A 72,089-nucleotide genomic window follows, 5' to 3' on the forward strand; every position below is an offset into this window, starting at 1 on the left:
AGATATGGAAAATATCGATGTGTTAAACGGAATTTGACGCTTTTTCGACACAACATAAAATGACTGCTTTCACCAATTAAATAATGTCTTGAATATGTAAACAATTGCAATTAGCTAGTTTATCGTGTGTCTTAATTGGACAAGACACGCACCTGTTTGGCATCAGTTTACGTAATAAAATACCCAAAAGAATATTTCAAAACAACCAAATTATATTCAATTTTGGACAGATATTGTTATTATTTCTCTTCACCTCGTCTCAGAATTACACACTAAAAGATGCGAAGAAAGCTCTATTGGTATATAATTGTCAGGATAATCGTATACGGTTGAACCAACAGCTAGCTAGGGTACTTGGCATGGGTTTTATTTTTATACATTTTACAATTCCTGGAGAGATAAAGTGAACAGTTTAATATCTTGTGATCACAATATTAAAAAAAGAATGAACCCATTGATTATATAATGCAAAACAAGAGGAATAATGCGTAAATTGTTTGTGGCTAACACGCACCTGGCGAATCGTTAGATCACGGCTCTGTGTATCAAACGACAAAAAACAAAAACAGTTCCAAGACCAAGACAATTCTTTCAGAAGTGTGTGCATATCTTTTTACGAAAAATATTATCCATTTTTTTTAAGTAATAGAGACCTACTCAGTTTTAGTTATAAAATAAAATGAAACAGCTATTCAAAGACATTGTTATATATGGACTTATGATATTGACTTTTACACATCCCAAGAAATACGTACATGCTGCAGTTACCTTTACGCTTCATCACTTGTCCAAAGGAAAGAAATATCGTATTCGACACTAAAACCCTATCAAATGTAAACAATGTTCAAACAAACAGATTATCAAAGGTTCGTTCATACATGTTGTGGCTTATATCTGCGTATGATATCATTTTGAACATATCCAAATATCCAAAGGGAAATTAATTGTGTGAAAAAATGTATAAAACATATGCAAAATCTACATCATAACTGAAACTGTAAACAGCATGATACAATGATCGTGTGCACTCTCATTCAAGGACCTTCACCTCAAAGAAATTACCAAATATGTACGACAATGTTGACGTATGACATCACTACCTGTGACCGACTTTTACAAAATGGCGTGTTCACTGTCAACAGTACGCAGGATTTTACGAGGGGACTTTCGTTGATTCAGCGATCGCATATACATAAATGTGACATGTAAGTAATCAGAAACATTCTGACAATCTATGTACTGTTATTTGTTGTTATAATTTTCATTGAAAACAAACGGAAATAGTCAGAAATTCCGATAAATACCGTTGTCGTTGTGCGTGATTTTGCGTCAGTCATGGCGTCAACCAGAACGGTAACTTTGACAAATTCTGTTGAAAATATCAAATCATTGAAATGTATCTATTTGAAATTCCCTAATTCTTCCTACGATTCTCTTCCCATGCTTATTCTGAAAATGTTGAGACAATATCTTGAACGATTAGACGAATGGATAGCTCAAAATAGGAGAATATGCTACACTGTGTAAAATCTGAATTTTGCTTTGTTTACACTTCAACCATGTGCAGTTTTTCGAGCACAGCGTTCGTTTTCACACCTAAATTATTTTGCTTAATTTCATCTAGCCACTTTGTATTGGTGACAAAGACCACTGGTCATTTGATTCTAAAATGTATGAGGAATTCAAGGATGTAGGTATCGCAGATAAGTTTGAAATATACTTGATGTTACAGGCGTCTCATAACCAGCGTACCTGAAACGTGATTTTGTAAACACTCTCTTATATATATGGCGGAAAGTTCACTTCGGCGTTCGTGTTTTCGTTTTTTCCAAAACATTCTTAACGAATCTAGGGTTATCGGAGACGTTTTGGAATGATCATTGGTGATTTCATAAAAGACAGATACCCGTGATCACTAATATGCTATTTTTGAAATTCATTTCCCTGAGTAAATATGCGAAATTTAGATTTCAAAACATGCTGTAAATAACGCCGTGAATGGTGATTTAGTAATGTGTAAAAAATGGCGACATTTACGATGTACCTAATTTTCAGAGGTCACGTTCAGTACATTTGCTTGGCCTAAAATGCCAGTGGATGATATCACAGAACAGGGAATTTCCCACCTTGTACAAAACTGTGAAGTGTATTTGTGTGGGTGATGTATTTTGAATTTTATTCGACTTCTAAGTGAGGGTTGTAGAGGAAGGACATATACGTCCCTCTGGCATCCAGGGGGTTAAAATATCAAAACATAGAAATGTATCTATTTTAAATTCCCAAAATTCCTCCTATGATTCTCTCCCAACGCATATTCTGAACGAATAGACGAATGGATAGCTCAAAATAGGGGAAAATGCTACACTGTAAAGTCTGTATTTTGTAACACTGTAACAAGTGCAGTTTTTCGAGCACAGCACCTATCTTATTTTGCTTGATTTTATCTCCGCACTTTGTATAGGTGACAGAGACCATGTGTCATTTGATTCTAAAATGTATGAGGAATTCAAGGATGTATGTATCACAGCTGAGTTTGAAATACACGTAATTTTACAGGCGTCTAATTATCGGTACACTTGAAACGTGAATTTGTAAACACTCTCTTATATGGCGGAAAGTTCACTTCGGCGTTCGTGTTTGCGTATTTTCCAAAACATTCTAAACGATTCTAGGGTTATGGGCGACGTTTTGGATTGATCTTTGGTGGTTTGACGAAAGACAGATACCTGTGATCACTAAGATGCCAGTGGATGATATCTCAGAACAGGGAATTTCTAAAAGTATACAAAACTTTGAAGTGTATCTGCGTGTCTGATGTATTTTGAATTTTATTCGACTTCCAAGTGAGGTTTGAAGAGGAGAGACATATATGTCCCTCTGGCATCATGCCCCTGGTTAAAAAACCCAACAACAAATAACCAAGAGCCTATCTATAGCTCTGAATTCATCTGGGGAATCTGGACAGTCGTAAGACGAGAGTGTAAAGAAGGTGTCACAGCTGAGAAGTAGCTTGATTGAAATGGTGTAATGGGAGAGAGAAAATAAATATCTCGCCAATCAGAAATATTTCTTTTTAAATTTTAGCAGCAATAATATGCAACACATCTCCAGAGAAACAGATGTATATTTTTCCTTTGTTAAACTATATCGCCCACATGAGGCCTGTGCTGTACTTGCATATGTCGTGAAGCCAGCATTGTGCTGCCCTGTGAATTACCGATATCGTATTTAGCAGAGAAAACTGCCGGCAGCTTTAGTGTTAAGACCTTAGCCGGAATGCCGTGACGTCACAATACAGTGTGACGTCACTGTCATTGTACATTTGGCGCCACGTCAGCTGGGCGAATCTCGCCTCGGTCAGAGGTCACCGAGTGCAGCGAGATGTAAACAAACAGGTTTTTGTGCTTTTCACGATTAATTACAAACTTATGGCGTAAAATTAACACAGAAATATATAACGACATGCATGAACATATCACGAGGTGCGGTGCTTACATACCAATCACACATCATCTCTATTTACACTCAGTTAACAATTTTCTTTCCTGATCATGCGAAGTTCCCAACACAACAAATGACAAAATGTCTGAAAAAGTTTTTACAAGTTTTATTCATCTCCAAACAAAAACTGTTTCACGTAAATAAAGACATATATACACACGACGACGTGAGCGGCACACGACGTCAATGTCGGGTCTCCTCCACCGTCTACAAAAACACGACACTGACGTCACTGAGCGGCGCGAGACATGTGAAGATTCACCAGTCGCGGATGTCCCTCTGATCTCGCCACGTCGGCCGCCGTCTCCCCGTCGTTGTTCCTGGCGTCGATGTCCACCACGTTCAGAGACAGCACGAACTTCACCGTCTCGAAGTCTCCTCCCCTACAGGCGAGGTGAAGGGTGTTGTAACCGTACTTGTCCACCAGTGACACATCGGCCCCTTTACTCACCAGGAGCTCCACCACATCTCTGTGTCCCTGCTCTGCTGCCTCCATCACCGGTGTCCAGCTCCCCATCCTACAATTGACGTCCACGCCCCGAGACAGGAGCCGCTTCACCTTCTTCAGGTCCCCGGCCCAGCTGGCGACATAGAGGTGGTTGCAGTCTGCTGGTAATGGAGTCGCTGTAACACAAAGTAAACTCTGTACACTTCCAGACATCTTCGTCATACATCTACATTGTTCACACCTCAACGTGGTGACACGTGACACGGTACGTCATCAACCGCTTCCAACATGGCTGACAATACAAGGATCAAGGGGAAGGACGACAGCTGGTTCATGTAATCAAGGATTATGTAGTCAATGTTTAAAATCTTTCTGTCACATCCAGTTGTTGTAACATTATTCTGTTTATGGCTGGAGAGTGTTAACGTTTGATGAAATGAGCTTTATGTGATGATACTGTCAGTACAGTTGTTGTTTGAAAATATTAGATAGATCTTATAAGACATGACATTGGAGTATGTCAGTCTGTTTGTTGTTTTACGCCGCACTCAGCAGTAGTCCAGCAATAAGATGGCGGAGTCTAATAAAGACAGACAGTCCAGTGGTTGACAACATGAGCACCGATCGACATGACTGGGATACGATAACATGCTAGAAGCAAGTCAGAACCCCATGGGACTTTACCCCAGCTTGTTAATTGTTGGAGGGATTAAAGTATGGGCTTTCTACATGCTGGGTTCTCCCACCTACCCTGTGTAGCAGGCTTTTTTGTGGTCGTCACTGGTGTCGTCGTGGTCCGACTCTGGTCGCTCGAGGCTGAAACACAGAACATGCTGTTCAGAAAACAATACAGATCACATACGCATTATGCATACAAGATATTCGACAAAGTTTATGTATTTAAAATTTTGACTGATGAATACAATTTCAAAAGCATTAATCTTAGAAGAGGTATAGATATGAGGTAGTCTGGCGACTAACAAATCACTCAAACGACTATCATAAATATACAACACAAAAATTGAGATTGCTGTTCATCTGAGCCGCGCGTCTGTACAGGCTTGTTGGATTGAGCCTTATGGTGGTACTGGCAATACAATTGACTTGTTTCAAATTATTAGGATAATAAGAGACTACATTTATCAGCTTGTTATTGTAGAGACAGTTCATATGAAGGTTTGTGGAGTGAAATTTCAAGCTTATATTTGTTACATGTTGATGTGACCTCATCTCTTACAAAGTTGGACAGTGACAGTATCTACCACCTGCTGGGTTCTCCCACCTACCGCGGGTCGTCACTGTCGTCATCTGTGCAGCCCTTTCTCCGTGGCTCCGGTCCCGATTTGGGTCGCTCAAGGCTGAAACACAAAATGTGCTTTTCACTTGGGTTGGGTTTTACAGGTTCTTAGCAATATTCCAGCAATATCTGGGCGGGGAACACTAGACATGGGCTTCACACATTGTAGCCATGTGGGGGAATCAATCCCGTGAAGAGCGAATGCTTTATCCACTAGGCTATTTTAAGGGTTTTATATGTTACCATTATGAGGACTAAGGACTAAACATGTTAGTTTATTTTGCTGTACACACAAGAAAGACCAGATCTCAAATAAACTGAAACACAGAATGTGTGCATTTATTATATTGGAACATTACAACATGGTATTACATCAGCTACCTACCCTTAATTCCCAATTATGGAATGATTAGTATTTTGGTCTGACTTGGGTGGAATTGTTATGAAAATGAAATGGTCCCCGCAAGTTGGTACGTTCTTGCACAATATCAATAACAATAACAAGCTGTTGTTTGAGTATCAATACTGTGAATAGCAAATCTACATAGTACATACAGGTCAAATACTGAACGTTCTTTTCTAATTTCCATTGCCTGCTATGTTATTACTGTATATTTAAATTATACTCAGGTATTTGTTGCCAGTGAGAATCAATGCACATCAACGCCCACCAGTGTAATTCTGGAGGAAAATATATTGTTCGTGCATTTCAACGTCTGTGAATACATCGTCAAATCGACAACTGTCATGATGGTTTCTCTGTGTCCATATTGCTTTTTTGCCAATTGATGATAACAGGCTACTAAATGTAGAGTGCTGCGACCTATCGTAAATTATTTGTTGTTCCAAGTGACTTTGCTTGATGTTTTAGTTCCCACCCTCCCCAATACAAACACTCTCTTAACTAGACTCTGAAACTGGTGCGTTTTACGTCGTTTGGTGTCTCGGGCTACACAGTATTACAAACAACGATACACGAAATGCTACAGAATAATATTTCAGTGATAAACTTTTCATGATGATGCAATAAATGTAAAAGAGCAACAGGTCTACATGTCAAAGCGCGTGTGCAACACAGTGGTAATTCAGTGTCAGGAAAACTCTTTGCAACACTGTCATAATTCAGCATTCCGAGCGATGGTGGCAGTACACCCATCACGTCATCTGTCGGCGGCACTACAAGATGTTTGATGCGGTGTTTGGTTGTGTAAAGAAAGGAATAAACATGTGGCCCTATTAAGTCTTTAAGACTGAAATGCCGATTGCCAGTGTGACAAGCGCCCATTTGTTTTCGCATTTAACGTCCGTTCTAACTTAGACATAACATAATGAGAATCGTGCACATTTGCCCTTATATACTCTACATTTCCTTGCAATCCTTCAAAAACCAATGTTGGTGCCCTGCAAAAATACATTTTTTCCACATAAGATATTCCGGATTAGAACAAAGCTGAGTGTAAAAATAATGAGGCTGATTTATTTGGCCCTGTTCTGTAGTGGGGATGGATTTCAGTAGATTTCTGCCATTATATGACATAGAACAAAGTTTTAAAACATATGAGTGAAAAAACATTGCCGACACTATGACTGAACAGATTTAGAAAAAATCTCATATCATCTAGTCTTTAGTCTCAGTTGTTAATAGATTTAGTTGTTATTAGTTCAGAGGATGAAACTTACAAGCATATTTTTGCAATATACTGATTAAAATAGAACAAACAAGCTTTGCAGTTGAAACGAGGTATGAATGTTTACATCCAGACAATTGTTTATCCCCGGTGGCAGGCTAAACAAACGTCTTGGGTGTAAACATTGTGTGAAGCAAGCACTTGATTCCTTCAAAATGTATTCTGTTGTACATAAATCTTACTATATTTACAATGTCTGTTTCATTTAATATCCTAACAAAATTCTGAACTACGAACTGAAAACTTACCAACCGTTTACGTCCTAACCGATCGAGTGACACATCTCACTGCCAGTCAAGAAACGCCTGGACTGGCAAAGGGGCGAGGTATGACGTCAGTGTGACGTGTCTGGTTAGGATCATGGCATAGTTTGGCGCTCGACTGCTTGTGCCGATCACTTCAGGATAATACAGTGTGGAGTGATACTAGATCTACAAGTCTTACTACAGTCTTACCATGTTTCGTTTCAGATTGCATGTTGAGGTAAAAAATTAAGCCTACTTCATTGCTTAAATTAATCTACCTCATAATCGTGCGTAAAATATGTTTTTTTTTATTCTAATATGCTTCGATAAAAGATCAAAGGCACCGACTATACTTTATCCTGCGACAAAGCCTTGTGTCCGCGTGAAGATCCGGAGTAGAATAAGGTCTTGAGCAACCCTTGCTTGGCGTAAAAGGCGACTATGCTTCTCGTAAGAAGCGAGGTCAGGTGGTCAGGTTCGTTTACTTGGTTGATGCATGTCATCGATCCTAATTGCGTGGATCGATGTTCATGATATTAATCACTGGATTATCTGGTCCAGACTCGATTATTTACAGACTGCCGTCAGTTAGCTGGAATATTGCGGCGTTAAACAACAAACCAACCAAACCAACCATGCGACAACAGTCACAAAATTGTTCGATTATTCGGGCGTTGGGGCCCTACGAATTAAGTATGTCTTCAGCATGGATCGATGCTCATGACATCAATCACTGTAACGACTCGATCTCTTGACTGCAAGCCTGTTCTTCTCACTTTACCATGGGAACATATTTTTAAACTGGTCGAGCCCGACATGCCTGGCCCTTGCCCTGCATGAGACATCATTCTGGTTTGTTAAGAACCATCAGACCATGAACTCATGTTTGTGGTTTGATCGGGAAATTACCAGAACTACTGAGAAGTTCCTCAACCTTATCACAAGCAAACATAGCATCGAAGCTATCGCGACGGTAGCCACCATTTTGAATGTTGTATTTGTAAAACATGTCGGCCGCTGACATAGTGATGAAGTGTTGCCTTGTCGCTGTTACATTTCGTATTGCTTATTTTCAAAAAAAATTCTGAACATGAAATTTGATTGTAGATGAATTCGCCCAGGTATTTAACTCAGACACAGCAATAATACATGTGCATACTTAAGTCCGTTACGTTGGAACTAAATCTGTGGGTTAAAGAGTCGTTGGTTATCTGATATACTAGCAATTTATCGATAAAGGATCGTCAAAAAGGATATCCTGAATGACTATTATTTTGCGCCGCTTTTAACAGTATTTCGGTTATACCACGGTGTGTCAGCTTTATATAGGAGGAAAATACGAAATGTTGCATAGTGCTGTGATTCGATTATAGATTTCTTGCACGCCTAGGGGACACAACTCTGCACGGCGAATTGTGCCTCCTAAAACGACTAGGTCAACCCTGTCTGTCTGTCTGTCTGTCCCTTTGTATAAATAAGATAACTATATTTACGGGACTAAATGTTACTCAACTGGACTAAAAGTGTCTTATTCTTCTTTGTCTCTTCGTAGGTAAGCCAGCTATACAGGTGTTAATATGCGTGACGGAAGGGTCGCTATACCTGCTATAGACCAATTATCAGAATACTTATCTATATATACAGGGCGTTAGAAAACCTTTGATAATGCGGTTCTGACAATTCAATCAGGAAGACGAGTTATTTCAAAATGGAACTCGGAAAAGGTGACAATGTTTCATCATGTGTGGCTATTTCGGCGTCTGTCATATAACAGCTATAACTCCTGTATCCATGATCAGAATCTATATTTCTATAGGTTCGCCCTGATTATGTTTCTAGGTTTGTCAGCACCATACCCGTGCTCGTGGGTTTCACCGAAGTGGTAGACGTCTGAGACCTGCATCACTTCGGGCTTTCCTCCCACATTTAGCTGACGCACCGTGATATAACTGGAATAATGTTTAAAGCGGCGTTAAAACCAACTCACCCACCACATGTGCGGCGGAAGGATATTTGCTGATCAATTTCCGTCTATGACTTGTCACAGATTCTTGTTACTTCGCGTGCCTCGCCGTGATATTGCTGGAATAATGCTAAAAGCATACTCACTCACTAACTTCGTGTGTCATACAAAGATATCTTTCACAGATATGTCAGGCACCTTTATCACTCTAAGGTTGGATTAATAATCAATTGATAATATTTTCATTTATGCTTCAAAATATTTTTCTACTTTAATGTTTCGACAAGGCGGGTTCCACCGCCACTGTGTTGTCTGTGTAAGAAAATACTGATCTGCAGACAGCCTTCGGCTTCGACCATAATAAAGAACTGCGCATGCGTGGAACGTTTTTCATTCGACAACTTCCCTACACACATAAAAACGTTCGTTCCGGTTTGGGGACCCAATTACTGACATCTACGCCTACGTCTGTATTGCAGTGTTAAATTAATTATTCGTACTATTCGGGCACTTTTAAAGCTGAATGTATTTGGTGATCAATGTCACCGTTTAGCAAATTGTCTATATTAATGGCAAACCAAATCAACTCCAAATGAAAATGGCAGCCAACATTCCATGCAACTAGGCCTAGTGTATTTAACACGAAAACAAAATTTCTGTGTCTATATCCTAATTCTCCATTGGAGAAGTGCCATTTCAAGGAACAATCTGTCAATTTGTACTGTAGATCACGCTTTTACGATGTGTTTTTCGACATTTACACGAACGAACGATCAAGCTGATCGAGGTAAGGCCAAGTGATGAAACTAGACTCGTGACTGCAAATAGATAAATTGTCAATGCTAGAGAATAACCAATCTAGATTATCCGCCGAAACAGATTCCATTTTGTATAGAGGTAAAAATAGCGGTCAAAATTATGTGAATGACCACTGAAAATCAGTGATGACACCAGGTGTTCACGAACATGATAAGCATGTTCTGACCTACGGCTAGCGCCCGCACAATATGGTGGCATATGCTCTTATCGGGAAAAAAAATCTCCCTTGAACAGTTTTTTTTTCAACTGTATGTAATAGTTTTCTCAAAAATCTATGGGATGTGTTGGTAATGGAAATAATGCCTTATGGGCAATTGAGTAGAAAGTACATGCATTTTGATTTCTTTATACAATTGCCAATAACATGTCACATTTGGTCTGGTAGATTTTTGTAACCTGTTCAACCCTGAAATGCAAGACATTTGTAAGAAAGTTTACCGCAATAATGAGCGCGAGACAGTGAGATCATCGTCCTGTAGAAACATTTTGCCATGCAGGTATAAATTTTCCCTCGGAAATAGCTTGAGTCAATAATAACGGGGCATGCCTTAAAAGGACAGATTGTGAATGAATGAAAACAGAAACAAAACGATTCGGTTTGGTATGTCGTGTGCTAGTGTTACAGGCGGACATACAGTATATTTTATTAACGATATGTAAAGCACGTGCATGGCAGGTCAGTGATGCCTCAGATGTGGTAATAGTGAGTCACAGATTGAGAGAATTCAGTCTAAGGCCGCATATAAGCCAGGAGAGGAGTTTGTCAACCTCTGAGTGCCCCTAGCCTATACTGCCAGTGTTTCCGCCTCACATGCACGAAGTAAATCACATTCCTGTAAATTATTAGGTAACCCGCAATATTCTTTTTGCTCCATCACTGTGCGTTGAACATGTCATGACATGATGCGCACGCAACTCGAGTAGGCGAAGAGCGAGATACTCCAGATGATTGATATCAGATGTAGGTATAGTTGTCAGCGATTAGATTCAGTGAGGAGATTTGACTTATTTAAGTAACTTAACATCGCTTTTAGAACTAGACAAAAGATGGAGAGACGTATTTCATTTTGCAAATAATATATGCCTGTACATGTTCAATCTCTGATAATTCTCAGCGGGATACTTGTCGTGAAGCATATGACAAGGGACTGACAGAAAAGTTCTCTCGTTAAAAGTTATTCATACAGGTGTCAATGAAGCACAGGGCTGGTGTATCACGTCTACTGTACAGTGTTAGAAATGTTAATGAAGCTTCCTGACGCCATCAGAAACACAGGGCCGGTGTATCACGTCTACTGAACAGTGTTAGAAATGTTAATGACGCTTCCCGCCGCCATTAGAAACACAGGGCTGGTGTATCATGTCTACTGACCAGTGTTAAAAGTGTTAATGACTCTTCTCGCTGCTACTAATAACACAGGACTGGTGTATCATGTTTACTGAACAGTATTAGAAGTGTGTATGACGCTATCCGCGACATAAGAAACACAGGGCTGGTGTATCTTGTCTACTGTACAGTGTTAGAAGTGTTAATGACGCTAACCGCCGCCATTAGAAACACAGGGCTGATGTATCATGTCCACTGTAAAGTGTTAGAAGTTTTAATGACGCTTCTCGCTGCCTTTAGAAACACTGATACATCATGTCTATATTCCATCAGCTCCAGCCTTTGGTGTTTATATTTCACAACTTTTGAAGTGCAATCAAACACGCCCTTTCTGCCTAGATTTCAAAGACAGTAATCTGACTCTTGTTGTTGTTTGATTAGGGTTTCAACTTTCAAAAAGCTTAATGGTAAATATGTGGAGGATATTTCCAAATTTGACACGTCAGTGACAAAAATGATGTCCGACATAATTCCCTTATTTGACCCATTGGCAAACACCTGGTATCATCACATGCTCATGATAAAGACAGTTTACAATGTTGCCAACAGATTATAGAAATCCAACCTTTCTGTTTTTGTTCCGTCAAGTCTTGGATGTGTTTCTCACGCAGCGCATCACGTTTCTCAAGTTCCTGTATCTGTAATAATGAAAGCTCACTTTAGTCTGGTAGATCAATTTATCAAACACAAACACAAAGAAAATATTATGACAAAATCAGCAGAACTGGGAGTGAGTGAGTGAGGTTTAACGCTGATTTTAGCAATATTCCAGCAATATCACGGCTGGGGACACCCAAAATTGGCTTCACACATTGTACCAATGTCGTGATTCCCGACAATTTGACTATGTAGTGTTGTTATAAGGCGTTTTTTTGTCGCAAATATTTACACCAAGTACCACTTAACCTTTATGATAATGTACTGTGTTCTTACTGGTACAGATAAGATATCCGGAACCATGCTTTTAATTCAAATAGTAGTAAAATAGCCATTGTTAATGGTGATGATAGGTCTCTAATTGGTTGTGTTATATGGCAGTGTTGTTAATGGTGATGCAAGGTCTCTATTTGGTTGTGTTATAAGGCAATGTTGTTAATGGTGGTGCATGGTCTCTAGTTGTGTTATGTGGCAATGTTGTTAATGGTGATGCAAGGTATCTAATTGCTGTGTTATATGGCAATGTTGTTAATGGTGATGCAAGGTCTCTAGATGTGTTATATGGCAATGTTGTTAATGGTCATGCAAGGTCTGTAATTGGTTGTGTTATATGGCAATGCTATTAATGGTGATGCAAAGTCTGTAATTTGGTTGTGTTATATGGCAATGTTGTTTATGGTGATGCAAGGTCTCATTTTGGTTGTGTTATATGGCAATGTTGTTAATGGGTTACATTGTTTATGTAAGGATTCAGTAGAAATTCATAACATTGTGTTTTAATAATAATCTGTTGTCAGGAATGTATTACCAGATAATGTTAGCAGCGGTGTGGAAATTACTGTATATTGATGCTTTCTGATACAATCTGGAATCTTCTAGAACAGCTATAGACGAACACGAAATGGTTAGGAACTTTCAAGGAGGTATTTAGACGCTGTGTGTTGGAAACAACACGCCTCTCTCACCTCACATTACATCAAGTCCAGCGGTTGTGTGAAGACACTATTTTCAGCTTGGACCTATTTCGGAAGCTTGACCATTGTTGCAGTTTGGTGAATATCATTATCTCTGGCTTTATTGCTATTACCATTGCTATCAATTTGATATTTTTTACTGCCATTGTTGCAGCTTGGTGAATATTATTATCTCTGACTTTGTTGCCTATGTTGACATGCCCAGTAAACCCTATGTCTACATGCCCAGTAAATCTTATGTGGCCATGTCCAGTAAACCCTATCTCTACATGCCCAGTAAACCCTATGTCTACATGTCCAGTAAATCTTATGTGGACATGTCCAGTAAAGCCTATGTCTACATGCCCAGTAAACCCTATGTCTACATGCCCAGTAAAGCCTATGTCTACATGCCCAGTAAACCCTATGTTGACATGCCCAGTAAACCCCATGTCTACATGCCCAGTAAACCCTTTGTCTACATGCTCAGTAAACCCTATGTCTACATGTCCAGTAAACCCTATGTTGACATGCCCTGTAAATCCTATGTTGACATGCCCTGTAAACCCTATGTTGACATGCCCAGTAAACCCTATCTCTACATGCCTAGTAAACCCTATGTCTACATGTCCAGTAAATCTTATGTTGATATGCCCAGTAAAACCTATGTTGACATGCCCAGTAAACTCTTTGTTGACATGCCGAGTAAACCCTATGTTGACATACCCAGTAAACCTACGTTGACATGCCCAGTAAACCCTATGTTGACATGCCCAGTAAAACCTAAGTTGACATGCCCAGTAAACCCTATGTTGACATACCCAGTAAACCTACGTTGACATGCCCAGTAAACACTATGTTGACATACCCAGTAAACCCTATGTTGACATGCCCAGTAAACCCTATGTTGACATACCCAGTAAACCTAAGTTGACATGCCCAGTAAACCCTATGTTGACATACCCAGTAAACCTACGTTGACATGCCCAGTAAACCCTATGTTGACATGCCCAGGAAAACCTATGTTGACATACACAGTAAACACTACGTTGACATGCCCAGTAAACCCTATGTTGACATGCCCAGTAAAACCTATGTTGACATACCCAGTAAACCTACGTTGACATGCCCAGTAAACACTATGTTGACATGCCCAGTAAACCATATGTTGACATACCCAGTAAACCTATGTTGACATGCCCAGTAAACCCTATGTTGACATGCCCAGTAAAACCTTTGTTGACATACACAGTAAACACTATGTTGACATACCCAGTAAACCCTATGTTGACATGCCCATTAAACCTTATGTTGACATGCCCAGTAAACCCGATGTTGGTGACATGTCCAGTTAACGCTTTGTTGACATGGCAACTAAACCCTATGTTGACATACCCTGTAAACCCTATGTTGAAATGCCCAGTAAATCCTATGTTGACATACCCTGTAAACCCTATGTTGTAATGCCCAGTAAACCCTATGTTGACAGGGCGTCATGAATCCGAGTCTACAGACATCGTAAAGGGCACGCAATCTTAGCATATCGATTGACTCTGAAAACCACAAAAAGGTGAATGCTATGTTCTAGGGTACATTCCTTTACACCCCTCATCTTGGAGCAGAACTTTCCAATTGTTAACGTGCATCACGCTTTGTAATCCTTTTCCACTTCATGCATTTGAAAAATGGCCTGTTTAGGGTTAATGTTTCATCAGGTGGTGTGTTGATTTGCGCTGGAAACAATTATTTCATAGTTTCAATTTACATGAACTAAATTTAACTTTTATAGTTCACCTGAGCGTTTCTTTTTTGGGAGAGTATATTTACTGTGTTAATGCCGTATATACCTCTACCTCTTTTTTTCCATGGTTTCAAATGAAAAATAGAACGGCATGATCTTAAGGCATGTAATTGCTCGGCTAAATAGCCTGTTGAATGTCTGTTGAATAGCCTGTTGAGTAAATGGAATTAAGCCAGGCTAGCTGCTGCTTTTGAAACATGTTTTCCAAACAGTCGACAACTTCTTTGCTTCATTACATCAACACCATATGCATCGCTACTACAAGCATTCCTGTCAGTGTGAGTCATAGCTCCATCGTAATTCGCACTACAGTATATGGAATTCATTACCATCCGTTGTTCTCCATATAGCGACGTTTCGATGTATATTCTAACACAGTTATCAAGCTGAAGCGACAACAACCGAGTGATGAGATATATATATGCATGACATGGTGTGATAAGCAGCAGATTAACATTGACAACAACAGGTGATAGATAACAAATACACACAGGCTTATGAATATTAATAGAGCACCTTGTGATAGGCTCCTTGCTTATTAAATAGACTGGTTCTGATTAATAATACCAGGCTCTGATATAGGTGAAGGTGTAAAGTGTGTGAGTGCTTGTACTCACCCTTTGCTGCATTCCCTGAAAGTCTTTGGTCAGCTCGCCTCGTAATTTGCCAAGACTCTCTTTGTAAGAGTCTCTTTCCTGTGTTGCTTGTCTTAACTGGCGTTTAACTGATCGAAGTTGTGTCTTTGTATAATGAAAACTGGACTTAAGACTGTTAACTACATCAAGAACACGTCCGCGGACAATGTTCCCAATGTATTCTTCTTTCAGGATGCCAGTAATCGCCTGCTTCACTAGAGGCGTTATCAAGGCAGGGATGAATGTGTTAGTCAGTTCTTCTTTCAGTGATAATTCCAGTAAGTCAAAGTTGTTTCTCATTTCGTTCCCCAAATCAGCAACTGTGCCTTTCCACGCTTTGATCTCTCTGTCCGGCGTGTCTAGTTTTCTAGAGAAGGCTGGCAAATTAGTATCAGCATGTACATCTCTGACACCACACAACGACACAAGAAAGATGAATACAACGCTTGTTAGTTCCATCATGTAGGGATGTTGTACAGCTGTCCGCAGTTATGAGGAGACTGCGTTGGTGCTGGATATACATCGAGCCTAGCCTGACTCACGTGTTTGACAAAAAGCCAACTCTGGAATGCTCTGACAGAAAATTCCTGTGCGTCCATTTGGCACCACATCAGAGAATCGTGTTTCATACCGAATATGTTGCCACAATAGTCTCGTGTTGAGAGTATTATTATTATTGAAGTAACTTGAAAAAAGATTAGATTTCTTGTTTACTTTAATTAATCTCGATCTAACCCCTTAACATCAATAATATGCGTACATAACTTCTACTTGTCTCACGCAACGGAACTTACTTATTACCCATCCCCGACACCAAGGTCTATATGTCCAATATACAACATATACCTTTGATCCACCCGTAGCAGACAACCAGGTCTATATGTCCAATGCACAACATATACCTTTGATCCACCCGTAGCAGACAACCAGGTCTCTGTGCCACATGCAGTCTCAATATTGCCAGGGCAAAAATCAAGCTAATTCTGTCAAACGTTTTACCAGAAAGGATGATGAATCTACTACTGTTCAAACGAACACATATTTATTCACTTTTGCCCGTTGACCTGTTCCCAATTCAATTAAAGCTGGTTATGCCAACATCGGAGTTGAGGTGTATGTCCCCTATACACTCTGATGCTTTAAATGTCAAAAAAGTGGACATGGTTCGAAAACCTGCACACATCCCATGGTTTGTCATTGTTATGGTGACAACCATGAAAGTGCAGATTGTCCTCAAGATTTAAAATGTTCAAACAGGGATGGGCAACACATGGCCACTTCCAAGTTCTGCCCTGTTTATCAAACAGAAATAAAAATTCGTCAACAAAACAAGAACGAAACATCAGCTTTACCGTCGCCAGGCAGCTTACTTTTACTCTAAATTCTTTTTTCTGCTGAAGCCAAATCTGCTGAAAAACCTCTTAATCTCTTAAACATTTTCTCCCTTTCAGGCTGATACTAAGATAATTCATATCGAACCAGCAAATGCAGAACAAAAGTTATCAAGAAAAGAAAGAAAAAGGTGAAATATAAATATATTGTCCATCAAACACCCATTACCCTCTCATCCTCGGAGATTATGTCTCCACAACCGCTTTGGTGCTCATGTTCACATGAAAGATTACCAATTGAGCCACAAAAGGCTCAAGCATCAAATGTAATACAATGGAACTGTCTGAGATCTTAGGAATAACTATGATGACTTACAACTCTTAATTCCAGATTCAAACCAGGTGCAATATGTTTACAAGAAACATATTATTAAGACACTGTTATTATCAACTAATTACCAGCTCCTGAGGCATTTACCAGACCCATGTTTAGAATCCCTTTTCGTTATTTTTGATGACATAAGGACATCAGGTACGTTTCTTTGCTCATGACGTCAAAGCTATCAAAAAAAAGAGCAAGAAAACGGTCAAACAAAAATTAAACCTTTCTGCCACACATTAATTACTTTAAAAAATAAATGCCTGAAGTCACTTGTTCCATTGAAAGTCGTTTTCTATTCAAAGCGGGGAGGGGATCAGAAAAAAAACCTCTTCCAACTATAGAGCGCTCTAAACTGGATTACATCTCCATCGTATATGGTGGAGGTTGTAAACGTGAGTTAAAAAACTAGATTCTATTCATCATCAGAGACTGAGGCTTTGCCTTTGATCCTTTAGAGCTTCTCTGAGAAAAATCTGTATGTGGATGCTGGTTGCGTTTTTAATCCTCTATATAGAGAATGCTGTAATAAAAAGGTCACCTTTTACTCTACTCATCAATCCTCTGCTGCTGTCACATTTAGTCGTCCGATGTTGGAGGTATAGAGAATAAGAAACTATATCTGTGCTGTAAGGAGCATGGCATTATAGCGCCACACTAACACACCTGTTAGACGAGGCATACATGCATACTCGACGTCAGTACTCTGTATGTCAGCTTGACCCGTTTGAACTTTGGGACATTAAGATTTAGTTAATGCATATTAGTTATTTGTGGAAACATTAATGGGCATCAGATGTTTCAAGAAAGTATGGATTTCGGCCAGATGACTTCAAATTAAGTTTTGTTGATGTCAGAGTGACCTGTACGAAACTCGGTACAGGGTGTGGGCACTTTTCCTTTGACTTGCTCAACATTAAGATAAGTTTTACTGAAAATAATCCAGGACATCTGCTAATGAGCTACCCCTAACTACTGCAGTTCGAGACACATTTGACATCAACAACAATTTAAACTGACTTACTCCTGGCTAATCCCCAAACTACTGCATTTCGTGACACATTTGACATCAACAACAACACTCACTCACTTACTCCTGGCTAAACCCCTAACTTCTACAGTTCGAGACGCATTTGAGATCAACAACAACACTCACTCACTTACTCCTGGCTAAATCCCTAACAACTCTAGTATTAGACACATGTGACATCAAAAACAGCACTCACACATTCCTGATTTGACCTCCAACTTGGGGTAGCCTAGTGGTAGCCGAGTGCCTAAAGCGTTCGTTCGTCAGACCGGAGACCCGGATTCGATTCCCGAGTAGCTGTCGTCATATGCACAGAACAACTGCAAATCATTGTAGTAGCTGTCGTCATATATACAGAAAAATGGCAAATCATTGTAGTGCCTGTCGTCATTTACACAGAACAATGGCAAATCATTGCATTAGCTGTCGTCATTTACACAGAACAATGGCAAATCATTTGAGTAGCTGTCGTCATATACACAGAACAATGGCAAAACACTGGAGTAGCTGTCGTCGAATACACAGAACAATGGCAAAGCATTAGAGTTTATGTCGTCATAAACACAGAACAATGGCAAATCCTTGGAGTAGCTGTCGTCATATACACAGAACAATGGCAAATCATTGGAGTAGCTGTCGTCATATACACAGAACAATGGAAAATCAAAGGAGTAGCAGTCGTCATATACACAGAACAATGGAAAATCAAGGGAGTAGCTGTCGTCATATACACAGAACAATGGCAAAACAAAGGGTAACTGTCGTCATATACACAGAACAATGCCAAAACACTGGATACGCTGTCGTCATATGCACAGAACAATGGCAAAACACTGGAGTAGCTGTCGTCATGTACACATAACATTGGCAAATCACTGGAGTATCTGTCGTCATGTACACAGAAAAATGGCAAAACACTGGAGTTGTTGTCATATACACAGAACAATGGCAAATCACAGGAGTAGCTGTCGTCATATACACAGAACAATGGCAAAACACTGGAGCAGCTGTCGTCATATACACAGAACAATGGCAAATCATTGGAGATGCTGTCGTCATATACACAGAACAATGGCTAAATATTCGAGTAGCAAAACGTTTGTGGGCATACTATTGAATGTCAATTCTGATAAAGGTTTCCGTTTTCAAAATATTATCGTGGTTTAGATTAAGATGTTTGACATAAATTCATACACAACCTCTTGTTTCCTTAGTGATTTATTTGTTTCATGCTATGATGATGAGATCTTATGAAGTTTTGTGTTAACACTGGTAATGCCATCAATTGGAATCCGAAACCAGTGTTTCTATTTATAGCCCAGGCTGCCACGGTGCTGCACTGCTTGAACATGTTGCTTATCACCTCATAACAAAACAGGTTTTAAGCCATTCCATTTTGAAAGCACTTGAACATGAACCACGTATACCACTATAATTGTGTACACCTAATACCTCTTGTTCCTTGAAAACAATAACAAATGAGTCGGTTGTCATTGCTGTGAAAACATATTACTAGCTTTGATTCAATTCATGTTTGTTTTCTATTTTTCTATTACCCTAATATCTAAACTCATGTCGTGTTCTCCTATCCTGAATCTGAAGGTAGCACATGCAATTAGCATATAGTACAGGGTAGAACTTGCAAAGTTCAAACACATTAATAGTGTTCATTATGAACCGTACAAGATTGATACTAGGGAAACAAACGGCAGTGATGAAGCTATAGCAGGAAACGCAGACGATCAGACAGTATTGGAGGCGGTGCAGTTATACACACGATAATTAAAGATATATATTACAGGTAGGTTGCAGAACATTAGTGCAACATAATAAGAGGCAATGGCCACACCATGACAAGTGTGCATTAATGCAATATGTGATATTTACATTCAGTGTTTATATAGGCCTCTGTTTATATAGGTCATTATTGTTGGGAGTGTCTTTATATGTTTAAGAACGAAAAAAATAAAGAGACTTGATAGCAGAGTTTATTTGCCTTGAAACTGTGCAGTTTGATTAATTAGAATTATACTTAAAGTTACGACACTGGCAATAGAGGTTCATCTTCGAACACAAACCATAGGGTAGACTTTGTATAGATACAATTACATGACATTTGGGTCCAGCTAACACATCCGACAAAGTCTTGATTTTTTTCATGATATTAATCGTTGAAAAACTTTTCAAAACTAGTTGAATTCTCTCAAGAAGTGGGCCTCACACGGGGTGAGTTGCGTTATCTCCAACCACAGCCATGGAATCTGGTGATGGAGACAAGTCTATGTAACAAAAATCTCGCTATCATACTTGCTTCACGTTTACCGACACTTCACTGTGGCTCCCAGCATACATCACATGGCAGCCTTCACTTACTTATACATCGCTATGCAGGAAACGTGGACCCAGTTTCTCGTTGGAAGGAAAACAACTTTTTCGACAGCCTGATCAACTTACGTGTCAGACTACAGCAGTACACTGACAGTGCGTTAAACGTCAGGGAGATAACTCTGATAGAGAAGAATGATTCAAGGTTACATAAAACATGCACACTCACAAAAATACGCGCAGATATGTTGCAAACATTATCATGTGCCAAGAAAACATTTTTTATACCATTCCATTCTGAACACACTTTAAACATATATCATGTATACCACTATGATTATGTCAATCTAATACCTATTGTGTCCACTGAGGTGAAATTGGGTTCAACGTCGCGTCCAAGATTATTGCACTTATATAGCGACGTGTACGCACGTGGGTGTCTGTGTGGCTGCTTGTACTAGTCCGGAATGATGCCGATTTATAGTGCTAGCTCACTGAGATACCATGCCGCAATTTAACATGAATACCCCACTCAGACACAGTATACTGACTCCGAGCCGACCAGTCCTTGTTTAAGTCCCTTAATGCCGAACGCCAGACAGGGTAACAACAAGTACCGTCTTTTAACGTCTTTTGGTATGACGCGGTATCTACAAAATATCTTTGCTCCGTGTTGATCCTCTGGCTTAGAGTTATCTGGCATACATGTTGCGACTTTTGCGCGACTTTAGACATCGTCTTCGGGGAGCATTGTATACGATAAACAGTTATCAGGTGCTTAAAGGCCCCCAAACGTAATTTTGTATTTATGAATATCTTATCTTCATGTGATTTTGATAATCGACACCGGAATGTAAGAGAAACAAAAAACACAGTCGAACATAATTCTCTGATTTTCAACACGTGTCACTATTCTTCTTTTTTTTATATACTGATAAGATTCACGGCAAAGTTGTGTTGTGAATTTGCGTTTTCTTCTTGATGTTTTGGAAATCTGTCTTTTGGTGGTGTGTGTATTCCGTTGTGTCACGTGTTGTGTCATCGGCGTGTGTGTGTGTGACTACATGTACCTGGCGCAGACATCGAGGAGTTTGCCATCTGTGATGGGTGTTCTCTGTGCTGTGTGCTGTGTTTTGTGTTGTGTTATGTGCCGCCTGATGTGTTATGTGTTGTGTGCTGTGTTGTGTGCTGTGTGATGTGCTGTGTGATGTGATGTGTGATGTGATGTGTTGTGTTCTGTGCTGTGTGCTGTGTTCTTGGCTCTGAGATGTGTTCTGTGATGTGTTCCCTGCTGTGTTATGTGTGATGTGTTCTGCGTTCTGTGTTTTGTGATGTGTTGTGTGATGTGCTGTGTGATGTGCTGTGTGATGTGATGTGTTGTGTTCTGTGATGTGTGCTGTGTTCTTGGCTCTGAGATGTGTTCTGTGAAGTGTTCTGTGTTGTGTTATGTGTGATGTGTGCTGCGTTCTGTGTTCTGTGATGTGTGCTGTGTTCTGAGCTGTGTGCTGTTCTGTGTTCTGTGTCATTGTTCTGTGCTGTGTTCTCTGTTCTGTGCTGCGTTAAATGTTCTGTGCTGTGTTATGTGTTCTCTGCTGTGTTAAATGTTCTGTGCTGTGTTATGTGTTCTCTGCTGTGTTAAATGTTCTGTGCTGTGTTATGTGTTCTCTGCTGTGTTAAATGTTCTGTGCTGTGTTATGTGGGATGTGTGCTGTGTTCTGTGTTGTGTGCTGTATTCTGAGCTGTGTGCTGTATTCTGAGCTGTGTGCTGTGTTCTGAGCTGTGTGCTGTATTCTGAGCTGTGTGCTGTATTCTGAGCTGTGTGCTGTTCTGTGTTCAGTGTTCAGTGTGCTGTGTTAAGTGTTCTGTGTTGTGTTCTGTGTTCTGTGCTGTGTGCTGTGTTCCGTGCTGTGTGATTTGTTCTGTGTTGTTTTCTGTGTTCTGTGTGTTGTATCATGTGCTGTTGGCTGTGTAAAGTAATCTGCGTGCTGTGTTTTGTGTTCTGTCAAACTGTTTATTGATATCCAGCAAGAAGCCATACACGCCACGCGCATGCACCGTTCATGCATGTATATCATTTGACAAACAATTACAGTGTGTGTGTGTGTGGCGGGGCATACAAACAAAATTGGTTTAAGGCTATTACGATAGTTATCCCGATTATGTCTGCAGTAGACAATGCTTAGTATTTATTTGTTTTCTACATAAACAATGGTATGCTAAACAGCTACATACTTTTGATGAAAAAAACCCACGTGACACTGTAATTTTGTGATAGCGTCGAGCGCGCGAGGGTGCACGTGTCTTGTATAAGTCCTACAATGTAGCATGAAAAAAGACGCAAGTAGAAATCCACTGCCCTTGTGTTCAGTCTGTTTAATCTGTGCATCCATTTAACGTTCATGATGATTCCAGGCATTTAGGTCAACATTGGAGTTGAAGGTAGCATTGTGATCTGGAATCGGAAAAGGATTGGGTCAAATAGAGCGATTTCCTACATGGGAACAATGTGTGCAGCATTTTTCTCGAGTCTCCGATGTGATTTTACTGGAAACTCACTCACTAACTCACTCACTCACTCACTCAACTTTCCAAACGACAGTCGGGAAATCACCCAACGTCTATTAGGCTCCGTTCACACAGTGCCGATTATGGCTCCCGTGTGAGATCAGACAGCGCTACGACACGAAAAGTGAAAAAGTCGGATTACTAATCTCAGTGATCTGATATGTCATATGATTGTCTGAACGTTCGTAACAAAGTCATACGGATCGGGAAAGGTCCAGATAGGTCGGCCAAGAACTCCCGACAGTATGGTGCGTCCCGTAACATTCGGGAAACTCAACCCATTTTGTCTAGTCGGGTTGCGATCGTGACTATGTCGTGACAGATTTTGCTCTATCGGAACAAAATCGTAACAATCCTGTGTTGGCTGGACAGTGTCCTTTGGATCGGGACGCTGTCGTGATGAACAGGCATGATTTGGAAAATGATTTCATTGCCGTTTCTTGTCGATTGAGTCCTGATTGCGTCCAGATCTTGACGAAAGCGAACCGTCTTTGTCGGTTCACTGTCTGGTCGCTGTCTGGTCGCATTCGGGAGAATGGGGTCGCTGTCTGATGGCATTCGGGAGAATGGGGTCGCTGTCGGGTCAGATTCGGTCGTTTTTTACGAAGCGGAAGATACAAATCGGATCAGGTTCGGATTGACAACAGGAGAATCGGGACGAATTCGGCTGGAAACGGTTGAATCGGGACGCTTCCTGAACAATATATGTTTCTTGTCTTGATTAAATAAATGTAATTTACAAATTTGTGAACTTACTGCCACGAATCACAGGATCTTTATTAGGATTTTGACACATTTTAATCGGGAATAGTCCTATCAAGGACAGCCGTAACAATCCTGAATTTGTGACTAAGTCCTCAGCTTATACAAATAAAATTGCAGATTGCAACGCCATTGAAAAATAACAACAACAGCAACAACGTGATTACTCTTTTCTAGCACAGCAGCTACAGCATAAAAACATTAATGATGCGATAGAATGTCATACGGTAATCAAGAGTTCACTAAACATCAATCATTTGTGAATGTAATCTTCATTACATTTCATACGAAATGCACAAAGGTGGAAATACGAACCATATCGTGTTATGTTAACATATTCCATTTTCGGAGGATATTTTATATTACATTGTCTATACATTCATAAATAGTTATGAATAATTATCTTGCACAATCAAACATGTTACATGTACATTAGACAAACGATATTTACTATTTCAGCAAAGAAATAATAACGCCATTATCCCTGTTTCAAAGAAAAGCAAAGCAAATTGATCTTTACAATGCACTCAGTCTATCACTGGTTAACTCGTCAACTATAGTTCACATCAAGTTAAGTGGATGTTTTTGGTGGTTGTATTATTTCTCTACCGCGTTTCATTGACAGAAACTTGGGCCGAGTTACCACATGTGAAACCGACGTTGACACAATTTGTTTACATTATGGCGTCGACTCACATTTTGATGTTGTGGACACTTTTAAAATCTACTTTTGCGAAACTCATTTACATGGTCAGGAATTTGGATCATTCAAGTAATTTAACATGAAAAAACCAAAACAGCAACAGTTTTTTGTCAAAACGGGCGTGCATGTATACGACAATTGTCTGCACAATAACCTGCACAGAGTTTTTGATTCTAGCGCCGCCAAATCGCCAAGACAGACATTCGATAAACTATGCTATACTTGAAAACAACTTCTCTTGCGGAGTAAACGTAATAACTCTAGATCTAGCTTGACTAAAGATGTAATTTGGAGTATATTGCACATATATAAAACTGAATTTTTGAAAGACACATTTTGGCATTAATATACTGGCTTTGATTAAACATACCTGGTTGCAATATTCAACAGTCACACAATATATATCCTTGATTGAGTGCATATACATTGTAGATGTCATGGCTCCAAGCTTCACGTAACGGAGGGAAGTTGTCATGGTGACTGATTTACGACACCCATTGTCAAAGAACATTTAATTGCAAAGGCTCATTACCCTGGAGCCATGACATCTATATGCCTTGAAACATTTAATTGATGTTATTTATTAGATGCTAATCCTATTTCTTAATCCCCATTTTTGTGTACATCGACCGTCTGCCATCCTGAACAGGATGTGCAAGAATGTCACTTATGATTTACTGTTTACATTTATATTTATTACTCACTAGATGTCAGGTGACCTTGGCTATATAAGCCTTGGTCCAGAGAGATTGAGAGAAGAGAGACGGGGTTTGACTCTCTTACCATGCAGACCTCTCTCCCTCAGCCCAGAGTGTGTACCGACTCTCTGTGGCACCCTCAGTTATTTTCTAAGATATTGTAAATTGTTAATTGTTCTTGTAAATACAATTGTGATTAGTCTCCTGTGACTCTGGCTCTTTGCTGACTAATTCCCCAAGAAAACCAGCACGTCATTTGGAAGGTATTGTTCACCCAGAACAGTTCCATGATATATACAACAATTGTCTGCACAATAATCTGCACAGAGTTTTTGATTCAAGCGCCCGCCAAATCGCAAAGACACACATTCGATGAAATATGCTATACTTGAAAATAACTTCTCTTGCGGAGTAAACGTCAGTAGTCTTACGCCAATAACTCTACGGTAGGGAAAAGTAAATCCTTATGAGTAGTCTAATCAGATTTATTTTTCAGTTTGGTTCCCTGACACTTAAACAGTTACATGTATGTAACAAGGGTGCATAACAAAATTCGCCGTCATTCGCTTGAAGTTTAAACTAGACAGAAAAAGGTCGGAAACTACTTTACTAATCTCACAATATCTCGACATCCGTGGCATTGTATTAAATGTCAGTCACACTATGTTAACGCTATAATGACGGTTATGATTTTGATTTTACGCACACAGTGTTTAATATCTGCACAGATGAAAAGGGTTATTTCCATCAACGTCCCGTGGCACGCGTTTATGTACGAGTTACAGTACATGCCAACTTACGGGGAAAGAGTGAGTGAGTATGGTTTCATGCCGTTTATTATGTGCAGTATTCGAGGAGTAGCACGTCGGAGGACATCAGAAATACGTTCCACGCTTTCTTCTCATGTGGGGAATCACAGTTACATGTATGCCTTGGCCGAGACGAGCAAACGTTTTGAACACTTGGCTAGCCCCTCGCTGTAATAACAACCGTGCGAATCAGACTCAAAATGTCCTTTTGGAAAAAAACACACTGAGATACGATAGCATACATGAGGCAGCCCTGTTGTTGACGACATGAGCACCCATCTACACAACTGAGATACGATAGCATGCAAGAGGGAGCCCTGATGTTGACAACATGAGCACCCATCTACACAACTGAGATACGATAGCATGCAAAAGGGAGCCCTGTTGTTAACATGAGCACCCATCTACACAACTGAGATACGATAGCATTCAAGAGGCAGTCCTGCTGTTGACAACATGAGCACCCATCTACACAACTGAGATACGATAGCATGCAAGAGGCAGTCCTGCTGTTGACAACATGAGCACCCATCTACACAACTGAGATACGATAGCATGCAAGAGGCAGTCCTGCTGTTGACATGAGCACCCATCTACTCAAGTGAGATACGATAACATGCATGAGGCAGCCCTGCTGTTGACGACATGAACAACCATCTACACAACTGAGATACGATAGCATGCAAGAGGCAGCCACGACGGGTTTTTACACCAGCTTGTTAATTGTATGAAGGATTTAGGAGTTGGCTCTCTGCCTGCTGGGTTTCCCCACCTACCTTCTGTGTAGTCACTGGGAGACGTTGAGCCCTCTCGCGTCGTTTCGCAGCACACGAGGCTGAAACACAGAATATGCTGTTCAGAAAACCATATAAATCACACAATCATTATACATAAAAGTCATGGCCGTTCGACAAATGTTATGCATCTAAATATTTTCAAAGATTAAAAAAATTGTGAATATGTTTTTATAGTATAGATATCAGGTGATTGAGTGATTGACAAATCAGTGAAGCAACTATCGCTTATCGCTTATGGGGCTTGCTATGCTAACCATCAACAGTCGGCGCACCTCAAAGTCTGTACAGATATCACTTATGGAGCTTGCTATGCTAACCATCAACAGTCGGCGCACCTCAAAGTCTGTACAGATATCGCTTATGGAGCTTGCTATACTAACCATCAACAGTCGGCGCACCTCAAAGTCTGTACATTCACGATTCATGTGGAAAGGGTTAACTAATAATCTTGGAATGGTGACTCAAAATACCAAACATGTCAACATGAGGAGTGACAAGTTCATCAGTTCTTTCTAATTATTCTACATAGACATAAGATATATTTGGACACATTTCTTATATCTTTTAACCTATTGGGTGATATAGTTCTGCAAAGTTTAATTTTGTTTGACCACGTGTAGTATTGTTTGGAATATACGGAGTTCTTATGTTAGAGAAGAGAATCGCATCTGAAAAAAGTGAATCACTGAGTTGACAAAGTCGTTCTTCTCTTGGTATATTCAGCCATCGGCCAGTCTCAACGGGCAAGTTATGATTTGAAGTATTAGGGAGAAACAGATAATTTACTTACTTTTAGTGTTTGTTCTGGCGAACTGTGGCCAGGAACATGAAATGTTCGCCGGGAATACCACTGGGAGCATTCGTGCGAACGCTGAGTGCTTCGTGGATTTTGTAGTTCATGTAAATCGTGCGGCACGTGAAATTGCCTATGTATAACCAAGCTTTTTGAAAATAAAGTCAGTTCGGAATAACACTGCATAACAGTGTTTATAGTATATACTCTTTGGACTCGACTCTATACTTTCCCTCGACTTTTGTATAAAAGGATCCTTAAGTGTCTTTTCGACCGTTGAAACTATCAAATTGGTAGTGCGTATGTATGGTTTATGTAACACTTCAGTGAGTCCAACATCGTTTAGTATGTAATGTAGCGATACAAAAAATGTGATATTTTATGCATGCAATTTTGGCAACTCAGTTTGTGTCAGTAGGTTATCATACTTTTAAACAGTTTAATATAAATTGGTCAAGTTCTCCACATACCATACAATTTCGCATTTAATTTCTTAATCGGGCTGCAAGTTTCAAGAATTTTAAGAGTATTTTTTCTATTACTTCTAATTTTCAAAACCCCATTCATCTGAACAATATTAAAGTTTTGGAGCAGCCATTATATCAAAAGCAATTAGAAGACAATCGCATGGTAAGTTTATATTTCTGGCGCTTTTTAGGTCATCACTTTCGCTGCGTTTTCAATCAAAGCTTTTATTCCCACAGCATTTTATTTTTCAATGTAATATTATTCCTTGGTTGGTATGGGTATCTTCTTTTTTCTAGGGGCCCTTTACTTATAAAAATATTACTTTTGATGATTTAGCTTGTTCACCTAAAAAAATTAAACCTTGGTTTTAGATACACACACTTCAAAAAAGAAACACACAGGTAGTATTGAGTTCATTGAATCTGACTACACCAAAAATCCGGCTTATCAATTTGATATATGCTAATTGGAAAATATTGGTGGCCTGATATTCGACAAACGGTGTGTCAAAACGAAGCCATAGTCGATTTGCAATGTCTTAAACGGCATTGTTTTCACACTTTTTCAACAATGTCATGGAGGAAAACAGTAAAGCAAATGCACGTGCATGTTAGGGCATTCGTAACTCGTGGTAGAGGCTATAACAAAGGCAAGCATAAGCGAATAATTTGTAATTCAATTGTCAACATTTTTCAAGTTCGAGAATGCAGAGACTCAGCGCCGCCAATCGGGACATTGCCATAGGACGTATCCAAAGAGGGGGTCGTCTGTTGCACTCCTCTTCAACCTCCGCCACAGCAGCATTTGTCGCCTTTGTGACCGATACACACAGTTCAATTCCTTTGCAGACCGTCCGACCAAGAGTAACCAACCCTGCACAGGATCGCTACATTCGACTGTTCCACCTACGTCATCGCAATGCTACAGCTACGGAGACTGCAGGACGCATACCTGGTTTTAGGGGTATATCGGACCAGACTGTTAGGAGCATTCTTCGCGAGGCTGGAATCCGACCCAGAAGACAAGTTAACGTCCCTGTTTTGCAACAGATCCATCGACAGCGACGCTTGCGTTGGTGCCATACCTCACAGCCTTGGAATAAGAGAAACTGGAGACGGGTGTGGTTTAGCGATAAATCACGATTTCTGCTTCACCGGCGAGATGGTAGACACGACAAATTCGGTGTGCGTGTGCGTGCGTGTGCGCGTGTGCGTGTGCGTGTGCGTGTCCGACACAACAAAATTTGAATTGGTTGTGGTTAAGGGAATTTTGACAGCAAATCGATACATGAATCAAATTCTTCAACCTAACCTTCTTCCAATCATTTGACGCCGGAGAGAGCCGTTTCAACAGGACAACGCTCCACCGCACGCATCTCGCATTTGTCCATCTTTAGAAAACGAAAGAAAACATTTTTTACACAGATTCATTGAACCCAATATGCATAAAATGAATTTTCTTTGCAATAATTCACGACTAGGAACATTGAGAAAACTGTCAAAATTATGTAAAATCATCATGTCATTGTTTAAACCTATCAAGTAACTCTCCCTCTTTTTGAATTGCACATATATTGCTACCATAGTAAATCTGAATAAATATGAATGCATGCTCGGCCAAGATGTTTTTGTATGTATTCTATATTTATAGGTGTTCACTTCAAAAATCACACTAATACTTTTCAAATGAAAACAATTCCATCTTTGAATTTTTGTCTATTTTATTCTGTTTCATGAGTATTTCATGTCAATGCATGTCATTTCATCCCATTTCATGTCATTTCATGTCATTTAATTTCATTTCACTTCATTTCATTTCATGATTGACTGCAAATAAAGCAAAGATACCATTACTTTAGATTGTAAATACAAATAAACTATACTCAAAAACATTTCTTTGCAAAAGAACGTTGATTTTAGGACACATTAGGAAATTAATGGTAATTACAAAATGTTATTTACCAGAAGCAATGTAATTAATTCAAATACATAATATCACAATTATACATCCAAAACTAACGATATTAGTTAAAATGCAGTTGTTGACCACTTTCATCAACTCATGTGGCTACCTAGCCAGCTGCCTTGCGGCTCTGTGCACGCCTTTCATGCCTTGATTACATGCATCTATAAATAGACTAGTGCACAGCGCACCCTACTGGGCTTAAAAAAATGAAAATAGTCTACCTTGATACCCAACTGAAGCATCATAAAATGAAGACATCTTTTAAGTGTATGACCATTACAGTAATGATATAGCTTTATAATAAATGTTGCGAATTTGGAAAGTCAGGGGCCGTGAGTCAGTGATGGAGAGTGGTGGGTCAGTGATGGGGAGTGGTGGGCCAGTGATGGGGAGTGGTTGGTCGGCCTTGGGGACATCATTTAAGTGTATGACCATTACAGTAATGATATAGCTTTATAATACATGTTGCGAATTTGGAAAGTCAGCGGCCGTGGGTCAGTGATGGGGAGTGGTGGGTCAGTGATGGGGAATGGTGGGCCAGTGCTGGGGAGTGGTGGACCAGTGATGGAGAGCAGTTGGTCAGTCTTGGGGAGTGGTGGGCTAGTGATTGGGAGTGGTGGGTCAGTGATGGAGAGTGGTGGGACAATGATTGGGAGTGGTGGGTCAGTTTTGGAGAGTGGTTGGTCAGTGATGGGGTGTGGTTGGTCAGTGATGGGGAGTGGTGGGCCAGTGATGGGGAGTGGTGGGTCAGTGATGGGGAGTGGTGGGTCAGTGATGGGGAGCGGATGGTAAGTCTTGGGGAATATTGGGCCAGTGATGGGGAGTGGTGGGCCAGTGATGGGTAGTGGTGGGTCAGTTTTGGAGAGTGGTGGGTCAGTGATGGGGAGTGGTGGGTCAGTGATGGGGAGCGGATGGTAAGTCTTGGGGAATATTGGGCCAGTGATGGGGAGTGGTGGGCCAGTGATGGGTAGTGGTGGGTCAGTTTTGGAGAGTGGTTGGTCAGTGATGGGGTGTGGTTGGTCAGTGATGGGGAGTGGTTGGCCAGTGATGGGGAGTGGTGGGTCAGTGATGGGGAGCGGATGGTAAGTCTTGGGGAATATTGGGCCAGTGATGGGGAGTGGTGGGCCAGTGATGGGTAGTGGTGGGTCAGTTTTGGAGAGTGGTTGGTCAGTGATGGGGTGTGGTTGGTCAGTGATGGGGAGTGGTTGGCCAGTGATGGGGAGTGGTGGGTCAGTGATGGGGAGTGGTGGGCCAGTGATGGGGAGCGGATGGTAAGTCTTGGGTAATAATGGGCCAGTGATGGGGAGTGGTAGGCCAGTTTTGGAGAGTGGTGAGTCAGTGATGGGGTGTGGTGGGTCAGTTTTGGAGAGTGGTAGGTCAGTAATGGGGAGTGTTGAGTCAGTGATGAGGAGTGGGGGACAGTGATGGGGTGTGGTGGGCCAGTGATGGGGAGTGGTGGGTCAGTGATTGGGAGTGGTGAGTCAGTGATGAGGAGTAGGGAGCAGTGATGGGATTGGTGGGCCAGTGATGGGGAGTGTTGGGTCAGTGCACGTGATTGGGAGTGGTGGGTCAGTGATGAGGAGTAGTGGGCCAGTGGTGGGCCAGTGATGGGGAATGGTTGGTCAGTGATGGGCAGTGGTGGGTCAGTGATGGGGAGTGGTGGGTCAGTGATTGGGAGTGGTGGGTCAGTGATGGGGTCTGGTGGGACAGTGATGGGGTGTTGTGGGTCAGTGATGGGGAGTTGTGAGTCAGTGATGAGGAGCAGTGGGTCAGTGAAGAGGAGTGGTGAGTCAGTGATGGGGAGTGGTGGGCCAGTAATGGGGAATGTTGGGTCAGTGATGGGGTGTGGTTGGTCAGTGATGGGGAGTGGTGGGTCAGTGCACGTGATTGGGAGTGGTGGGTCAGTTCATGGGAGTGGTGGGTCAGTGATGGGAAGTGATGGGTCAGTGATGGGGAGTGGTGGGCTAGTGATTGGGAGTGGTGGGTCAGTGATGTAGAGTGGTGGGACAATGATTGGGAGTGGTGGGTCAGTTTTGGAGAGTGGTTTGTCAGTGATGGGGTGTAGTTGGTCAGTGATGGGGAGTGGTGGGTCAGTGATGGGGTGTGGTGGGCCAGTGATGGGGAGTGGTTGGTCAGTGATTGGGAGTGGTGAGTCAGTGATGAGGTGTAGGGAGCAGTGATGGGATTGGTGGGCCAGTGATGGGGAGTGTTGGGTCAGTGCACGTGATTGGGAGTGGTGGGTCAGTGATGAGGAGTAGTGGGCCAGTGGTGGGCCAGTGATGGGGAATGGTTGGTCAGTGATGGGGAATGGTTGGTCAGTGATGGGGAGTGGTGGGTCAGTGATGGGCAGTGGTGGGTCAGTGATGGTGAGTGGTGAGTCAGTGATGGGGAGTGGTGGGTCAGTGATGGGGTCTGGTGGGAAAGTGATGGGGAGTGGTGGGACAGTGATGGGAAGTGGTGAGTCAGTGATGAGGAGCGGTGGGTCAGTGAAGAGGTGTGGTGAGTCAGTGATGGGGAGTGGTGGGCCAGTGATGGGGAATGTTGGGTCAGTGATGGGGAGTGGTGGGTCAATGATTGGGAGTGGTGGGTCAGTGATGGGGTCTGGTGGGACAGTGATGGGGTGTGGTGGGTCAGTGATGGGGAGTTGTGAGTCAGTGATGAGGAGCTGTGGGTCAGTGAAGAGGAGTGGTGAGTCAGTGATGGGGAGTGGTGGGCCAGTGATGGGGAATGTTGGGTCAGTGATGGGGAGTGGTGGGTCAATGATTGGGAGTGGTGGGTCAGTGATGGGGTCTGGTGGGACAGTGAAGAGGAGTGGTGAGTCAGTGATGGGGAGTGGTGGGCCAGTGATGGGGAATGTTGGGTCAGTGATGGGGTGTGGTTGGTCAGTGATGGGGAGTGGTGGGTCAGTGCACGTGATTGGGAGTGGTGGGTCAGTTCATGGGAGTGGTGGGTCAGTGATGGGAAGTGATGGGTCAGTGATGGGGAGTGGTGGGCTAGTGATTGGGAGTGGTGGGTCAGTGATGTAGAGTGGTGGGACAATGATTGGGAGTGGTGGGTCAGTTTTGGAGAGTGGTTGGTCAGTGCACGTGATTGGGAGTGGTGGGTCAGTTCATGGGAGTGGTGGGTCAGTGATGGGAAGTGATGGGTCAGTGATGGGGAGTGGTGGGCTAGTGATTGGGAGTGGTGGGTCAGTGATGTAGAGTGGTGGGACAATGATTGGGAGTGGTGGGTCAGTTTTGGAGAGTGGTTTGTCAGTGATGGGGTGTAGTTGGTCAGTGATGGGGAGTGGTGGGTCAGTGATGGGGTGTGGTGGGCCAGTGATGGGGAGTGGTTGGTCAGTGATTGGGAGTGGTGAGTCAGTGATGAGGTGTAGGGAGCAGTGATGGGATTGGTGGGCCAGTGATGGGGAGTGTTGGGTCAGTGCACGTGATTGGGAGTGGTGGGTCAGTGATGAGGAGTAGTGGGCCAGTGGTGGGCCAGTGATGGGGAATGGTTGGTCAGTGATGGGGAATGGTTGGTCAGTGATGGGGAGTGGTGGGTCAGTGATGGGCAGTGGTGGGTCAGTGATGGTGAGTGGTGAGTCAGTGATGGGGAGTGGTGGGTCAGTGATGGGGTCTGGTGGGAAAGTGATGGGGAGTGGTGGGACAGTGATGGGAAGTGGTGAGTCAGTGATGAGGAGCGGTGGGTCAGTGAAGAGGTGTGGTGAGTCAGTGATGGGGAGTGGTGGGCCAGTGATGGGGAATGTTGGGTCAGTGATGGGGAGTGGTGGGTCAATGATTGGGAGTGGTGGGTCAGTGATGGGGTCTGGTGGGACAGTGATGGGGTGTGGTGGGTCAGTGATGGGGAGTTGTGAGTCAGTGATGAGGAGCTGTGGGTCAGTGAAGAGGAGTGGTGAGTCAGTGATGGGGAGTGGTGGGCCAGTGATGGGGAATGTTGGGTCAGTGATGGGGAGTGGTGGGTCAATGATTGGGAGTGGTGGGTCAGTGATGGGGTCTGGTGGGACAGTGAAGAGGAGTGGTGAGTCAGTGATGGGGAGTGGTGGGCCAGTGATGGGGAATGTTGGGTCAGTGATGGGGTGTGGTTGGTCAGTGATGGGGAGTGGTGGGTCAGTGCACGTGATTGGGAGTGGTGGGTCAGTTCATGGGAGTGGTGGGTCAGTGATGGGAAGTGATGGGTCAGTGATGGGGAGTGGTGGGCTAGTGATTGGGAGTGGTGGGTCAGTGATGTAGAGTGGTGGGACAATGATTGGGAGTGGTGGGTCAGTTTTGGAGAGTGGTTGGTCAGTGATGGGGTGTGGTTGGTCAGTGATGGGGAGTGGTTGGCCAGTGATGGGGAGCGGATGGTAGACCTTCCAAGCAATAGGTTATGTGACTTCTAATGTGCATCATGAGCTGCCTAAAGTGTGCCACTAGTGGTATAAGCTCACAGCAGTGATATATGTCTGTATAAAATACAATAAGGAAGACATGGCTCCATTCGCTCCAGTATAGAGGTCATGTTTTCTGGGCTTGCATTCTATCAGTAAATAATGATATTTAGACACTTACAGGTAAGCTCAATATAGGTTGCCATAGGTAATTACGCTCAGTGTATAGTTGAAGAATGGCATGTTCATACAGTGAGTCAGTGAGAGTGATATTTCAAGAGGAAGCAGGCAATATCTATTATACACTTCTGAATTCTTAATCTATATAGTTTTTAAAAAGTAAAAGCAATGTTTGTGACATGTTTACAAACTTGGATACACTATTCCCCGGACTGTTGGCTGCCTGCCACATGCCATGCCCTGACGCGGTATGTATATACATCGGGTGTGGACCACGGTGATTCAAAGTGGCTGAAAGTGATTCAGTATCCTATTAACCTGCTTAACACTGCATACATTCGAGTGAGTAAGTTGGGTTTAAACAGTATTCCAGTTATATCACGGCGTGTCAGCTTGAGGTGTGAGGAAGTGATGCAGGTCTCAGACGTTTACCACTTCGGTGAAACCCACGAGCACGGGTATGGTGCTGACAAACCTAGAAACATAATCGGGTCGAACTAGGATTCGAACCCACAATCATAGGTTTCTGGCGTGCCCAAGGGACGCAACTCTGCACAGCGAATCGCCCCTCGTAACCCCGGAAGCGTCATTAACACTTCTAACACTGTACAGTAGACATGATATTCCAGTCCTGTGTTTCAAATGGCAGCAAGAAGCGTCATTAACACTTCTAACACTGTACAGTAGACATGAGTAGTTGTAAGCATCAGTGCAGAACCGCCTCAGGATTATGGAACCGCCTCAGGATTATGGAACCAAGATGGCGGCACATCCGTTTCCGGTCACGTGACCTGTGCAGTGCATGATAGGTACCTACGCGTGCCTCCAAGATGACGTCACTTCCGTTTCCGGTGGCGTGCGCCTCCAAGAGGGCGGCGCTTCCGTTTCCGGTGGCGTGCGCATCCAAGAGGGCGGCACTTCCGTTTCCGGTGGCGCACGCCTCCAAGAGGGCGTTGCCTCCGTTTCCGGGGAGAAGGAGGGGGAAACCCGGAGAAGCGCACGTAAAAGGTGAACGGGATCGACATTGAAAGAAGCGCGTCAAAAATCGTTTGTTGTTGTTGTTGTTGTTGTTGTTCTAAACATAGACGGGGTGGCGGTGGTGAAGGGAGGGAGGGAGGGTGATGGTGGTGAAGGGAGGGAGGGAGGGAGGGAGGGAGGGAGGGAGGAAAGGAGGAGGAGACGGGTTCATGGTTTGGTTTGGAGGGTCGTCAAAGCAAAGGAGGAAAGTTGTCTTTCGGGAGAGATGGGTGGCCCTGAAAAGGGCCGTTGGAAAACAAACTGGAAACTGGAAACGACAGGAAACGGCAGGAACACTGGAACACTGGAACACTGGAAAAACTGCAAACGATGGGACACTGGTAAAAACAGTGGGGGCAGCATGGCCCATGCGTTAGTCACTTTGTTCAGATGATTTATCTTCTTCATCCTCTACTTCCATCTCATCCTCGCACTGAAGGTGTCGTCGGCGCTTTGAAGCGTGTTTTCTTGAGGGGCTTCTGTCCCGTTTTCTTTTCTCTAGACGAGGTGTGACGCCTGCACGGAGTTGTGTGAGGCATTCTTTTAGGTCGAGGACATCGACGTGCATGTCTTCGTTGAGATGAAGCACTTGTGTCACGGGTGTCACGGGTGCCACGGATGCCACGGGTGTCGACGTGGACGGTGTTGCTGGCGTTTTCTTTCGACTGGGTTCTGGGCAATCTGCAGCGAAATGACCCAGGGCTCGACAGTTGTAACAGCGGTCCAGGCGATGGGGAGTCTTCTTTCGACTGGGTTCTGGGCAATCTGCAGCGAAATGACCCATGGCTTCACAGTTGTAACAGGGGCCCAGGTTCCGATTCTCCTGCTTCTCTTGACTGTTCATCTTCGGACAGACATAGTGACGGTGACCTTGATGGTGACACTGGAGGCATGTCACTACAGGGCAGTACAGGTAACTGTGACTGTCGGTCTGGCACTTCATACAACTGTATCGAGCTGACACGATGGGTTTCATAGAATGCAGTGTGTGTGTGAGTGGCTTCGCTCTTGTTTTGTTTTTATAGGAGAGGCACTGACACCCTGCTTCCTGATTGGTTCCCCAGGCAGCGCCCCCGATTGGTTCGTTCCGGGGCCTGGCCTGCACCTCGGTTTTCCAAAACGGACCGACCCCTGTGTTTCTTTTCCATAGGAAATGGATTTTACCATGGGAGAGAAAGCACAACCCCGGTTCGACCATTCAGAGTCCCGCATGACCCGAGCACGGTCTCTGATTGGTCGACAACCCAAACCTCTGATTGGTCCGATTTCGATCCGGTTTTTTTATCGGGGTGTGCATTTCGATCCTGTTTTTTTTTTTTTCATCCTACAGACCACACAACACGACTATGGGTTTTTAAAAAAAATTTAATCCCCCTGCTCACATGAACCAACACCACAAAACAAAAAGTCACAGGATGAGGGGCGTCCCTGTGATTTTTGTGAACACGAGGCGGGGTGGTGACCACGGGGGTGACCACGAGGGTATGAACGTCTGTACACTTTGAAAAAAGAAACTTTGTCACTTGGGGTGAACAAGACACTCGACTCTTCTCTTCCGTGCTTCTTGGGACACCAAACGTCTGTATTTTTCGTTCACTTCTCCATCAGGACAAAACACCCACAAGTATTCGCAGGGGACTTTGGCGTGCTTCAGATGTTCTTTCCAGGGTTGGTCTGTGGCTTCCCATTGGCGGAGTGCCACACCGCAGCAATAACAGGTCACACAGTCACCTTGTCCTGGATAGAAATAGCCAGCCATGGCCATGTCATACGGGGTCTGGGTCATCTGTTTAGGCCACGTTTTAAAAGACCTCAGACGTTCTTGAAATGAATCATAGTGAGGATGAGAAGGATAACACAAGGTGTAAGAAGGAAAAGGTCCCTCCAGAATGTCACTGAGTCGCCATGTGTCGTCCCTAAAGAGGGGATGTTTTCTCGCTTCTTGTTCTCTCGCCTTTTCAGACACCCACTCGGAATCGGTGACGGCATCTCGGGAGGATGACATGGCATTCATAGAACGTCTTTGCTCCATGATGACGGTGACTTCACTGAAAGAAGGTCTGAGGGTTCGCCTGCTTTTATGAAACTCTTCACCCTACTCCCTTCAACGGAAGGTCATGACCTTAGCTTCCACCTCCTCCACCTCCTCCACCTCATCACGTGACGTCAAGCTGTGTTTGGGTTGACGGACACACGGCATGATCCATGACATGACATGGTACACGGGAAGGGTTGTGGGGATCGATGCGTACTGGAATGACTGACACCAGGCAGCTGATCTTTCAAGCATGGCCTTTCTCTTTGATCTATTTTTATTTTAATTTTACACTTGGGTGTGCACTGACATGACAGATGCACAGACAGACAGACAGACAGACAGACGGACAGACAACGTAAACGACATCTCAACTCAACCTCTACCCTCGGTTCGGCACTCTATTGGAGTTGAGATCAATCAAGACACAAAGAGTCAGTTCAATCAATCACTGTTTAATCATGAAAAAAACAATCACAACCAGATACAATGGAAATACGAAAAGTCAATGGAGGAGGGAGTGCTTTGCATGTCCCTACAACAACCACAACAACAACAATAACGCGACAACGTTTTCCTCTTCCATCTTCAAGCTCTTCCATCTTCAAGCCCATAAGAGGTGGTCCTCCCTCAAACATGTGAGAGGTCCATCCGTTCAACACGTACAGTCTATGGTCTACCTGAAACAGACATGACACATCACTTGATCACGGTTGCAGCTTAAGTGTTGTAAAGTTCTTCGAGTGAAGAGGAGGATCACCATAAGATGTGATCCTCAGATGATGTGATAGGCATGTCATCATGTGTCATTATGCTGTCATAGGTCAACATACTACAAGTACAGTCTATGAGCTCCAGACGACAGACATGACACATCACTTGCCCGCTGTTGCAACTGATGTATCTTAGCATGTTGTTGTGTCGGCAAACTCGACATTCGCGTTGTAGGGGAGTGAGTTGAGCTTCTCCATAAGGATCCAGGTCAACGTTGTCATCAACATCATCATCATCGTCGCAAACCATGGGCGTACCTGAGGAGTAGACATGAACATCTTCCGGGGATGCTGGTGACCAAGAAGCCTCAAGCAGGGGGAGCGTGTCCAGATCCATGGAAGGGAGAGTGGCCAGCTTGAGCGCTTCATGATCATCACGATCACCCGTCGCCATCGTCACAGGGGCATTCGGTGAAAAGGTGGGCTCCCGAGGGGTTTGTTCCCACCACTGTTCTAGCACGGACTGGGCTGAACTGACATCAGGGGTCCTGTCAATCATAGGACAGAGTCCATTTATCATAGGAATAGGTAGAGTCATCATCAACATCGACATCAACATCAACATCACATCAAGAATGACTGAGACAAAGAAGAGCAGGGTACTTACAGCTGTTCTTGAGGAGAGATCTTCAGACATAATTTCTTCCGTGATCGTCTTTTTGCAGGCGTTGCAGGTTTCAAAAAGGATGTCCCCATCGTTTCGATGTCTGTTGTCGCTGCAGCCGTTGTTGCTGTTGCTGCTGTGGTGGTGGTGGGGACTGGCGCTGTGGTGGTGGTGGTGGTGGTGGGTGTTGCTGCTGCTGTGGGGGTCACAACGGCTGTGGGTTTGCTTGTCTTTTTCTTCTGGATCTTCTTTATCGTCTTCTTCGATGTGCCTTTCTCGGGTTCAGTCAGCTTCCTCATCTTTGAACGTATCTGTTCGCACATCAGGTTGTCGCCCTTCGCACGTAACTTGGCGTACGCGTCGTCGGTCTTCATCTTTTAACACAGCAAGTCGTACACCTCACCCCACAGTTCAGCAGTCATGTCACCGTTCCCATCTCCACTGCTTCCTTGGCCACTCATGTCGCTTCGTGTCTTGTCATTCAACCGTTTCGACATGATGTTGTCCGGATGTTCTGTTCGTTGTTGTTGTTGTTGTTTCTTTCCAAGTCTTCACGGAGGTGTGTCAACACTTGATGGTACTCTCTCCAAACACGTGTTTCTTCCAGATAAAACGCCAACAACCAACACAACGTGAGGAACATCAATCAGAGGGGGCGATGTTGTTGCTTGGTCCGTTCAGTGAAAAGTGATGACCGGAGAGCATCGGTCGTATTAAAAGCCACGGAGGTCCTGCTTTCTGATTGGTCCGTTCCGGTGTCTGGTCTGAGTCTCCATTTTTTCCAAACTGGACCGACCCTTGTGTTTCTTTTCCATAGGGTTAGGCTTGTAGCGTGAGAGAGAAAGCACAACCTCGGTTCGACCAATCAGAGCCCACCATGGCTCGAGCACGGGCTCTGATTGGTCAACAAACCCAAGCTTCGGATTGGTCAGATTTCGATCCGTTTTTTTTCTGTAGGGGTCCATGTCGATTCAGTTTCGATCCCCTGTCATGAAAAAAATTATAGAAAGTCGTCTCTGTACCCAAAGGGGAGCGTGTCTACAGGTAGGCCTGTGGTTTCGTCGTAGACGACACGTCGCTTGTCGTACACGGTACAATAGTCTTTTCGGGTGGGTCGGGTCACGAGTGCGTTTTCGTGCCGAGGTCCTTTTCGAACGATCTGATGAGGGTAATCCAAACTGATTTTCTCCTCCTCTTTCCCAGGCCGTTGTCCCAGTATCAGTCCTTTCATGGTGTCAAAGTTGAGATGGCGTTGATTTCGGTAATTCAAAGTGAACCCTCGCACTTTGCAGGTCGTGCGCGTTCCATCGAGTCTGGGGTTCATTAACTCATAGCCATAGTTTTTGGGGCCTCCTGACACAAACGTCTTGATGGTGTTTCCGTCCAGTTCATCCGTAAACTCACCCAACGAATGACCCAGCTCTGGATTCGCGTCGTGGGGTCGATGAATGTAAATGACGCTGTCCGTGTCAAAGTACAAGACCCTGCGGCCCACCAGGGCAAGGGTCTCGTACAGCTTGAGACGTGCTTGGGCGGTGACCCAAGCAGCGATGGCGACATTGAAATGAGAATGAGGGGTTTGGAATTCTTTCTGCTGGGTATAGGTCACTTCAACCATGTGTTCGTTGACAACGGTCACATCCTCGATGGTATTGCGGTCATCCCTCCACAAGGCAAAGTACTGTACAGGATCGTTCATATAGACGTTCTGACTGTAGTCTACCCGTTGCCCAAACTTGCCCCAGAGCGAATTCAGTTGCATCTTGGCAATCGTGCGACGTCCTGGATTTTTTTCGATGCGGTCCTTGTCCAACCCAATGCCTTCTTTGTCGTAGATCTCCTGGATGTAAGCGTCGTGATCCGTACATCCTTCGGGGTATCCGCTGGCTTTGAGCTTCTCCTTGAAATGTCGATCGATGTAAGTGTCAAAGAGTCCCACTTGCTGGGTGTCGGGGTCATGCTGTGCAAAGGTGTCAAAATGCCAAACGTCGTAGATCTGAAGCACCCGGTAGTCATACTTCTTCACGGCTTACTGGAGTTCTACGGTGGCGTACGTCCCCACCCATGACCTCTCTTCGTCCGTGTGCTCGCAGGGGGAGTCTGACCGGGTATTGGCACACGTACGGCACAAAGGACAGAGCAGTTTGCCACCCGATCTGTAAGGCAGTAGCGGATGGTAGAGCCATTTCGGGGGTAGGACACGGCATTGGATCAGGCCTTTCAGTTCAAACAACGTGCCCACAGGGGGTTGATGGAGAAGGGTCGGGTGTCCCGTGGGAAACGCTCCGGTCTTACAAATGTAGGGATAAAGGGAACAAATATCAATGTACTTGATGGTTTCACCTTCTTGGGCTTCGTAGCATAATCGCGTGTCATTGGTGCGTCCTTCATAGAAGGCGTCGCGAGGGTTGAGCGGCCCAGGGACGTGACTACAGTGTGGTCCCTGCAAGAAAGCACGTAGAGCGGAGTCCTCCCGTTGCATTTTCATAAACTCATGCTCCCACAGGGTGACGATCCGTTTCACCTCAGGGTGTTGACTCAAGAGACTCAAGCGGTAGTGGGTGTCGGTGTAACGGGCTCCCAACGACGAACTCAGAATAGGATGCGGTTCTCCACGTTGGGTCTTGTGACAGACCTGGCACCCATGCCAGAAACAGCCAAGGAATTCGTAGATGGTGCCTGTCGCTGGATCGTACCCATCCATGCTGTACCGATGTTGGCCCTCTCCACACGTGAACTCTTTTTCACCGCCATTTCTGGCGTGCTGGAGGTGCAGATGGGGGTCCGTTTCCATCAGATAGTGGAGCCAGTGCATACAGGCCTGGGAATAGTTTCTCTTGGGTTGGTAGCCTTGAGGTGGAAGAATGGCGATGGTATTGGGTTTCAGGTCGTGTTTTCGGAAGGATTTTATGGTGAACGCTGCAGCTGTCATCGTTTCCACAAAGGGATCCATACCCACCGAGTGGATGGCGTTCTGTCGGAAGTCGGCGCATCCCCGTCTCAAAATGTCCACATCGCTCTGGCAGTAAGCTAAAAGTTCTTCTTGTAAGTCGAACAAGGCTCCTTCTTGCACTTTTTGGGTATGCCACTGGAGGAAGGCTGTGCGTTCCGCGGGAGACATGCCATCGGGATCGTACGTGAGGGCTGGTGGATAGGGACCTCTGTAGGTCTGGTTGACTCTCGTATTGAAAAAGTGTGGAAAGTACCCTTTCTTCATTTCTATCAGCCCAAAGCTCTTGGGAAAGGCTTTCAGGGGGTAAGGGATGAAATTTAAGCTGTCTTCGAAACACAGCCGTCCCAAGGTCATCTGCAAAATTTGTTGGCCATGTCGAATCTTGGTGGGGAGTGTCACCAGGAGGGGGGACAGACCCTTCAGGACTAAGTGTAAATCATAGGATCGTGCATTGTGGGCCATCACATAAATGCGATCCTCTTTCGGGACTGTATGGCAGGGGGTGTTCTTGTTCTTTGGCTTCTTTGTTTTCTCCACTTCCATGACCTCTTCCACCTCTTCCACTTCTTCCACCTCCTCCGCCTCCTGCTGGGGTGATGCATGTCGTTGACGTTTGGAAGCGTCCTTTCTTGAGGGGGTGCCATCCCGTTTTCTTTTTTTCCCCAGGTGGGCTGTTGTCCCCTTGCGTGTGCTGCCCTCCTCTTCCTCTGGGTTGGGCTTCTTCTTGGGTATTTCAGACAACGTGGTCAACCACACACACACATCATGTCGCGTGGTGGGGCCTCGAAACATGATCTCACGGCTGGGACCATACCCTTCTTCTCTCCATGGACAGTGTTCGCACAAGTCCTTGCTCACTTCACTGATGCAACGTCCACATCCTAGTTGCACCACGCACAAATTTGGAATGTGTTCCCCCCGTGTCTTGCATGCATTCAAAATCGTAGAGCGCGTATTGGACGTCGTCTCATACGTGATGTTGTTCCTCTTCCCCCTCCTTCTCCGCTTCCTCTCCCTCCACCTCTTCCTCTTCCTCCTCCTCGTTTTCTTCACGGAGAGCCGTCACGTAACAGCGATGATCTGGGGTCATGGGTTCTCGGCACACCAAGCAGGGATGTTCTTCATCGAAGCACTCGTGGTGAACCATGGGGGTCTCCAAGACGCAGACCAGCTGAAAACAGTTCGGGCACCTGTGAATCAATTGACAGGCGCTGGGTTTTACCTCTGACGGTGACTGGAGATGTCGGGTGTAACACGTTGGATTGGGGAACCAACCTTGACATGTCAAGCAAGCGATCCCGTGCTCTTCCTGGGGTCCGCAATAGCTAGAGTGGAGGCAGCGGTGACAGCGGTATTCCTTGGTGCAGGGATGGTTTTCGGGATGGTCGTAACGTTTGTTGCAGCGTTCGCAGTAATGGCTACAGCCATAAAAAGCACACATGGAAGTGATGACATCGTAGTGCTGATCATGATGGTATAGATGCAGCACCCTGTCGTGGGGTGGAGCCTCATCACACTTGTACAACAGTCTCTGGTCCACCTCTTGACTGTAGACTTTCAGTTGATAATGCAGGTGGGTCAAGGCCCGCCCCACGCGTGCGAGGTCGTCCAGCCCCCGACAGGGACCTTCAGGCAGGCCAAGGCGTCGAAACAAGGCCCGTGCCCGTATGCCTTGAACGTCGACGCGATTCGTTCTCGTCAGTCTCACTCGCTGGGCTTTCCATGTTGGGGTCAGAGGGTGGGGCTTGTGGGCATAATGCTGTGCCACCACCAGGGCCCGTGCCAAACAGGATTGATCTTTGTTCTTGATCTGTACGATGCACCTTTTGCGTGTTAAAAAAGCTTCGAGTCCAATCACGTTTTTCAGCCGGGGAGCACCACTGCCCGATCCTAGCCTGTCGGGATCTGCGACGTGTACTAAAGTCACATCCATGGTGGCATCGATGTTCAGGTCTTTGTTGGACTGTTGGACTTTTTCTACGGCATGCAAAATATTTAGCCCATGGAGATCTTCAAAACGTCGAAAGGGAATCCGTATGGGGGTGTTCAAAGCGGGATGATCGATACCTAGACCAATACGATCTCCCTTCTGACCTGACATATGTTCATAAAAGTCATCGATCACCCTGTCAAATAAAGCTGGCAGTTCCATGGGGACGCGTTCCGGTGGTACGGTGTCCAAGTAGTCTGGGTTGAAAGTCAAACGATAGGTATGATTAGCAGTTCTTAACCGTCTGGTGCGGGTGGTATCTTTCTTCTCCAAACGATAGGGCGTACTTTGGTTGCTCGTCATGATAGCGAAGATGCGGTGATGGATAGTACAGATACTCGTGGATGTTGGAGTAAGAGTCATGCCGAGGAGGCGGTGTCACTGTTCAGTCAAATGCCATCGCACTATTATCTACGCTTTGAAAGAAGGCTCGCTTCGTTTGAGGCGTGGCCCACGCAAATGTATCAGACTGCTGAAGAGATGGCCCATGCAGGCTTTGCCTACACTAAGGGTGCCGATGGTGTGTGCTGTTTCCAATGTGGTGTGCGGCTGAGACAATGGGCACCCCACGACAATCCTTGGGCGGCACATCACAAGTGGTCCCCAGACTGCGATTACCTCAAGCTAACCGGGCTGGTGAAACACCAGAAGCAGCTACAACTACACTATCTCTGCGAAGAGAAACAGAGGTACACGAATAACGTAGCACAGCCGGCTGCCTAGGAGGACGTTTCCCGTGTCCTGCGTTCCCGTTCAAGTTCCCGTTCAAGTTCCTGTTAAAATGTTTTTTCTTTTCTTTGTTGGACCCACAAGTGGAGAGCAGCAGAAAAAAAATTCTTCCCCAAAACGGCCCTTTTCAGGGCCACCCATCTCACCCAAAAGACAACTTTCCTCCTTTGCTTTGCCAACCCCAACCCCAATTTGAAAACACACACACAGGGCACGACGTTTGCATGGCAACACACAAAGTACATGACGTTCACATCGCGACACGAAGTCCATGGCGTGTGCAAACGTCACGCAGGTGTATCGATCTTTCTCTATTCATCTCAATACGACACTACTCAATACACACACAGGACACCACGTTTTGCCTGACCACACGCTATTCTATGCATCAACGTCAACGTCTGTTTGAAGACATACACACACACATACACACAAACACACACACACACACACACGCACACATGACATACCGATTGGCATGGGAGTGACACAACGTACATCACGTAGGCATTCCCACGTTCATGTCTACCTATGAAGGTCCACCTTCCTTTAGCATTCAGACGACCGTCTACCTCAAAAAATACCAAGGCTACCCAAGAAGAAAAAAACGGATCGAAATCGGACCAATACGAAGCCTGGGTTGTCGACCAATCAGAAGCCGCGCTCGGACCATGGCGGGCTCTGATTGGCCGAACCGGGTTTGTGCTTTCTCTCCCATGGTAAAATCCATTTCCTATGGAAAAGAAACACAGGGGTCAGTCCGTTTTAGAAAACCGAGGTGCTGACCAGGCCCCGGAACGAACCAATCGGAGCTGCGGCCTGGGGAACCAACCATGAAGCAGGGTGTCAGTACCTCTCCTATAAAACAAGAGTGGATTCGAATGGATCAGTGTCACTTGTAAAATTTATTCGAAAAATCAAGAATGGCTGAAAACTGGGATCTGGAGCTAGCCTCAGTGGTGCACCCTTTGCCACTGTGCAAAGGGTGTCGCTCAGAGTTGGAGAAGAAAGAAGCAGTACCGCCATTGCCATTGCCTCCACCATGGCAATGCGGTACATGCCAAGGGGGTCTGTCTGTGTACGCCCTTGGCACAAGGGCACGGGATGGAACATTTCAATGTGTGTACTGTAAGACCATCCTCAAGGACACCTACGTGCGGCGGTTAACGCACACCAGTAGGTGTCCTGTGAGGAGACAGATGAATGTCCACCCGTGCCTTTGCACCATGGCGTGCACTTGCATGTAAACATCAAAACGGCCCTTTTCAGGGCCACCCATCTCTCCCGAAAGACAACTTTCCTCCTTTGCTTTGACGACCCTCCAAACCAAACCATGAACCCGTCTCCTCCTCCCTCCCTCCCTCCCTCCCTTCACCACCACCACCCTCCCTCTCTCCCTTCACCACCGCCACCCCGTCTATGTTTAGAACAACAACGACAACAACAACAACAACAAACGATTTTTGACGCGCTTCTTTCAATGTCGATCCCGTTCACCTTTTACGTGCGCTTCTCCGGGTTTCCCCCTCCTTCTCCCCGGAAACGGAGGCAACGCCCTCTTGGAGGCGTGCGCCACCGGAAACGGAAGTGCCGCCCTCTTGGATGCGCACGCCACCGGAAACGGAAGCGCCGCCCTCTTGGAGGCGCACGCCACCGGAAACGGAAGTGACGTCATCTTGGAGGCACGCGCAGGTACCCATCATGCACTGCGCAGGTCACGTGACCGGAAACGGATGTGCCGCCATCTTGGTTCCATAATCCTGAGGCGGTTCCATAATCCTGAGGCGGTTCTGCACTGATGCTTACAACTACTGACATGATACACCAGTCCTGTGTTTCAAATGGCAGCAAGAAGCGTCATTAACACTTCTAACACTGTACAGTAGACATGATACACCAGTCCTGTGTTTCAAATGGCAGCAAGAAGCGTCATCAACACTTCTAACACTGTACAGTAGACATGATACACCAGTCCTATGTTTCAAATGACGATGGGAACTGCTTTCGGGTGTCAAGTGGGACCCTACTACCGTTACTGAAAGTATTGCCGTTCCTTGTCAGCATGGTCAGTCAAGCCATGACTTTGCAACTCGCCTTGTCAGCATCGACTCAGCTCAGTCAAGGAGTGATTGGTCAAACGACGCTTTCTCCGAATTGACTCTATCAGCATTTATACTCGCAGGATAAAGAAACGCAACACAAGTTTTATAGTCAAATTAGTTTTACTTACTCTCAGTCCATCTGTCCATCGCCACTAAATGGAAAGAACTTAAATCGATCGGTATTCGACTGCAAAGCGCGCTCTCCTCTGCTAATGTTGAAGGTATCATTTTATAGTGTTCGAGCCTGGCCTGTCTTTGTCACATGTCACAATACCTTTGTATGATTCGTTAAAAGTTAGATTTGACCACGAACTCATATGTGTCAAAATCGGAAAAAACCCGAAGCCTTCGTGTTCTGAAGCGTCCGGGAACAATTGTCCGGGAACAAGTGTCCGGGAACAAGTCTCATGTTCCTGGACACAGTGGTTGACTCATGGGTACACAACAGCTTCGCGTTAAAGTTGGCATGCAGCACTTGCTTCTTGCTGGATGAGTGCAAAATGCGCATGCTCTAGACACAGTTTATTTCAGTTGGCTTCTGGCATTCATATGGGCAAGGAGTAAATGGATATCTCAGATTTATGCCCAAATTGCAGAGAAAACAAGACTGCAAATTGGCACATAGGTTAGTCAATAAAAACACTCCAAAAAATAGTAAAATATTTTGTGTTTATGGAGGTATAAACCAGTACAAAGTATGTCTCGTTTTCTGAACATAAAAGTGTCACTCCAGTTTGATCTACCCGATTTAAGGAACATGTGCAGATCGGTTTAATGTTATAGATTTATACAAATTGTGCACACCAGTGTTGCTGGAAGATAATAGTGTGTTCTCATGGGTTTTACGTAGCGGATTTTCACGAAGCACCTCCACCGGCTTACGTTTGGAGCTTCATGCATGCAAAACATTTAAATATCAAACGTTGACCCCAGATAATAAACTAGTCAATTGTATAAAGAAATGTCTCAAAAGACTGCTTACTTAATCATTACACAAGAAAGAGAGACAACAGCACGAAATCAGTGACATCTTTCAGGGCAAACTCCAAAGTCCAGCACACCCTATTATCGGCCAATCAGGAGACAGTAGATGTAGCCTACTTTTTCGTTTGGTTCAATAGTGCCGTTTATGGCTCCCGTTTGAGATCAGATAGTGCTCGACAGGAAAAGTGAAAAAAAAGTCGGATAACTGTTCTCAATGATCTGGAAGGTCCTATCAGTGTATGAACGCAGTCGTATACGTTCGTTACAGAGTCCCATAAGATCGGGGAAGGTCAAGAGAGGTTGGCAAAGCACTCCTGACAGTATGGAGCGTCCCGTAACATTTGGGAAACTCAGCTGATTTTGTCTAGGTGGATTACAATCGTGACTATGTCGTGACAGATTCTGCTGTTTCGGATCAAAATTGTAACAACGTCCTACGTTGTGTGGCGGAGTTCTGTGGATCGGGACGATGTCGTGATGAACGGGCATGAATTGTCATTGCCCTTTCTTGTCAATTGATTCCACATTGCATCCAGATCTTGCCGAATGCGAACCGTCTTTGTTGGTTCACTGTCCAGTCACTGCCTGATCACTGTCTGATCACATTCGGGAGAGTCGGGACTCTGTCGGGAGAGATTCTGTCGTTTTTCACCCTGCTAAAGATACAAATCGGATCAGAATCGGATTGAGAACGGGAGAATCGGGACTAATACGCCTGGAAACAGCTGAATCAGGATGCTTTCTGATTGCTTGTAAATTTCTCGCCACGAATCACAGGATATTGATCAGACCTTTTGACAAAGTTTAATTGGGAATGGTCTTATCAAGGACGGCTGTAAACAACCTGAATGTGTGACTGAGCCCTTGACGGGAGCATGGGTGCGCATCAAAGTTGATTGGTTAGCCAATCAAATGCGAAGAAATCACTTGCAATTTATGTATTCCCCAATAACTATGAATGCTAAACTACGCCAAATATGGGGGTCAATATCCATACATAACTTATTCTACTTAACAGGTGGTTTCCCATTTCAACTGAAGTTCATCTATTAACCCCCTGGATGCCACAGGGACATCTATGTCCCTTTTCTTTAACCCTCACTTTGTAGTCGAAAATAATTCAAAATACATCACCCACTCAAATACACTTCACTGTTTTGAATGAGGTAGGGAATTCCCTGTTCTGGGATATCATCCACTGGCATTTTAGGCCAAGCAAAAGTACTAAAAACGACCTCTGAAAATTAGGTACATCGTAAATGTCGCAATTTTTTACACATTTCTAAACCACCACTCACGGCGTTATTTACAGAATGTTTTGAAATGTAAATTTTGGATATTTACTCGGAGAAATTAATTTCTGAAATAGCATATTAGTGATCAAGGGTATCTTTTTTTCATGAAATCACCAATGCTCATTCCAAAACGTCTCTGATAACCCTAGAATCGTTCAGAAATATTTGGAAAATACGCAAAAACGAACGCCGAAATGAACTTTCTGCCATATTGGATAGTTTATACCAAATCACTTTTCAGGTACACCTGTTATGAGGCGTCTGTAACATCACGTATATTTCAAACGTAGCTGCAATTCACACATCCTTGAATTCCTCAAACATTTTAGAATCAAATGACCAATGGTCTTTGCCACCAATACAAAGTGGCTGGGTGAAATCAAGCGAAATAAGTTAGGTGAGAAAACGAACGCTGTGCTCGAAATACTGCACTGGTTTGAAACGTAAACAAAGCGAAATACAGATTTTACACAGTGAAGCATTTTCTCCTATTGTAAGCTATCTACTCGTCTATTTATTCAAGATATTGGCTCAACATTTTCAGAATATGCATGGAAAGAGAATCGTAGGAAGAATTAGGGAATTTAAAATAGATACATTGCAATGATTTGATATTTTTAAGATATTTGATTTAAGTTACCGTCCTGAGTGATGCCCTGACTGACGCAAAATCATGCACAACGCCAACAGTATTTATCGGAATTTCTGACTTTTTCAGTTTGTTTCAATGAAAATTAAAATAACAGTACATAGATTGTCAGAATGTTTCTGATTACTTACAAGTCACATTTATGTTTATTCGATCCCTGAATCAACGAAAGTCCACTCGTAAAATCCTGCGTACTGTTGACAGTGAACACGCCATTTTGTAAAAGTCAGTCACAGGTAGTAATGTCAGACGTAAACATTGTTGTACATATTTGGTAATTTCTTTAAGGTCCTTGAATGAGAGCGCACATGAGCATTGCATCATGTTGTTTACGTTTTAAGTTATGCTGTAGATTTTGCATATTTTTATACATTTTTTCAAACAATTAATTTCACTTTGGATATTTGTCAATGTCCAAAATGATATCATACGTAAATATAGGTTACAACATGTATGAACGAACCTTTGTTAATCTCCTGTTTGTTTGAACATTGTTTACATAACAATTGATAGGTTTTTAGGGTCGAATACGATATTTCTTTCCTTTGGACAAGTGTTACAAGATGAGGTGTAAATGTAACTGCAGCATGTACGTATTTCTTGGGATGTGCAATAGTCAATATTATAAGTTCATATTAGCAATGTCCATGAACAGCCGTTTCATGTTATTTTATAGCTAAAACTGAATATATTACTTTCACAAAATGGATAATATTTTTCGTTGAAATATATGCACACATTTCTGAAAGAATTACCGTGTTCTTGGAATTGTTTTTTATGTCGTTTGATACACAGAACAGTGGTATCTAACGATTCGCCAGGTGCGCGTCAGTCACAAACAATTTACGAACTATTCCTCTCGTTTTGCATTATATAATCAATGGGTTAATTCGTTTTTTCAATATTGTGATATAGAGGATTAACCACTGTGTTCGGTTGTTACCGAAAAATCTACACACGAGTGATTAATCTGCCATTATTAGAACGAGGCTTTAGATTAATCACGAGTGTGTAGATGTTTCGGTTACAACCGAATACAGTGGTTATTCCTTTTTCTCCAAAAACAATATGCCATAAAAAGTCGAGCTCGTAGTTGAAGATTCCCTGTGTTTTGTAACCACTCGGGATTTCCTTCAGCCTCGTTTTCGAATATGCTCAGTAAGGCTGCACCAAAAACAGGTAAAAAGGATCTAGCAAAGACAACCCACACGAGTTTTCCCGTGACAGGCAAGCCACTTGTTAGCATTCATGTTATGTTCTTTGTCAACTATCAAAAGTTGATGGGAGTCACGTTTTGAAAATAATTAATGTGATTTGATATTTGTTAATGACTTTGGATTAATCGGCCCATAACTTTATTTGCATTCGTCTTGCAGTGACTATCATTCTCAATGCGCAACACTAAATAGGCCCACATTTTTAGTGTATGTAAATATGTTATTCGTTTATTTGTCCATTAGTAACTAATGTAATAACCCCAAATATGAGGAATTTAAATATTGTCTTGTTTGTAACATATTGTTAAAAAAAACAAGGGCCATAGGAACTGTCAACAGGATTGATCAGGCTAGATTCTATAAATACCAACTCAGTCAACTGATCAGCTGATTACTGCTAGGTTAAGCGTCTCAAGGATTGATCAGGCTAGATTCTATAAATACCAACTCAGGCAGCTGATCAGCTGATTACTGCTAGGTTAAACGTCTCAACACCATCAATGAATTGTAATATTTTTAAACGAATTTTCGTCTTTAAAATGAACTTTACACTGAATAATTTAATATGTAAAATGATGATTATTTCATGTCATCTTTTTTTTATTATTTGTTTTGTTCCTGAGCACATGTGTTTCCATTATAAACGAAAAAAATATTTGACAAGCACAAAACTTAATTGTGTGTGAAACATAAATACATAGAATATATGTAAACAGTAAATTATCATTTCAAAAGTTATACAAATATTTACATTATTTTAATACCCTTGTAATATTACGTTGTTGTTTTACTGTTACAGTTACATCCAAACTTTATTTATTTCTTATTTTATCAGATTAGCAATTAAGAATTACTGATCATAGGTAATTGAAATTAAACATGTGCTTCTTTTTATCAACAATACTCATAGTAAATATATATTTTAGTGACCTTATCATATGTGAATTGTTTGTAAAAAGTATTAAAACTAAAACATTGCTTATTTTGAGAAATGAGGTTAATGGAAAATGGTATAAGATGACCTCTTGCGTGTCGTTTCTTCATCATCCATAAATTTGAGTTTTTCTTTATTTACCAAGTTCTGAAAATTGACACATAACACAATAGAATAATTTAAGGTTTCTGGTTAAAATAGCAAAGTAGCTCAGGCAGCCAATAAGATTGAATGAAAAAAACCCACTATAAACCTTGTAATGGAAATTTTTCAGTAAACAAGGTAAATGATAAAAAAAAACTTTGGTTTATATACATGAGACAAACATAGTTCTATATTTCTTTAATACTCTGTATTGTCTGTTAATTCTCAAAATAATTAACTGAGATAGTGATTTTCTACCGAAAAATGATAATATGAAATTAATTTTGAGATGATTTCAACCTATCCAAAATTCCAAAAATATTTTAAGATGCATAAATGTAAATCATTATTGAAAAAAAGTGAATATTGTTTTTGAAAAAACAAACTAATAAGGTTGATTCGTGCCCACCATCTTTATCTTCATCATTTTTCTGCTCCCTATAAGAAATCAAAATAGCTAAGAAAAAATATAAATATATAAATCTAGGTACTTAAACAAGTTTAAATGTAGTAATGTTTTTGGTATTTTGTTTTTTTGGGGGGAGTTTCTTAATTGGCCGAACATAGTATGTTTAAATAATTGAAGTCTTCAAGTTAACAAAACAACAACAAACAAATAATTACAGGCCCAAATGAATGAATTATATTGATCTGGATAAACCTCAACTGTTGAAAGGGGAAACAACTGCTGTGGTTGCAAAACATTTTGGTCATGAGATGTTCTGTCCGTCAAAGGCTGATCGTTCAATGCATCAAACTGAGTATGTCTTTTGATACAAATTATTTAAGGTGTTTATTTTCTTAAAATATGAAATGTTAGCCTAGATTATTTTATATATAACTATAAAATATGTTTTTGATGGTGGGTTACACAAACGATCGATTGGCTCTAGATCAACACTTCGAAACAATGTGACATTTCTCATGTGGTTGATGGTTATTTTTTTGAAAGTACCCAAAACAATATGGTTTGTTTAGCTATTTCATCAGTATTTTATAAGAATTGATTAACTGTTTCATTGGGTGTTTCATTAGTCTTGAGAAAGCCCATTAAAGAATCTACCAGAGTGGCTCACCGGGTCCCGTAATATCAAAGCGGTATCTCGCTTCGGTTACCATCTTCTCATTCTGCAACTGAATCTCGTATACATCTCCACATATCAACATCTTCACTTCGGTAATGTTTTGACAGCTGGGGATTTCCTGTACAAAGACGACCCCGATCCGAAAAAAGTGCCGTCAATTATTTTTAGACAGCCAATCAAAACGCGATGAAACAGCTCTCCACTCTCAGCCAGCCAATCAGATTGCGTAAATGAAAAAAAACACTACGCATAAACCACTGCTGGCGATTGGAGATCAAGCCCTGTTATGGGAGAACACAGGATATGAAACTGTTTACTTTATTTCTCCAGGAATTTTAAAATGTATAAAAATAAAACCCATGCCAGGTACCTCGTTGGTTCAACCTTATATGATTATCCTGATCATTCTATACCAATAGAGCTTTCTTCGCATCTTTTATTGTGTAATTCTGCGACGTGATGAAGAGAAATGATAACATAGTAAAGAACAACTATATGTACAATATTGAATATAATTTTGGCTGTTTTGATATCTTCTTTTGCATATTCATTACGTACATTGATGCCAAACAGGTGCGTGTCTTGTCCAAACTATCATGATAAACTATCTAATTGTTTACATATTCAAGACATTATTTACTTGGTGAATGCTGTCATTTTATGTTGTGTGGAAAAAACGTCAAATTCCGTTTTACACATCGAGATTTTCCATACCATAAATGAAATTTAGGGGAGATATATATTAATCAAAATACCAGTGTCGTCTTTCTCCGACGTTATCAATGACATAAAACCAGCCACGACGTCAAATAGAATTGTTTTTTTGTATTTCATTACATTTGATGTTAAGGCTAGTGCTCCATAAATAATGGTGCAACATTAGTCAAGTTACACTTAGACATTCAGGAGAATGTTGGAATCTAAAGACTAAGTTATAGGTTAGATAGGGACATCCATTTCTCTATTACCTCTTTTTTATGAAGTACGATTTCATCATTTCTTATGTTGTTTCTTTTATAACTAAAAGTATACAGTTTCTTTATCGATATTTGTGTTGGAATAGTTTGGTTCCTCGTGAACAAAACACCATGAAAATATATTATCCTTACTCACAGCTAATTCTCACAAAGTGACCTGAGTTACAATACAGTGCTAAGCACAGCGGAGTTATGCTCCCTTTTTCTGTGTACGTGTGTAACCTCTCTGTCGCCTTTTGATGTCAAAGAGAAAAATCAGTTTTCGTCATTTACGGCATGCTACCTTTTGCATTGAATGTATGTCGTTATACATAGGCGTATAGCTCCATTTGATATATATTTATATTGTTCAGATATTAGGCAGTATTTTGTTCGCTCACAGTTTCCGTTACGCTTCTAAATAAAAAACATTGTCGCACAGTCGCAAAGAAATTTACTGTTTTTCGATGCAGAATAAATTCTCGGACAACACTAAGAAGGGTATTTGTTTTAAAACTGTTTTGATATTTGCAGTTAACTTTGCATCAAATGGGAAATTTAATATTCTCCACCACTGCGTAGTTTTATAGCCAGAGCTAGATCCAGTGCCGCGTGAGCGCAATTCTCCCGCAACCTTCACTTTTCCGATCTAAGGAAAATGTGCGTCAGAAAAACACCTCGGCATCCAGAGAGTTAATGGAAGTTTACACAAGGTAAATGGCTAGCCAGTGAGTTGGGCTTCAACAGTATTTAAGTTATATCACTGCTGAAAGATTGGGTTGTGAATAAGCCCAAAGTGATGCAACTATTACACATTCATCGCTTTGATGAAACCCCCATGCATGGGTCTATGATCATAATATTCTGGCACGACTAGGGCACGCTACTCTGTACAGCGAATTCCGTCACCACAGGCGAAAATATTATGCGACGCAAACTGTGACGCAACAATATGACGTCGTAGTCGTTTATAGAAGACCGCCAATTTTCAAGCATCTGTTGCCACCAAAACCTGAAATAAAATTTTGTAGATTTGAATCGGAGTAACTGTACACAATGTACAGTCATACATCTTGTGAATAGGTAGTTACTGAAACTTTGCCTTTTGTAATGTATAATGGCACATATCATTTTATAAATACGTTATTCGACAATGACTGGCCGTCAAAAGGCCTGTTTCTTACAGAGGGGGTTTATTGTGATTTGGTAACGTCTTATTGATCAATCAAACTTAATAATAATCTCCAAATTCATGGTAGAATATCAGATCAAGATAGAACCTGTGACCTATTTTAATACTACATAGCCATATACAGAGTTAGGTTAAATGTCAGGAAGATACAACTATCCAGACTCTCAATGGCAATAGTTGACCATTTCAAAGCTTGAACAACGAACATAAGAGCTTTATTGTGATTTGCACAGTATTTTTTATGGTTGAATGGTACAGCTATCGGTGAAAATATAATCCCTGAAAGCCTAACATGACCTAATAATGATTGATGTACACAAACAGTTAAATGTACATATGAGGGAAATTCATTTCTCTTTAATTCTGTACTTGACCGCTGAATACTCAATAAATTCATATCAGCAACGAATGACTTTTACCAATGTTGAACGCAGAGGGTAATGTGTTTTTATTGCGTATTCCAATGGGACTATGATCAACATACAAGACCATTGTCCCTCGACAAATCATCAGTAGCTTGTAGCGCACACAATAACTTAGTCTTCACCTGTATGTACCTTGTTTGTGAGTGTGATTGAAATGTGTTGTGGGTGGTTCACCACTTAAAGTGAAATCAAGGCGATGTTAATAACGAATGCTATCCCATGTTCTACGTTTGAAATATCAACAAATATAAAAGAGATCGACCGTGCTTTTGAGACCCGTGAAGATCAGGGGTAGAATAGGTCTTCAGCAACCTATGCTTGCTGTGAAGATCCGGGGTAGACTAGGTCTTCAGCAACCTATGCTTGCCGTGAAGATCCGGGGTAGAATAGGTCTTCAGCAACCTATGCTTGCCGTGAAGATCCGGGGTAGAATAGGTCTTCAGCAACCCATGCTTGCCGTGAAGATCCGGGGTAGACAAGGTCCTCAGCAACCCATGCTTGCCGTGAAGATCCGGTGTAGACTAGGTCTTCAGCAACCTATGCTTGCCGTGAAGATCCGGGGTAGAATAGGTCTTCAGCAATCCATGCTTGCCGTGAAGATCCGGGGTAGAATAGGTCTTCAGCAACCTATGCTTGCTGTGAAGATCCGGGGTAGAATAGGTCTTCAGCAACCTATGCTTGCCGTGAAGATCCGGGGTAGACTAGGTCTTCAGCAACCCATGCTTGCTGTGAAGATCCGGGGTAGACTAGGTCTTCAGCAACCTATGCTTGCCGTGAAGATCAGGGGTAAAATAGGTCTTCAGCAACCTATGCTTGCCGTGAAGATCCGGGGTAGACTAGGTCTTCAGCAACCCATGCTTGCCGTGAAGATCCGGGGTAGAATAGGTCTTCAGCAACCCATGCTTGCCCTGAAGATCCGGGGTAGACTAGGTCTTCAGCAACCCATGCTTGCCGTGAAGATCCGGGGTAGATACGTGATACACGATACGTGAATTTTGTCTCTCAATTCACGTGTATCACATGGCATGTGTATAGTAACTCATACCATATGTGAACTTTCTACAACAGAGTGGAGCTATGGCAAACCAACCCCCTCCATTCATAAGCAGGCTCACGATAAATGGCATGTGGTGACCTCAATTTCAGGAGGCTCTCTAGTCAGTATTTCTACAAAACAGCTACACTGACAAAAACAAGGTGTTATGTGTATAACATATACCAACTCATTCGGACTGTTGTAAAATAAACCTCACTTGTTACCATATAAGCAATATGATCTACTGTTAGATGCGTCGACAACTGTGTACATATTACACTAACTAAATATGGAAATATTACTATGCCCATTGAGCGTTGAAAAGAAAGTGATCACGTGACTCCCCAGCGAATATGTACTTGGTGAAGCTTGCGTTGAATTGATCATCGAGTTACCTTCCTGACCACTGACAGAGGACACAATACACCAAACGATTAATATTAAGGTTTTAAAAAGCTAATCATCCTAAATTCAGAATATTCTAACTTTATCTCGAGTAATAGAAATTCATCATGAGTGAGTGAGTTGGGTTTAACGCCGCTTTTAACAGTATTCCAGTTATATCGCGGCGTGTCAGCTTAATGTGGGAGGAAAGCCCGAAGTGATGTAGGTCTCAGACGTTTACCACTTCGGTGAAACCCACGAGCACGGGTATGGTGCTGACAAACCTAGAAACATAATTGGGACGAACCGGGATTCGAACCCACAATCATAGGTTTCTGGCGTGCCCAAGGGACGCAACCCTGCACAGCGAATCGCGGCGCCTTAGACGACTGGGCCACCCGTGCCCCAGAAATTCATCATGACAAGGGTTAACTAACACTATGCTAAGATAACATTTTTAAAACCTTAAGATTAATCGTAACTGTTTTGTAAAAAAAGAGATAAAAAAAGACAATATAAGAATACATTGATCGATGTCTGACTTTTATTAAACAGCACATAGGTAAAGGTAACTACATCACTATGTCTCTTCATTATGATGGTTCTTCAATGGGACGCCATTTGTGGTGCACACATCCTGGGACAAAGGGAACATTGAATTTGTACTTGTACTTTTTTTCCTAAATGAGAATTCGTTGGACTCATGATAAGATAATAAACTCAATCAAGAGTTTTTCATACAAATGCATACATCATGCAGAAACAGACTATAACATCTACAGCCAGGAATCGCAATGCCATAGCATGTACCCAAAAGTTGTGCGCCGCTCGCAAAGCAAAGTATAATCTGTATCAGACATCACCTTGTTACATTTCATAAAAAGTACATTTTCATGACATCACTTTGAGTATTCTATTTCTTTCTTTGTAAAATGTTTAACGAGTGATGTTTTATCAACAACGACAAAAAAGAAGGAGGATTATATCTGATTTCTGTTGGGTAATAAACTTTACAAATGGATTAGTAAAATAAGAATCATTTTAAGTTTAACTGTCAAATAATATGAATTTTTAAGTCAAAAGCATGGTGTACAAATGTGTTAATAACATTACAAAAATGCTTTACACAGATATGCATTAGAGTTAGACAGATGAGAAAGAAAGAAAAAATATTACAATGTAACTAATTACATATCAGTAAATAATTTGTAAACATATTTAGATCAAAATTATTACTCACCTAAGACTGACTCTGACAGGTCATCTCCATTCTCCTCATTAATTCCGTCTTCAGTACAATTGAAGCATTCTATTCGGTTGAACATTCGATTGGATTTAGAACAACCGTGTCCCTCGAAGATCAAATGAGTTGAATTTTCGAGGGCTTCCGAGTACTGCATATTCAGTAGGACGTCAAAGTCCATGCTTCCTACTTTCTTCACTGCAGGAGACAGTAGAACTTTCCACAGGTCTTCGTCCTTGACACAGATGGATTCGTGAGAGATGACCTTGAGCAAAAGATTCTTTGGTAAATCACTCACTTTACATCATGTGAAATTTTCTTGTAGGATTCCGTCTGCATTCACCTTTTTCATCAGTTCATGTCGGGAAACGATGGACACTTTGGGTTTGAACATTTTATTTCCCTCCATGTTATCAGCTACTTCTGATGATAAACGCTTGAGAGACTTGGCCAATTTTTTTGGGGGGGTATGCTGTTACCGACTTTGAGAAAAAAACTTGCTGTGATGATACCAATGGTGGATTGAAGACCAACTGTATCGCAAAAAAGATTTGAACTTTTTTTAAATATGATTTTACATGACTATCGTGAGAAGCAGCACATGCCCCTGTTGACACATGTGTTGGTCAACTGGTTCACAATAGCCATGCAAAACGGATGTTTTTGACACAGGCCTACCCATGAGGGAAACCCGTCCCTCCTGTTGACACAGCTGTTTTCATTCACGAGATTTGTTTGGTAAGTAAACAGGGGTGTCTGCTTCAACCAATTACACCTAACTCCTAACACGCCACACCTGTTGACACAGCTGTTTCCATTCAACTCAGTTGTTTGCTCAGTCAACAGGCGTGTCCGCTACAACCCAATATTCCTAACACGCCCCCTGTTTAAACAGCTGTTTCTATTCACCAGAACAAGAGTTTTATGCATTAAAACTGAAACACGCTTGTTTTGTTTTTTTCAATGAAAATTGTTGACATGTGAAAGGATATCGTATAAAATTTCTTGAAACTACGTTATTTTACTCTATTTTTTCTAATGAAAATGATTCTGGGTATGGGTTAAACGAGTATTTTTTCAATTGAAATAGGAAACCGAACCGACATTTTGAACTCAAACATCTTTTAGAAAAAAAGAATAGAATTTTACAGTATTAAAACGTCATATACCAGACTGGCATACATTACAGTCTTCAACATACGGGTTTCGCGATACCGACTCTATATTTCTCCGAGCTGACCTCTAGCTAGGAGTCAAGACTGTTAACCCTTATTTTTTTTATTGTTGTCATGGAAACTGTTTGTTAAAAGGAACTTCTAATAGGTAACACTAGAAGAGTTAAGAAATGGACATGTGGTTTCTATGGAAATTCAACTCACACCCCTCTTTGCCACATGTCAGTCATTACTACGCGAAATACATGCATCAATGGAATATGTCTAACAATGACATTCCTTTCCCCGTGAATCACATTTGAACCTCGTAGTAGCCACTTCATTACTACGCTTTGTTCTCACTAAATGAAAGGACTCATTAACACACTGCATTCGTGCGTTGGAACAACAGACCTCTCATTAGCCTTTCTGACCTGTGACGTCATGATTATATTTGACTATAAATGAGTTAATGCACTTGCGGATCAACTTAGTCTCATATCGCTTTGTGGAACGTGAGCGTTCATGGCAACGTCCGCCATCTTGTTTTTAGACACTTGTTGTTCTACGTTTAGCGAATGGTGAAGTAATAAATTGCATGATTGCATCCAATCAGTTTACCCTTAATGAACGTAATTGAATATCGGGAGATCTTTCTACATGAACCTGTTCCTGGGCTTTTAAATATTACCACACATAGCCCGCCACCGAATGTGCACAGAGAAATGTCTTCAATGCAAAAGGTTCAAATGTTCACCCCATTTTTTCCCCCAAAATGGTCTCACAATGACATTCCATTCTGCGTGGGTCAAGACCCAACCCAACCCCGATCGTAGTAACATGTCCATATAGGGACATTCATTACTATCCCGTGTTCTACGGTTAACGAATGGTCAAGTCATTAATTCCATGATTGCATTTGGTCAGTTGGCCCTTTATTAACCTAATTGACCTGTGGCGTCATCCATACATTTGCATACTAATGAGTTATTCTGCATATTAATGAGGCACTGACAGTCACGTGACCTTGATGACGTCAGGGCACCACCTGGAGGGTGCTCTAGTTATCCATAATTATCTACTATGACATCCTAACCAGTTGGACACTGGTCAACTTGTCCAGACCAGGACATGGATGACATCGTTATCAGTAGGACACTGGTCACCTTGTCCAGACCAGAATATGGATGACATCCTAATCAGTAGGACACTGGTCACCTTGTCCAGACCAGAATATGGATGACATCCTAATCAGTGGGGAGACTGGTCACATTGTCCAGACCAGAACATGGATGACATCCCAACCAGTGGGACATTGGTCACCTTGTCAAGACCAGAACATGGATGACATCCTAACCAGTGGGGACACTGGACACCTTGTCTAGACCAGAACATGGATGACATCCCAACCAGTGGGGACATTGGTCGTCTTGTCCAGACCAGAACATCGATGACATCCCAACCAATGGGGACACTGGTCACATTGTCCAGACCAGAACATAGATGACATCCCAACCAGTGGGACACTGGTCACATTGTCCAGACCAAAACATGGATGACATCCCAACCAGTGGGACATTGGTCACCTTGTCAAGACCAGAACATGGATGACATCCTAACCAGTGGGGACACTGGACACCTTGTCTAGACCAGAACATGGATGACATCCCAACCAGTGGGGACATTGGTCGTCTTGTCCAGACCAGAACATCGATGACATCCCAACCAATGGGGACACTGGTCACCTTGTCCAGACCAGAACATAGATGACATCCCAACCAGTGGGGACACTGGTCACATTGTCCAGACCAGAACATGGATGACATCCTAATCAGTGGTACACTGGTCAGCTTGTCCAGACCAGAATATGGATGACATCCTAATCACTGGGGAGACTGGTCACCTTGTCCAGACTAGAACAAAGGATGACATCCTAACCAGTTGGACATTGGTCACCTTGTCCAGACCAAAACATGGATGACATCCTAACCAGTTGGACACTGGTCACCTTGTCCAGACCAGAACATGGATGACACCCCAACCAGTAGGGAGACTGGACACCTTGTCAGGACCAGAACATGGATGACATCCTAACCAGTGGGACATTGGTCACCTTGTCCAGACCAGAACATCGATGACATCCCAACCAGGGGGGACATAGGTCGCCTTGTCCAGGCCAGGACATGGATGACATCTTATGCAGTGAGGAGACTGGTCACCTTGTCCAGACCAGGACATGGATGACATCTTATGCAGTGAGGAGACTGGTCGCCTTGTCCAGGCCAGGACATGGATGACATCTTATGCAGTGAGGAGACTGGTCGCCTTGTCCAGGCCAGAACATGGATGACATCCTAACCAGTTGGACACTGGTCACCTTGTCCAGACCAGAACATGGATGACATCCCAACCAGTTGGACACTGGTCAACTTGTCCAGACCAGAACATGGATGACATCTCAACCAGTTGGACACTGGTCACCTTGTCCAGACCAGAACATGGATGACATCCCAACCAGTGGGGAGGAAAACATTTTAAGTCGTAATGAGTCACTCTTGTCTGTGTTAATAGTAGTAATAATAATAATAATAATTGATTTGTAAAGTGCCTATTATCCATCGACAGTTTCTCACTGGCGCTGTGACAAAGTTAAAAAGTAATGTGTATGTACAGACAGACAGACAGACAGACAGACAGACAGACAATTTATTCAATTAAAGGCCACTGGCCCAAAATACATACATATGCAGGAACACATAAAGCCTATGTACATATGCCAACAATCAGGAGATCTATTGAAAAGCTGAAGTGAAGAAGTGGGTTTTGATGAGAGAGACTTAAACGCTTCCTTAGAAGCAGAGTTTCTCAGATTCAAAGGCAAAGAGTTCCATAAATGTGGACTGCAAAAGGAGAAGGCACGGTCAGACATAGCAGAAGTAGACAGAGGCTGATACAGTAGAGATCCACCAGAGGATCGGAGAGCATGCTTTGGAGAGTACAGGGATATAAGATCTTTGAGATAGTCTGGATAGTCGATATTGTTGAGGCAGTCGTGAGTGATGATACATATCTTATGGTTTATACGAAAGGAGACTGGAAGACAATGTGGTGCTTTGAGGACAGGACTGATGTGACTGGATCTTGGAACTTTAGAGATGCATCTAGCTGCAGAGTTTTGAATGCATGGTAGCTTTGATATGGCTTTCATGGGAAGATTAGCATAAAATGCATTGCAGTAATCCAGTTTGGAGATCACAAGACATTGCGTCAACAGTTTATCTGTTGGAGTATAAAGTAGATGCCGGACTTTACTGAGGTTATAGATGCTATGGTAGCATGCTCTGCTGGTTAGTGAAATATGAGTGCCCATGGTCATTGTTGAATCAAAGGTGATTCCCAGATTACGGGCACTTGCAGTTGGGTACACAGTAGTATCACCAATATGAAGGTATACAGAGTCAGGGTGAGGCTTTCTGACTTGCTGTCGCGATCCAAGGATTAAAAACTCAGTCTTCTCTTCATTGAGTTTGAGATAATTGAAGCTCATCCAGGATCGTATGTCATCACTCGTTTAATAAACATACAGCTGTATTACACATTCTGTAATACCAAAACGCGTTTTGTATCAATGTTTTTGTTATTAACCATCGACACTTGTACATGCACATTTCCTCCGTTAGGAATCATTTAAGAATTGAATTGCAAGCTCCCACGTTCATATAGTTTTGCCCTCACTCGCAGAAGGTCCATACTCAAAAAAGGTGAAAGTCAATTCTTATATTTTGTTCTCACTATTTTTTACCTCGAAGGATGTAGGTCTAGATCTATACACAATTTTAATTAGTATCTACATATGGTGTGACTTCATGTATACTGACATCCCTACAACAACCAGTTGTATAGCGGAATAAAACAGTTCCACAAAAAGAGATTGGCTCTTCAGGGACATCTGCTGTTGTTTGTTTAAAACAAATGTATTCAAATGATATCATCATTGGATGAGAAAGTTTTTTTTAGAACTACATCATGACATATAGCACCCCAAACCAGACAAAGGTTCTTACATTGATCTTGAAAATAACTATGTATACCTCCCACAAACCATATATTACAAATTGCAAGTATTGACACATTAATATGTTATGACATGGGGTAACTATTACATGGGCCAAAATAAAATGTTTTTCAGGTATTTATTTTTCAACTTTGTCAGAGATTGACTTTCGCGGCAATCCATTAGTCCGATCGCCAGGGTACCTGCTTTAATCTGCCTGCCATATCCTTTGGTAACCACAGTATGGAATGGCTCACCGGCAGATTTGAATTACATCCTACATTTTCAACATGTTACATGATGCATTGTGGCATTTGACATGACAGGGTAAATACGCTGATTTAGGGCCACGTGTATGTAATATTATTTGTGCCAACACATGGCTTAAAATATACACTTTACATGTGTAATGTAACGATGTCTATCAAAAATATGTAATTAAAAAGGTCAAATTAATTATAGAGAAAAACACACACATCATCATAATCTATAAAACAGAAAATGAGAAAGAGGAAATTTTCACAATAAATTGTATTGTCTGAATAAACATAATCCTCATTCGAATTTAAGAAACTAACTACGGAGTCAAAAACATGTACAGCTACACCCCTACAGTTTCATGAACAAATTACACATCTACAATTTAAGTGATTGAACGAATTATACAGTGAACGAGTTTTGCATGACATTTTCAGGAATCATTTACAAAATAAGATTTCTTCTTGTTTTAGCGCAACATGAATCAAATAAAGACAGACTTGTTTCTTTTCCTTCTCCTCTCATCATGGATTATTTTCAAGAAGTAATACGATACTATATATAGGCCCACAGTTGTGAACCACTCGGGATATGACTTACTCTCGATCCTGATACTTAAAAGCAACTGCACCAGTCCGTAACTACTTTATGATGTCGTCTCGATCCTCCACAATATACAGTGACAGTGTGTGCACTGTTTTGATCATTTTATTCTTATTCATTTGATTCAAATCAGAATGATGTTGTTTTTTTATTTGAAGGTCACATGATATACGTTTTTTTCATTGGACGAGAGCTCGATCACATGACCGCGACATTGACGTTCATAAGTGTATGAACGACACAATTTGACGTTCTTTCGTTTTTCACGAGACAGTGTTCTTGAAATAACGTAAAAACTGACGGACTACTTGCACATTCCCATGGGAATTCCCCTATACGAATCCATACAGAAGCGTTCTTTCTGATCATTTAGACCCTTTAATCTTGAACTCGGTGTTGTAGTATGCACAGAGAAACGTCAGAGGGTTTGACTGCAAGATTGTTCACGAATATCCTCGCTACGATCCATCCTAGTGGACAAAACGAAGAAATACACAAGCAACCTATTGTAGTATCGACTTGATTCGTGTCTTGGCCGACAGTGACTGACTACCGTAATCTGTGAATTTACCTCAGTGTCTAATGACACATCTCTTATCACCTCTCAATGATTGGCCAGCTAGCTGATCAATGATGACAAAAACATGTAACCGCCACAGGTTAAAAAACAACTTCCTAAATCTCTCCCGTCACATTTATCGTGTCGGCTATTTAGACGTCTTGTACTTGATGTAAATGTACTACGACGCGCTGTCACTGTGATGGACTTACAGACGTAGTTCTTAACAGACATTTCTCATCTAATGGTGATATTATTTGAAGACGTGTTGTGTAAGATGTTTCTGAAGAGCAATTTGCGCATACATACGCTCATGTCACCCCTCCTAACGAGGAACTATTTTATTCCGCGATGCAGCTGGTTGTTGTATGGCTGTAAGTGTAAACATGAAGTCACACATACTAAATGAAATTGTGTAATACTATATATATTCACGTACATCCTTTGATGTAAGAAATTGTGATAAAACATTATAAGAATTGACTTTCACTTTGTGTGAGTTCATTGGAGTATGAACCTTCACAGAGTGAGGGCCAAACTGTATGAACGCCGGAGCTTGCAACAATGTTTGGCCCTCACTCTGTGAAGGTTCATACTCCAATGAACTCACACAAAGTGAAAGTCAGTTCTTAAATGAATACAAATGTTTATGTCGACATTACGCACCTTAATTGCGTGAGAAGACAAATTACACTTAAAATAAATATACTGATTCCCCGCTTGCAGCTGTCAAGGTCAAAGTATGCAAAGTTTCTGCCACATCAAACTGAAAAAGAAATATGAATTATACATATCTATAAAATAGATAGGGGTATATGTGCATGTATCTTCTATAGTCTGTGATTGAATGTATTGTCAGTAAATTAGAGATTATAAATAAGTGGTTGAAACACAATTCTCAGTGAAAGAACAATATCCACCATTTTCTTACAACAGTATATTAATGTAAATGTTAAATATCAAGATCATACGAAGAAAATGAAACGTAAATAACAAAACAGATGTCACAAAATTACTATTAGTTTCAAGACAGTTTAAGGAAATAGATGAAATACCTTAACACAAACAATTTCCATGATGAACACCCATCACGTGAGTATGTCAGTGTGTCTTTTTACAAAAAAAGCAAGTTCTTTACTAGTATCTCCGTTCCCGAGCTTGTCAAAACTCGAGATATGTAGCACATGACTTTATTCTTATTGCTGAGGTTGGAGGTTAACAAACTATCTCTTCTTCAGGTGAAATGATGAAGGAGTAAGCACATAATAAAGAGGTTGACATCCATTAGTTATCTTCCTTTGTGGAATTTACTGTTAAACAATGTTGTAATTGTATTACATTGTTCCTGTTGATATTATGTCCCAGTTCATAGCATTGTGTTTTAACAATAATTAGTTGACAAGAGTGTAGTACCATCCATTATTTCATCTCACATTGTACAAATAATTTGGCTTTCAGCAGAGATCGTGTTTGAGACTCTATTGTTTTTTTCATCCCCGACATTGGAAATAATAAACAGAACGTTCTGTTTAGCGTTCTCGGGTCCTTGGGTGCACATGTCGGCATTTCAGGATGATCAGGTGCTGAATCTGATGCTTGTGCTCACTTGCTCATAGCTTATGTCTGAGACGATGTTGCCTGTGAAACCACTGATTTTAATCTCTAAGATATGTGAAAAAGACTGATAACATATCTTACTAATGGAGAGAATATAAAAAGTTATGTATAAAGTTGAAAACGACTTATCCAGACCTTTATGATATCCATACTCGGAGACAGGATAACCACGCCCCCAAAGACGTATATGGATTTATCAGGCGGTATTTATGTCATCGGTTATATAAACGTTGGTACAAGTTTGGACATATTCGGTGAAATCTATCTTCTTCCTTTTTTTACCCCTTAAAAACCGAATTAGTTACTCTCGGTATTATTAGTCATTTGCGCAGACATTTGGGCCTGCTGGTACGATGCACACATCTGGTGAACTAAGACGATGACATTTTGATTGTATGCAAGTCTTCATTTCTGGTATACTCATTTCAACATAAAAGGTGTATTTCAAAACTGCAATTTAGCGATTCCATATCGCGGAAACGTGATTTCGAAATGCAGTCAGATACAAAACACAATGACAAATATTGAAACAAGGCCTAGTTCGAACACATTTCGGTTAAAGCCATCTTCTTCCTCTTAAGATAAAAATAAATGTCCAAAATGACATCTGTATCCCCAGTAACATCTGTCTGAATGAATGATCCAAGAGATCGTGTATCTTGAATTGCTCACAACATCCCCATTCTTTTCAATCATGACTGACAAAATAACTGTCGACTTCTTTACCATGACTATGTATCATTTGTCAACAACAGGGCTGCCTCTTGCATGCCATCGTATCTTAGTTGTGTAGATGGGTGCTCATGTTGTCAACAACAAGGCTGCCTCATGCATGCTATCGTATCTCAGTTGTGTAGATGTGTGCTCATGTTGTCAACAACAAGGCTGCCTCTTGCATGCCATCGTATCTCAGTTGTGTAGATGGGTGCTCATGTTGTCAACAACAGGGCTGACTCCGCCATGTTATTGCTGACTTTGCTGAATTTCGCGTAAAACAACAAACAAAGAAGACTGACGTACATCAGTGTTATATCGTATTATCCTATTATTATATTAAACAGCAATTGTACTGACGTTATCATCTTGTGAAGCTCAGTTCCTCCATCGTTGACACCCACTAACCACAGACAGAGTAATGTCAGTGGTTGCACTGGATGTAACAGAAAGTATATATAAATGCTTAATCCTTAATTACATGAACAAGCTGTCGTCATTCGTCTTAACTGTAATATTGTTGTCAGCCACGTTGGAAATGTTTATTTATGTATCAATGTTTGTGTCACGTATCAACACTTTGTAGATGTTAGGATGTGTACACAGGTAACTTTGTGTTACAGCGACTCCCATCACCAGCAGACTGTGACAACCTCAATGTAGCCAGCGGGAATGGCGACCTGGAGAGAGTGAGGCGGATCCTGTCTGCAGGTGATGTCAACATCAATTGTAGATTGTAGAGCATGATGTGGGCAGCAGGGTATGGACACAGGGAGGTGGTGGAGCTCCTTGTGAGTAAAGGCGCCGATGTGTCACTGCTGGACAGGCACCGCAACAACCTTTACTGGGCCTGTGTGGCAGGAGACGTGGAGACGATGAAGTGTGTCCTGTCCATGACATCGACGCAAGGAACAATGACGAGTGGTCAGCAGCCGACATGGTTGAGTTGAGTTGGGTTTAGCTAAAATCGGGAGAACCGGGATTCGAACCCACAATTATCGGTTTCTGGCGTGCCCAAAGGATGCAACTCTGCACAGAGAATCGCGGCGCCTTAGACGACTGGGCCCCCCGTGCCCCCCGAGATTCCATAGACGTCACCGAGTGGCGGATCTCTGGAGTCCCGCGGCGCTCAGTGAAGTCAGCTTTGTGTTTGCGTAGACGGTGAAGGAGGATAGTGTCACTGTGACGTGGTGTGCCGTTCACGCTGTCGTGTGGAAACATGTCATGTTTAAGGGGAAAATGTGTGTTGTTTTAGAAGATGAATAAAACATTTAAAAAAACTTCAGACATGTTATGTTTGGAACTTCAGGTGAGAGGATGTGTTAACTGAGAGTAAATAGAGATCATGTGTGATTGGTATGTAAACATCTCACGTCGTCATGTTTATATTGACGCCGTTATATAAACTGTCTTATCTGCACATCATAAGTATATTATTAGTCTCGAAACATAAAACATTTGTTTACGTCTCGCTGCACTCTGTGACCTGAGGCTGAACTGAGGTTCGATCTGCTGGTGTGCAGCAAATGTACACAAACAATGATGTCACAATGCTAATGACCTTACGACATTGTCTAAAGGAGACAGTTTTCTCTGCCAAATACAATCTCGGTAATTCACAATCTCGTCGTCATGGCATTTGCATACACATGTCGGCATGGTTTAACTAAGGCAAGATATACATTTTTTCCCCTAGATTTGGGTTGCAAATTGTTGGTGCTGAAATTTATGAAATAAATAAATAAAATGAATATAACCAGTGAGGCATCTGTTTATGTAATCACTATCGGGGCGGTCGGGTAGCCTAGTCGTTAAAGCGTTCGCTCGTCAATTGTTGACCTGAAGCAACACTGAAACACATAGTACAAGTCAAAATGGGGAATTGCATCGGACATCAATTTTGTCACTGATGCTCAAATTTAGAGAGGTCTAGTACGAAACTTTTTGAAACCTTACTGAGGCCTTGAATGTAGTAACCTTCTTAAAACAACGTACGAGCAAGAAAAGTATGGAAACTGCGCGTTTTCTTAGCCCTGGGCGTTTTACAGAATTTGCAGATTTTAGCTGAGAAGCACAATATCTAAATTTAAGGGCAGGGCTTAGGAACCACAGATGATCAAAGCATGAAAGGAAGAATGACTGTCACATGTGAAATGAAACAATACTCACAAGTGAAATGAGAGAGCAACACTTTAACAAAAGAAATTGTTTTGTTTTTTCAACGAGTGAATTAGTCATCTGTCAACAAAGTAACAAGAATCCAATAGCGCAATTATGAGTATTTGTCACATGCGTTAAAACTATCCTACTGAGTATCTAGAATACCATCTATGTGTCGTGTATACATGGAAACCTCTAACAAGTTTGGTGCAACATTTGATCAAAGTGGCCATATGGAAGCGTGCTACAACAATTCTTGAAGATCTCCAGGTTTGGGAGATCAATCAGTTTTACCATTTAATTGAAGCCCATTGGCATAAACACGTTTTAATATTGTTACTTTTATGCGAATAAATAACAAGGATGCTTAAAACGTGCACTCCCGGTGTAGATTTTAAGGGGAGTTTTTTTTCCAAAGGGACATTTCGCGTCTGATTCTCACGGTTGTTATTACAGCGAGGGGCTAGCCAAGTGGTCAAAACGTTTGCTCGTCTCGCCAAAGGCATACATGTAACTTCGATTCCCCACATGAGAAGAAAGCGTGGAAGGTGATTCTGATGTCCCCCGACGCGCTACTGCTGGAATACTGCACATAATAAACGGCATAAAACCATACTCACTCACTCTTTCTCGTACATAAATGCGTTTAACTCACTTGGTGCCTCGGGACCGTAGATGGAAATTACCCTTTTTATCTGTGCATTGAGATGTCAAACACTGAGTGCACAAAATCAAAATTATAACCGTCACCATAGCTTTAACATAGCGTGATTGACATTTTTAACAGTGCTGCGGATGTCGAAGTATTGTGAGATTAGTAAAGTAGTTTTCGACCTTGTTCTGCCTAGTTTAAACGTCAAGCGAATGACGGCGAATTTGGGTTATGCACCCTTGTCACATGCAGGTAACTGTTTTAGTGTCAGGGAAACAATCTGAAAAATAAATCTGATTACACTAATCAACAAGATTTACTTTTCCTTACCATAGAGTTATTGGCGTAAGACTACTGGGTTTACTCCGCAAGAGAAGTTGTTTTCAAGTATAGTATATTTTATCGAATGTGTGTCTTGGCGATTTGGCGGGCGCTACAATCAAAAACTCTATGCAGATTATCGTATTGTTAATGACGCTGATTGACAGAAAATATTCAAATCTAAGATATGTAAAGACAACTATGTCCGTTGATATAAATGTAGTACAAATTAGAGGCAGGAAGTTCACGATCACCACCAAGTCCAAAGTGATCGACAGGGAACGTTCGCATCCTGGCTGTGCCGCGATTTATTGACTACCATTTGTCCTATACATGCACGCCCGTTTTGACAAAAAAACTGTTGATGTTTTTTATGTGGAATTACTAATAGTTTCGCGTTTATGATCTAACTACCTGACCGTAAATGAGTTTCCAAAACCATTTCACGTTTTGTCGAAAAAGGACATTTTAAAAATGTCCACAACATCTAAATGCTGGTCGACGCCATAATGTAAACAATTTGTGTCAACGTCGGTTTCACATGTGGTAACTCGGCCCCAGTTTCTGTAAATGAAACACGCGGTAGAGAAATAATACAACCACTACAAACATCTACTTAACTCGATGACAACTATAGCTGACGAGTTAACCAGTTATGGACTGAATGTCACTGTAAAGTTCGATTTGCTTTTCTTTTCTTTGAAACCGGGATAATGGCGTTATGATTGCTTTGCTGAAATAGTCAATATCGTTTGTCTAATGTACATGGAACATGTTTGATTGTGCAAGATAATTATTGATAACTATTTATGAATGTAAAGACAATGTAATAAAAAATCTCCTCCGAAAATGGAATATGTTATCATAACACGATATGGTTCGTATTTCCAACAGTTTGCAATTGGTATGAAATCTAATGATGATTACATTTACAAATTATTGATGTTATTTGAACTCTTGATTACCATATGATATTATATCGCAAGTCATTAACATTTTTATGCTGTAGGTGATGTGTTAGCTAGTAGTAAACACGTTGTTGTTGTTATTTTCCAATGGCGTTGCAATCTTCAATTGTATTTGTATAAGCTAAGGACTTAGTCACACATTCAGGATTTTTACGGCTGTCCTTTATAGGACTATGAAATGAGTGAGTGAGTGAGTGAGTGAGGTTCCAGTAAAAACATGTAGGAAATCGCTCTAGGCGACTCAATCCTTTTTCCCAATTCCAGATCACAATGCTAACTTCAACTCCAATGATGACCTAAATGCCTGGAATCATCATTAATGTTAAATAGATCCACATATATATCTTCCACAAGGAACGTGCACACTCGCTATCACAAGTTAAAGTGTCATATGGTTTCTATAACTAGACTTTTTCATCAAAATTGTGTAGTTTGTTAGCATACCATCGTTTATGTAGAAAACAAATACATATTGTGCGCGTGGCGTGCACGGCTTCTTGCTGGATAAACAATAAACAGTTCGACAGAACACAGCGCAGAGCACAGCACAGAGTACAGCACAGAGCATGCAGATTACTTCACAGAGCAAACAACACATGAACACACAGAACACATGACACAGCAAAGATCACATCACACATCACAGAACACAGAACATGACACACAACACAAAGCACACAGAACACATAACACAGCAAGCAGCACATGATACAACAC

The 72,089-nt window shown here is 42.2% G+C and overlaps 4 protein-coding genes and 1 pseudogene across 5 annotated transcripts; all 5 read right to left on the reverse strand.

The window, feature by feature from the left end:
• Nucleotides 1–3,621: 3,621 nt before the first annotated feature.
• LOC139472820 (cyclin-dependent kinase 4 inhibitor C-like) lies at nucleotides 3,622–26,833 on the reverse strand. 2 transcript variants are annotated; one of them, XM_071255297.1, is made up of 5 exons: nucleotides 26,773–26,833; nucleotides 11,914–11,986; nucleotides 5,236–5,307; nucleotides 4,700–4,765; nucleotides 3,622–4,125 (listed from the first exon to the last, which is right to left on the reverse strand). In XM_071255297.1, exons 3-5 carry the CDS (start codon nucleotides 5,255–5,257, stop codon nucleotides 3,731–3,733), a joined length of 483 nt encoding a protein of 160 aa, XP_071111398.1. In that variant the 5' UTR covers nucleotides 5,258–5,307; nucleotides 11,914–11,986; nucleotides 26,773–26,833; the 3' UTR covers nucleotides 3,622–3,730. The 2 variants fall into 2 exon arrangements, with proteins under 2 accessions (XP_071111398.1, XP_071111397.1); XM_071255296.1 differs by lacking the exon at nucleotides 26,773–26,833 and adding an exon at nucleotides 15,377–15,896.
• Nucleotides 26,834–30,500: 3,667 nt separating this feature from the next.
• Nucleotides 30,501–34,591, reverse strand: LOC139472645 (uncharacterized). The gene is made up of 4 exons (XM_071255112.1): nucleotides 34,567–34,591; nucleotides 33,446–34,012; nucleotides 32,243–32,809; nucleotides 30,501–31,717 (listed from the first exon to the last, which is right to left on the reverse strand). The coding sequence occupies exons 1-4, from the start codon at nucleotides 34,589–34,591 to the stop codon at nucleotides 30,501–30,503; spliced, it is 2,376 nt and encodes a 791-aa protein (XP_071111213.1).
• A 1,364-nt stretch (nucleotides 34,592–35,955) lies between these two features.
• LOC139472826 (ATP-dependent RNA helicase glh-2-like) lies at nucleotides 35,956–36,558 on the reverse strand. Its single transcript, XM_071255302.1, has one exon. The coding sequence runs from the start codon at nucleotides 36,556–36,558 to the stop codon at nucleotides 35,956–35,958; it is 603 nt and encodes a 200-aa protein (XP_071111403.1).
• A 1,815-nt stretch (nucleotides 36,559–38,373) lies between these two features.
• On the reverse strand, nucleotides 38,374–39,552 carry LOC139472822 (uncharacterized; annotated as a pseudogene).
• A 155-nt stretch (nucleotides 39,553–39,707) lies between these two features.
• Nucleotides 39,708–42,739, reverse strand: LOC139472646 (uncharacterized). The gene is made up of 4 exons (XM_071255113.1): nucleotides 41,338–42,739; nucleotides 41,039–41,094; nucleotides 40,708–40,954; nucleotides 39,708–39,889 (listed from the first exon to the last, which is right to left on the reverse strand). The coding sequence occupies exons 1-4, from the start codon at nucleotides 42,737–42,739 to the stop codon at nucleotides 39,708–39,710; spliced, it is 1,887 nt and encodes a 628-aa protein (XP_071111214.1).
• Between the last annotated feature and the right edge of the window lie 29,350 nt (nucleotides 42,740–72,089).

Source organism: Haliotis cracherodii, unplaced genomic scaffold (assembly GCF_022045235.1).
Source record: "Haliotis cracherodii isolate W230 unplaced genomic scaffold, xgHalCrac1.p SCAF_25, whole genome shotgun sequence".
NCBI lineage: Eukaryota > Metazoa > Mollusca > Gastropoda > Lepetellida > Haliotidae > Haliotis > Haliotis cracherodii.

Coding starts and splice junctions, on each gene's coding strand:
- LOC139472820 (XM_071255296.1), bottom strand. CDS start 15,856: ATGATGGAACTAACAAGCGTTGTATTCATCTTTCTTGTGTCGTTGTGT. Junction 11,987..15,376: donor TTCAGGGAATGCAGCAAAGG/GTGAGTACAAGC, acceptor TCATTATTACAG/ATACAGGAACTTGAGAAACG. Junction 5,308..11,913: donor GACGGAACAAAAACAGAAAG/GTTGGATTTCTA, acceptor TTTGTGTTTCAG/CCTTGAGCGACCCAAATCGG.
- LOC139472645 (XM_071255112.1), bottom strand. CDS start 34,591: ATGGCAACCTATATTGAGCTTACCT. Junction 32,810..33,445: donor GACCCACCACTCCCAATCAC/GTGCACTGACCC, acceptor CTGTCCCACCAG/ACCCCATCACTGACCCACCA. Junction 31,718..32,242: donor GACCCACCACTCCCAATCAC/GTGCACTGACCC, acceptor CTGTCCCACCAG/ACCCCATCACTGACCCACCA.
- LOC139472826 (XM_071255302.1), bottom strand. CDS start 36,558: ATGAAACCCATCGTGTCAGCTCGATACAGTTGTATGAAGTGCCAGACC.
- LOC139472646 (XM_071255113.1), bottom strand. CDS start 42,739: ATGTTTCGAGGCCCCACCACGCGACATGATGTGTGTGTGTGGTTGACC. Junction 41,095..41,337: donor ATGCTACGAAGCCCAAGAAG/GTGAAACCATCA, acceptor ATACCCGGTCAG/ACTCCCCCTGCGAGCACACG. Junction 40,955..41,038: donor GGGTGGGGACGTACGCCACC/GTAGAACTCCAG, acceptor ACCTTTGCACAG/CATGACCCCGACACCCAGCA.